This window comes from Megalops cyprinoides, chromosome 2, assembly GCF_013368585.1.
Source record: "Megalops cyprinoides isolate fMegCyp1 chromosome 2, fMegCyp1.pri, whole genome shotgun sequence".
Taxonomy (NCBI): domain Eukaryota; kingdom Metazoa; phylum Chordata; class Actinopteri; order Elopiformes; family Megalopidae; genus Megalops; species Megalops cyprinoides.
In genome coordinates, this window is record NC_050584.1 from 39,789,439 (window position 1) to 39,850,386 (window position 60,948).

General features: G+C 42.2%; 2 protein-coding genes and 1 non-coding gene across 5 annotated transcripts in view; 1 reads left to right on the forward strand and 2 right to left on the reverse strand.

Moving 5' to 3' along the window:
• The window catches only part of tle2a (TLE family member 2, transcriptional corepressor a), a 27,802-nt gene extending 17,092 nt beyond the window's left edge, over positions 1-10,710 (reverse strand). For all 3 annotated transcript variants that reach the window (XM_036521273.1, XM_036521272.1, XM_036521271.1), the window contains exons 1-2: positions 10,194-10,710; positions 2,531-2,688 (exon numbers count right to left, since the gene is read on the reverse strand). In XM_036521273.1, the coding sequence (XP_036377166.1) occupies positions 2,531-2,688; positions 10,194-10,217 (182 nt within the window). In that variant the 5' untranslated portion in view covers positions 10,218-10,710. The remainder of the gene's footprint in view (positions 1-2,530; positions 2,689-10,193) is intronic.
• A 7,394-nt stretch (positions 10,711-18,104) lies between these two features.
• Positions 18,105-18,176, forward strand: trnaq-uug. The gene has a single exon. It is a non-coding gene; the product is annotated as a tRNA-Gln (tRNA).
• A 17,069-nt stretch (positions 18,177-35,245) lies between these two features.
• plpp2b (phospholipid phosphatase 2b) lies at positions 35,246-56,710 on the reverse strand. Its single transcript, XM_036521642.1, has 7 exons — positions 56,253-56,710; positions 56,021-56,162; positions 39,698-39,849; positions 37,801-38,063; positions 37,545-37,602; positions 35,792-35,968; positions 35,246-35,445 (listed from the first exon to the last, which is right to left on the reverse strand). The coding sequence occupies exons 2-7, from the start codon at positions 56,079-56,081 to the stop codon at positions 35,296-35,298; spliced, it is 861 nt and encodes a 286-aa protein (XP_036377535.1). The 5' UTR covers positions 56,082-56,162; positions 56,253-56,710; the 3' UTR covers positions 35,246-35,295.
• Between the last annotated feature and the right edge of the window lie 4,238 nt (positions 56,711-60,948).

Below are 60,948 nucleotides of genomic sequence, written 5' to 3' on the forward strand. Positions count from 1 at the left end.
CCCCTGTGCCATGTGTGCATATTTTACCACGGGCACAAACAGCGTTTCAAGTGGTGTGTGTGTGAGTGTCTACATCTGCGGGTGTGTGTTTATAAGGATAGAGAATTAGTGTAATGAAAGCCTCCTGTCAGCGGTTCCTTTCTGCCTCCATCCTGTCTGGGTGTTAGAAGTTATCAAAGAGCAGCTGCTATCCCAGCCCATATCACACACAGGCACACACATTCCTGCATGCTTTCCACACAGTGCTAGACACCAACACACTGTACACCGGCACACCGCACCCCCCCCCCCCCCCTTCCGTCTTTCCTCCTCTTTCCCCCAATCTCAGGCGCCTCTGTCTCTCTCTCACACACACACAAACACACATATACAGTGGCGCGCGCGCACACACACACATACAGACACACACACACTCACACACACACACACCTCTCAAGCTCATCTCTCCTAATCCCTTTACCTCCGTCTCTTCCTCGCTCTATAATCCTTCTCAGCATCAGCAATCAGGCACCGGCCACGATCAATACTACAAAAAAAATAAGCCTTTCCATTTATAGCCCAGATCTAGCAGTGTGGGGGTGTTTCTGTTGCCAGGGTGTGTGTGTGTGTGTGTGAGCGTGCGTGAACAGCAGACCAGGTCAGGCCTCTCCTTGGGCCCCGATTAGCTCCACTATCCCTCGATTGCGTGAGGGACAAATCTTTCAGCTGAGCGCTGGTCAAGACCTGAGAGACCCAAGCCACCTGAGCCTTGTGCCAGAGCTCAGGTCCAAAGCACAGTACTAATAAGCTACTCAGCCCTCTCTGTCCCGTGCCAATCTGGGAAAAGCGCTTTGTTATGCCCGACTGTGAGCACACAGGCAACTGCTGAATGGAGCCACATAAGCTATAGCCTACCTCAGAAGGGTTGACAGAGGGGGGGAAACGGTAGACTCCTGCCTACAAGGCACGCTCCCCCGATTGGTTTATGGCTCACGTTTTTGCTCAGGTCCGCTGCCATATTGCATCGACGCCTCATATGTTACGCTACTGCGCTGCTCTGTGACTGCAGCGCGCTGCAGTGTTGAAACCCTGACGAACCGCGCTCCTTTGCTGCCAATTTAATTGTGCGTGATGAAACCGGTTTCCGCATTCAATGTATCCAGCACATTACATTTTATATAAGCTAAGCAGGTGGAGAGAGCGCTAGGCTTCCTCATGGAGCCAGTACACTGCCTCAGATGTCAGCGCGAGCTTTTTTGGGGGGGGGGGGGGGGGCTGGCTCCCAGCAGAGCACACTCACGTGTGACAGCAGAGCTGCAGGCTGGAGGTGAGAGGAGTGTGAACATGGGAAGTGAGAGGGGCACATTGGTACTGAGACTGTGAGATCGTGGACTAATGGGCCCTGTCCCCCCAGCGCCGGTGGGAGCCACCCCGGCCCCTCCGGTCCCCTTTCTGGAGGAATGTGTGGAATCAGCGCTCCTGTTGAAAGGAGCGCTCCTGTTTGTACTGGGGACGGGGGGGCGGGCACAGGGCCCAACAATAGGGGCCGGGAGAGGGTGGATTTCCCAGATTCTGGCTTGCAGAATCAAAGCCGGGGCTGTGTGAAGGTGTGCCAAGAGGGGGGAGGAAAAAACCTAGGGAATGCCAGCGAGAGGCCAGAATCAGAGCCCGTCTGCCTGGTCGCGCTGCATTCCTATTAATCAGAAGGCATATCAAACACGCACAAAGGTACAGACAAACACAGATCTGCGTACACATCAGAGGGGTGCGGCCGCACCTTGCCTCCGCTTCACTGCCTCTGACATCTGCCCCCCCCCCCAACCCCCTACACCCCAGCCACAGGGCCAACACAGACACACACACACACACACACATGCACACGCACGCAAAAACATATACATAGCCACACAAGGACAAACACAGGCACACATGAGCATGCACACACACATAGCCACACACCAATAAACAGAAAAACAGGCACACAAACACACCCGTGCGTACACACACACACACACACACACACACACACACACAGAAGAACGACAACAGGCAGACACACACAAGCACGCACACACAGACACACACACACCAGTGCACACACGCACGCATACGTACACAAACACATGGCAGCTTATTTATCACCTCTATTTAACATTTCCTCATTACGCCTAACAGAGGACAAAGAATAAAATTCTGGTGACCCCCCCCCCCAACTCCACCCCACATTTCCCCTTCATTCCTCTTTATTCCCCTCCCAGTGTAACCTGGGTGCCACAGAGCTCGTTCATCTCCGCAGGCTAGTGTAAACAGCACGGCAAGAAAAAAGCCCATTAAGTGCGTGGAGAGTGCACCGCGGGTCATCGTCCTACCCGCAGGGGAGAGGCCAGACCGGGCAAAGACCAGCGCTCTCTGCCCCCTCCTCTCATCATCTGGTCACGCTGAGCGCTGGACCTCCAGAAGCCCCGGCACCTCCTCTCCTGTGGGAGCTGAGTGAGCGGAGGCCCTGTGCTGTGACCCCAGTGCGTGTACATGCGGGGGCGAGCCGGCCTACCTGTGATACTGAGTCTGCAGGAACTGGAACTCTTCCTTGATGCGGTCCAGGGTCTCAGGGTAGGTGAGCTTCAGGGACTGGGGCGTGCCCGACGCAGCCGCTGCTGCGGCTGCTGCCGCAGCTGAGGCCGAGGACCCAGGAGGCGGCTGGAGAGGCGCCTGAAGAGGGACAGAAGGTACAGGCTGAAACCCTTCCGAGACATTGCAAGCAGTATCAAAAAAAAAAAAAAATCAGCATTACTTAATGAGAGCTCTGCAAAAATTAGCAGACAAACATTTTCAGCTTTTCCAATTAATCAACATATAAGCAGTCAAATACAATTTCATTAGAAGATTACTGGATGACACAATTCAATATAAATAATACTGGACGGCGGGTAGAAAACAGTTGCGTTTTAATTTAAAGTGGGCCTCAAATGTACATTTTATAAGGGACAGGGGGAATGAGCAAACAGCAGGGCTGGCGAACTGCAATCCAGCAAACGGACCGCCTTCAAAGTGATGCGAGCGGCATGGCTGAAGGACAGAGATGAAAGAGGAGGAGGGGGAGCGAGATGAGAGGGATGGGGAGAGAGCTGAGGGGCTGGGAGTGCAGGCCTGTGACAGAGAACAGGGATCAGCCAGAGAAGAAAGACAGAGAGCATGTTAAGGGCTAGCTGTATGAGAGGTGCTTGGACAGAGGGAGAGAGGGATGGGAACAGAGCTGCATTGGGACACTTGTTAAAGTTAGGACCCCACCAGGTCTGCACCCCCCCATCAGCCCAGCCCTTCCCAGCAGAGCACACAGTGCAATTAGGACCTTAGGATAATGCACCAGGACAGGCAGACAAAGCCCTCCTCGCACCAGGGCGGGAACTGTCTGTCTGTCTCTCTGTGCCTCTGTCAACAGAGACCCACAGTCCAGCTCCATAAACTACCCCCTAAAACTTTCAGCACCCGGTGCTTTAACCCACGTTGAGAACATTGGCTTTTATATGATGAAGAAAGGGAAATCTCCAGGACTGTATTCACTGAGTACTAGTTTGCTCACATCTAGGCCACTGACCCTGTGAACCAGCACACCACACCAATTATGCAGTATTAATTAGAAAGGGAATCCTGCTCACTCAACTCTACAAAAAAAAAAACAAAAAAAAAAAAACACCTCAAGTGTGAGCAATGGACGGACTGCCAAGGGAGCAGACTTTAAGAACCCCAGTCTTTATTCATGGCTCCTGACTCTTCCCCTCACAGGCAGAGTGACAATGTTGTGAGAGGCAGACGATGCAACCCTGTGCATGTGCACATGGGGGGGGTGCAAAGGAGCAAAAGAGACAGGCCAGGTTTGCGCAGGGGGTGGGGGGGTGGGAGTGGTGAAAGCTGAAGAGGTCACATGGTGTCAGAGGCAGCAGGCTGGAAACGAGGAGCTGACACCGGCAGGCAGAACAGAGCCCCCCGCGCCGGGGCTCAGGAGAAGGCATTGTTCCGGGCCCTAACGAGCTCTCCTCTCTGCACTCCCGATTCAATCTGCTGTCCAGAAGCCTCTTCTCAGAGCCCGGCGTGCAGGCAGGGGGCACACACACCACAACTGCCCTTCACTCACTGAAGAGGGCCCGCATACGGGGGGGGGGGGGGGGGGGGGTTGGTGTTGGGATGTACCTCTCCGTTTCTCTCCTTTTCAGTACCCCTACCCCCAAGCTGTGCTTCAGCAAATGGGAGTGGAAAAAAGCCTTCTAAAAAGTTGGATGAAGTGGATGAAGAAAGTGGTAAAGAGGAGCTGTGACATGCCCCTGGGATAAGGGGCTGACATGTTCAGAAGAGGAGAGGAGATGGACAGCTTCAGCTTCTGAGGCTAAAGAAAAGAGTGCTGTTTCAGCTATCCCAGCTCTGACACACGGGAGATGAATTTTGGTTGTATCTCCAGTTCAGATCACAAGCCCATTTAGAGACATTTAAAGCAAGCAGGCAAATTGCTTACATTTTTTATTAAACACCTTACTAATACTTTCCATTTGTTGACTGGCTCGAGAAGCATTACACAATCAAATTCAAAGTAACCAACACACCAGCACATTCAATTGATGTCATCACTTTAAAGTTGTCAAGCTGAGGAGTGCCTGTGGGTTCAAACCCATGGAGAAGGGACACTGAAATGTTCCTAAAGCTGCTTTATCTCAATATCTGCAGTGCAAATAAGATGCATAATTTGAGTACATAACGCTTTACACAAGTTCTACTGTTACCGTAACAAAGGGCATCTGCTAAGTAAGTGACAATGTGACGTAAGTGACAATGTGATGTAAGTGACACTGTCCTGCCTGGGATTCCAACCCAAGACCAACCCTGTCTCCTTTAGTGAGACAGTAATCTGGGCAGGAAAGATGAGGTCTGCTGCACCGATTTGACCCTCCCCTCCTACGGCGCACTGAGGTGTTGGGAGAGCTCTGGGGGAGGGAAGTCAGGAGCGTAATGAGTCTAATCAGGGCTAAATAGAATTCAACAGTTCTTTAAATAGGGGGAGCCTGGCTGCTCCATCCCATGATTATCAGCTAAGGGTGAACCTGCCGCCGCATATAGTCTGGCTGCTGTTAAAAATGTTTTGCACAGACACACGCGTGCGCACACACGCAGATGCACACGCACACGCACACTAAGGATCTCAGAGACCATGTGCTGCTCCCAGCCTGCAGTCATTGCTGTTTTTATTTCTCTCACCCTCACTACAGAGCAAAGTACCACCAGACCAAAATGGCCTCACATCCATCTTCCCACACACACACACAAAATGGTGCACAAGCTAGGAAATACTCACACTTGCACAAACACACACACACACACAGCATGTGAAGTGTAATGGTGGTCCCCTTCAAAGAACCCGACAATCTCAGTGCAATTCCCTCTCATTACCATCGGTCCGCTCCCTTGTGCTCTCTCCCTCCCTCTGTGTGTGTGTGTGTGTGAGTGTGTTAGAGAGAGAGACAGAGAGAGAGATAGATGAATCCTGCTGTGCTCATCTCGTCAGAGCTCCAGACTGCTGTTCTTTTTCATTGTGGTTCCTCTGCGCGAGCATGCAGCACTTGCACACTCACAATCAATGACTGAAGTACAGGGAATACAGAGGCTCTTTACTGAGTCATTCCCTTTGCATGTTTCCATGTTACAACCAAAAAACCTTACCACAGATCTTCACATCTTAAACCCTTGGAAATTCCTGTTTCTAAACTCAACCCTGTCAATATTCTCAAATCTGTGACAGCTTCAAGAATTTGACAAACCATGCCAAAAAATTACCCCCCCCCCCATTTTTCTCCAATCCAGGATGACTTTCCACAAAAGGCATGCACCCCTAAAATTTTAATCACTGAAAAGAAATTAACTCCCCTCTTAGAGGCTCAACTCAGACTGCATTTAACACATTCAATCAATTTTCTTCCTTGCAATGATAGTTGCCCAGACAGAAAGCCTTCGCTTCTATGGTCATTTCAAACATGAGCCGACACATACTACAGCCTGGTACAACTTAGCGTTACACATGACAGAGCTGCACACCTCTGGAAGCCGAGGACACAGGACACATCTACAGAGGGACAGAGACCCATAATTCCACAAGTTTATGGGGCAAAGGAGGGGGCGGCCCTTGTCCCTGACCAATTCCGCTTCACCCTTCACAGCAGCTTTGCTGATTAATGTCCCTGCAAGTTGAACCAGCTAATTGTATGGTGCTTTCCCAGGAAACAAATCATTAGAGTAAACACCCAGCCATGCTCACATATGCTCGCCACAGAGAGTTGAGAGAGAGAGACCACCAAGAGCATTGTGGTGAGAGGGAGGGTAATGACGGCAGGCCATAAATTCCCACAGGGCCAAAATGCCCCCTCCCCCCCACAGGTACACCTGGATGGTCTCACCCTCCTGATTGACATCTGAAGTTCAAGCCTCATGACATTTTTTTAGCAATTCAGTTCTTCTCATATTATCATCCCCCCCCCCCCCCCCCCCCCCCAATGCCAACATACTCCAGCTGCTGCTCCACTTCGCTGATCCCAAACTCCAGCCATTCTGCACCCAATAGAAATCTCCACTTCCTAAAAAGGGTTTCAAGGCACCCGTGTCATTAGCGCCACACGTTCTCCGTTTTTAACATTTATTTGAAAGCTCTTTATTCAAATTTCCCCGCTGTCTGGATGCATTAGTACCTGAGAGAAGCCTGTCTGTCAGCTGTGCTAATCAGAGTAGGTGCCTTCTTTTATTAGCTAACCCGTGGAGTGCTTGTTCTTTCCGTTCGGGGAATTTCAGCGCCACGCCTTCACGACTTGTGCAAACCCAGAGCAGACGCCAGTCACCGTGCAACTCTTTACGCTGCAGTCTCCCCCCTCAAGCGCTCTTCCCAAAGACGACCCTGGAGATTATGTACGAACGCTGGCAGCACCGGACACCGGGTGTCAATGAGCAGCCCGCGGTCTCCCTCCCTCCGCCATGCGGCAGAGGGCACTGCCTCCCAATCTGGCTGAAGGGATTCCTGGATCAATGAGCCTCAGACAGACAGAGTAACGGGTTTGCAGATTCCCGGCCGCGCGGGGATACCTCGAGGCTTTTCATGTTGAGCGCGAAATTATGGATATGAGCCAAGTGAAGCTCCGTTGTTGGAGCCTGGTCCTTTAACTCCAGGTGGTCCTCAGCAGCTCGGTTTCCAGGAACTGCTGTGAAATAGCAGGTTCCCTATTTTCAACAAGCACTGTCAGTAACGCACAGGGCTGTACCTGACAGTTGGTCAGGACAGTAATTATGGAAATAGTAAACAACCCAGCTTTATCATTTTGTTGGTGCTATATTTAGTGGCTTGCATGACACACAGCCAAGTCCTAGAATCCCCATTAGACAAAAGCACGAAGTCTCCTGTAGCCAAAAACATCACATGGACGGCCTGACAGTCAAAGATTAGCTCACCTAAATGACAAAGCTGTAGTTTAGGATGAGCTCTCACGATACAAATCAGTGGGCTATGTTTATTCCTTTAGAGGATTACACCTGCAAATTCTACACGACGGTAGGAACACAGGCTTGATTTGTCCAAAATGTGGTTCCAATTTTGATGCCCAAATAGAGATTACAGTGTGGAGTGTGTATGTGTGCGTGCACGCGTGTGCACACATACAGACACACTCACATGTGCATAGGAGGTATACAAGCCCAGTGAGTAACGCCCCAGACAAACCTCTCCCCACACTCCCACACAGCTGCATGGGGGACAGTGAATGACAAAGTAGCAGCTGTGCTACACCACCAACCTGCAAAGTTTAAACATTGAAACATTTCGATCTGCTACAGAACTCTGGGGAAAGTCCAAGCCTGTGTATTACTGCCACAGCCACACCACTGGAAGATGGGCCAGCTGTCTGTCTGAGACAAGGGCACCGCAACCAACTGCAGCCCTCTGCTGTGCCACACAGGGATATTTCTCCTCTTTTTATTATCCTCTGACCAGCAGACACCTTTTATTCAGAGAGACTTACAGAGCATGATTTACTTAAGCATGAATGCAGCATTGGCCAGCAGAGTAAGAAGTAATCAAGCCATTGCGTGCATAACCTCAGACAGTAGAATCAGAGATTACTTCATGAACAAGACACACGATTAGTAACTTGAGTTTACATGCCAATCAGACACTGGAAGTCTCCTGGCTTCAGGCCCCCCTTCCATTCTCTCCGCCAGCTATTTCCTTTCCACTGCCATTTTATTTAAGGTGCCAAAATAACAGACCCTTAGTAAAAGTCATGCACAAAGCAGGCTTGTCTAGACTCACACTGCTGAGAACAATTTCAAAGGCCTTGTCCAGTAAGCACAACCGCATCCAATCTTCTCTTCCACAATGTTAGCACAGCATGCATGCAATTGTTCACATATCACAGCTGGCTATGACACATAGTTCAAGAAATGATCCTGAGCAGGTTCATTAACTAGTTGTTGAACAGGGTTGTGAAGCTTATGCAATGTGGCCACTAACCCAGTTGGAACACACCTTTTAAAGTTCTTAGCAATTATACAATGCTAACAGGGCTTAAGAGCCAGGTCACTGATCAGTACCATGAGTCTTATACAAGTCTTACACTAAACAGATAAAAGCATTGGTTTTCAATAGCTTTTCTGAACCAGAGCCGAAGCAGCTCTTGCAGATGGGGGGGGGGGGGGGGGGGGGGATGTTAATAGACAGGACCCGTTTTTAAATGTGGTAAGTTGCTCTCTTGAAGAGGAGGCGATGGGTCCCCGGGTGAGTGAATTTCAGTTAAGAGCGGTAACCACAGCAGAGCGTCTCTCCCCGCAGAGCCCTGCATGGCTGCGCGAGATCCTCCTGGCGAGGAGTGACGCTCCTGACCGCACAGCGCTGACACTCTGAGGAGAAACGCAGTCGTGTGTTGGTCGGGAATCATGCTGTTCCCACACCTTCACACGGCGCGTCTGCTCCTGTCCCATGGAATCACAGACATCAAGTTAAAGGCTCGTCTCCACTGCTTCAAAGCACACTGGAGGTGGGGGTGGGGGTGGGGCAAACGTTGTGGGTGCATATACTTTGAATGAACGGGTCACATTTCCTGTGGAGATTTTATGCATTTTGAGTAATCGCTCCAGCTATTTTGAAGGTACAGATGAATGCTGTACCCAACAACTGTGGTTGTTCAAATACTTCTCACTGACTCCACAACTGAGATCAAAACGGCAATAGAAAGCTACGGTTTCTCAGATCTACAGGCACACACTGCATCGCAACAATTCGCAACATGTAGGTGAGATTTTCAAAACTTCGCTTTAAAATGTGCACACACACACGGGAATGCCAGTGCATCAACAACGACAGTGTGGAAGGCTCAGCTCAATTTCTCGAGGAGACATCTAGATCAATAGGATCCTCGTCATCAATTTAGTGATCATTATTAGAGTCTGTATACCAGTAGATAGTATATGAACGAAAGCCCGCCGAAATAACTCTTCTCTGGGATATTCTATGTGATTAAGTAAGTGTGTCAACACCATGAGTCACGAGATGGAAGAGTTCAGTTGCAGTGGAAATCAACTCCTCTCCCTAGGTAACTAGCTAGAATTACAGTTGCGTCAGTACGGTATACAATATACCTAGCTTAAAAATATTTAAATTTTGTACTTGCAAAGCCGAAAATAGACTGTAAAGACGAATTATCATCCATTTACATATTTAATTATCCTTAGTACAGAACTGTTGCTCTCTCTACTTTTTTCTAAAATCGACAACGAAGTACAAGCCGATCGCGTTATCACCTTAACTTTACCTCTTTGGACATCAACAAACGAATACAGTATGACCCACTGTGGTTCGTGTCCACCCTCAGTCTCCAAACATTTGACGGCACTTAGAGATTTCTTATTACTAGTTACTTTGCTATGGACAAAATAAAATAAATAGCAGCCAGCCTAACCCACGGAGCGATACATTTTAAGTCATGATTACAACAATCACTTTAGTGCAGAACAGTGAGTCTGCCTGCTCGTTAGCTCAAGTTTTCATATCGTGTATACAAGTACACTAACTCCAACATACAGACAAAACACTTATTCGAAGGTTAGGAATTTTCCCAAAAGAGCATATATGATCGTTTGAGCAATGATTATTTGTCACGTTATCGTTTAACTAGCTATAATTGCGTTATACGTACCGGTGGTCGATTCTGTGGGAACATTTTTGGATGTCCGCAAGCTTAATTTTTCGTCCTCTGATTGTTTAACAAAAGATTCCGAGAGAAACTGGATAGTGTTTATTTTTGGTTTCAGAAACGCATCGGGCCTGGTCTCTGAGGCGGTGGTGTGGAGGCTCGTCTCGGCTCGCTCATTCCCTGCTCAAGACTCCCTTTGTTCTGTTTATCTCCGACACAAAAAAAGAAAATGCAATATAACCTAAAGATCCGCCCGATTTTCTCAAAGCCCAAATGTATATAGCGTTCTCTCCACGACCCTTTTGCGTTGGAAAAGCTATTTCGCTCCGCTAAAATCCTGAATGTTTTTTCCACCCAAACGTATGTTCTTAGCACCAATTCTGCCAAACAAGAAAAAGGTAGCTAGTCTATCTATACTAGCCAGCCAGCAATACTACTCAGCTCTGGGAAGGACAAGACATTCAACGCAGCCGCAACCTCCTTTGTCTCGTTCGTTGCCCCACTCTTTTCGTAACACACTCCTTTCTCTGCCCTCTTTCTCACTCTCTCCTTCCTTTCTGATCCCCTCCTGATATTCAATGGGGGCAGACGGGAGTTTTTTTTTCTTTGAGAGAGACAAGATGCACAGTTGTTGCTAGAGATCGAACGAGGCTAACTAGCTGTAGTTTTACCTAATTCTGCGAGATACACATTCCAAACATTATGACTTTATCTGTTCCTTTCATTCTTGACTTGATTCTGGTGTTGTTCAGAAACCAACAATATGTGACTACATTTCGACAATACCGTGTATTTAAAAAGGTTTATTTTATTTTCTCGATTGCAAAGTAACGGCTTAATTGTTTGTTTTACGTTAAATCATCGTCTTAAGTACATACTTTCTTTGGAAAATCGTGTTTATTTAGCTTGCTTGAATAATATTACAAAAGTCAGGGGCAGAAGGTGCTTGGTGACATAGAGATTGCATTAGTCAATGTAAATCTCCAAATTGGTTATAGAAAAAAATAATTACACATTGTTAGATTGCTAGTAAGATATTTCACATTTGTCGTACTTTTGCCACCGAAATTCCTATTTGTATTTACTGAACTGTTTGTATCTTTCTTCCTTTGCAACAACTCCCTCTAAGGATCGACCGGTTTTATATTCATGTAAATTTTCCAATTGAAGTTGGGGGTGCAACGGAATTGATCAATGAATGAATGGAATCTCCACGTGGGGCTCACACATCTACAATCAACACAAGCAGTATTAACCAATGAATGTCTCATCTCCCCACGTGGGTTGACCCATCCGTTTGCTGATTGGAGAAAGCAGCCATCACGGTGCCGCACACGTCAATCAAATAGACCGAGTTAGCCAAAGACGACTTAACTCTTTGGAGGCAAAAAGAATAGAGTGGGGGATGGAGTTGTTATGGTAATTGTGAATTGCACAGAGGATTTTTTCATTTCGTCCGTTTTACGTTACCGTTTTTCGAATGGACAAACTTGTGCACCACGTACTAACACATTTATTCTTAATGGTCATAAAACAGATTTTGTCAACATGCAATCTTCAATAGGAAAGAGTGATTCATCCCTGTTTGTGCGGTCAGTTTTTTCCGCTTTAATTTACTTGTCGAATATATCGACGTGAATAGTTCCCTGAATTATGCTGGCCTTTGAACATCGTAACTAAGAACAAGCTTCACAAAATCTGAACACCTCTGTTCAAAAAGCAAAATACTACAGGACAACAGACATTCTGAAAGACTCCGAAAATGAGTTTATGTAAATCAGACCAGAAACTGGATACAGCAAATGCAACTTGCACGGGACAGCGGGCTTTGATGGAAACACCCATTTAAACCCCTTCACAACTCGGTCAATCACATCTACTGCCCCTGCACTGTCCTCCTGCCCCCTCACTCTGAGCATGCAGAGAAAGGAGGGTGCAGGTAAAGGGAGGTGGGGTGGGGTGGGGGGGTTTCTCAAACAAAGGGGAGGGGTAGATCATACAGAACAACTTGAGGAAACACAGTCAGGCGCGCGACCTAGCCTCTCTCATTTTGCCTCACATGTGTTGCCAAGACTAGTGTTTGTAATTCGGAGAGGGAAAACTAAGTAAACACTCAATAGGGAATGACAGAAATGGGCAGCAGGCATCTTGATTGCATTAGAATGCCAGGATAGTAAAGTCTCTCTTTCTTTTTGCTTCCTGTCTACGATGTTAAAACATGCAAATTAAGAGGTTTCTAAATTACAAGCGAAGCCCAGTTTTGTTGTTTCTGAGCGGCAGACGCTGAGTGGGTCAGGTCATGCAACAGCCCATGCATCACAGTGAATATCACACCTCTGATCTGATTGCTGTCCCTTACAGCAGACCAATGGCTCTCCAAAACCGGTCATCTAAAAACGATCTGTTGGATAATGTGGATAGTGTAAAAAAATGTAAGGTCACAATGATTGTAATTCTAAAAAAATTAAACAGCTATTGACTTGCCCCATGGTACAAAAGTAACCTACATAATAGAACAATCATTCCACCAATTAATTGTCAGGTATCAGTATGTTTCTGTCCGTAGGATCCAAAAAGCAAGAGGAAGAACCTTAAAAATGATATTCAAAGCACGTGAGGATTTGTACATTTATGCCTCCACAGACTGGCCCATAAAGATGAGAATATTTCTATAAAAAAAGGAAAAGAAGAAAGTCCTGGAGACATTTATTAGTATTCTGGTGACACTGCCCCTTTAGCAGGTCTCATAATTAGAGAGACAGATATTGGAAAAGCAATTTTCTGACAGTGGAAATCACAACCTGCCAGAGGTGGAGCTGAAAAACACAGAGCGAAGGAGAGAGGAGGAGAGAGGGAGAATAAGACTGCCAGGGGAAGGGAAATAAAAGGAGAAAAGAGAGGGGGAACACAGAGGAGATAGACCAACAGAAAAACAGGGGGACAGGGAGAGAGCAAGCATGAGAGAAAGTGTGCGAGAGAGACGATATTGCAGGGGGGTTTTTTTTCCTATGAATTTTAATGCACATTCTGGAGTCTGCGATTTTTTTATTGGAAAAAAAAGTGTCTTCAGAAATATAATGATGTGTAGGGTACGACTTCACGTTTCATGTTGGAGAGGACCAGCAGGGGTTGTCTGTAATTACATATGGTTGAAGGTGGTAAATGGTGAAGGACATTTGGTCAGGTCAACCTGGGGAGAGGGGCTGCTGGATGGGGTTCATTCAGGGCTACAGGCTTGGTATAGGCCACACTTGTAGAGAACCCACCTGCATTCACCTGGTCACCTGAGCAGCTTCACATGCTGAGAAATAAGTGTCCACCAGGACCAGGAAAGATATAAATTTAAACCGTACAAAAAAAAAAAAAAAAAAAAACTGTACATGCTCATACATGATGAACATTTACTGTACCTGAAAAGAAACACAGAACTGTTTTATTATGAATGTTTTACTCAGAAATAATAAAATGTCATTGGTATTGCACTAAATGTTCAGAAATATTTAGTTTATGAAAAGCAAATTTACACACAGACATACACACACACACACACCTGCCTGTGGATGCTGCTGCTGCTGCCTGCAGCCTTGTTCATTTTTCATAATCACAACTTGCAGAATTGCGTTTGGAGAAAAAATTGGCAAGTACAAAGCAAGCAAAAAGCTGTGGGTAAGGTAAACTAATGTTCACTCGAGGCAAATGACTACAGCCAAAAAGAGAACAGGAGGGAGAGAGGGAGAAAATGAAAGAGTGAGGAGTGGGGGGAGGGGGAAAGGGGGGGGGGGGGGGAGTAGAACCTGATTAGCTCATAATGTTCATGACAGAACTATGAAATGGCTATACCTATTAAAGAAAACAATGCATCATGACTGTAATCATATTTCTTATCAACATTTATGCAGCCAAATGGCCTTTGAGGTCGCACCATTCATCACACAACATAATTATAAATCTGTATATGTATAAATACTTTTTTTGCCTTATTATAACTAGTAGAATAAGGAAAGCAGGATTGTGTCATGCTGAGAAGACAAAAGAGGGAAACTTGCAGAGCCTCCTCTGACTGTGCTATGGACACAGGGAGGATTCAGGGAATGAGTGCAGAGGGACCTGTCAGGTTCTCACAGGACGGCGTGGGGACAGCGCCGGCCCAGCGTGGAGGTGACGGACAGGCAGACAAGGCCACAGTGTTGTGGTGATCCCCTGCCCCCCAGCAGACAGGCCCGCTGTCAGCGCAGAGACGGCAGGGTGATTTATTGGGCCCTTCTCTCCTGGGAACCCTCCCCCTTCCCACTACTCCATCCCCCCTCCTCTCTGCTCCTGGCCCTGGGGGCAGGGAGGGGGTAATGATCCACATCATCAGCGACACACACACACACACACACACACGCACACACACAGACTGCTCACGCATATGCACACACGAGCACTGACAGAAACTCGCTCAGTTTGCCCCCGCAGGCATGTGAGGCAGGGCAGTGAGGAATTCCATAGCTAATTCTTGCCGTTCACTGCAGTAAGGATCCACACATGACATTATGCAAAACACACACCACACTTAATGCCAGTATTCTCGGTGCACATGCGGTCTGGAAGAATAACATCCCCAAGTATGATTTTGCGGTATGCACGAACAGGCATTAATCCTCCGTCTCACACATACACACACGTAGATGACAGACACATAGACGACAGACACATTGGACCCTGCGTATTTTATATCCTGTCACTGCAAATCAGATGCTGAATTTCGGTGCTGCAGAGCGCTTTAATATTAGAGGAATATCCAAAGACAGGCACAGACTGTCTTACTAACACAGAAAATCTCCACTGCTGATGGGCGCTCTCTCTCTCTTTCACACACACACACACACACACACACACGCTCACACAGATTTCTCAGCAGTCAGCTGTACAAGCCTTAGGAATAAGCAAAGTAAGGAGAATAATTTCCCATGGTCTTTATAGGTCAATACCAATCACTTTCCTTAGGAGGGGGGTGAGATGGTGATGAGTGCTACTACCCACTATCTTAATAATACTCCAACACCTACTCTCAAACCACCAGCGCTACAAATGGCATATAAAAATAATAGCCAATGATCACTGCTATTGCTAGATAAGTCTGTTTTCAGCAATGTTTGCCCAATGTTGCCAAGGCTATAATATTTACATGTTGTCTTGCCTAGCTTCTGTCTCCTGAGAGGACACAGGTTTTCCTTTGTAACTGAAAATTCTTAATTCTCAAACTAGTTTTTCCATGTGTGGGAGGCTTCCTTGAATATTGGTATATTCTGTGCACAATAACAGGAAGTGAGCCTCAGTTTTGACCTCTCCCAAATCATGTGTCAACCTAACCTTTTCTCTTTGGCGATCTTGGACCATTTTATGGCCAAGCTGTGGTCATTACATCTGTACTTGGTTAGCATTTCCCTGTCTTGCATTTTGGGCCCTTGTTTACCACATATTCCGATGGAGACTTGGGGACTAGATAACATCCAAATTACCATCATTTCCATGTGTTCCATGGTTTAATTTCCCTGGGACCCCGTAGTTTGTAATTTCTCTCATGATATAAATGTGTTGTATGAAGTGAAAAAGGGGGAGCAGGCACAATTCAGCCATGCAAACATGATTGGTTGTACTCCTAAAAACCTGCAGGGGGAGCACTCTCATTATTTCTCTCTCATGCATGTGCGAGTACACACACACACACACACCTAAGGCAGTCAGGCAGCAAAAAAAGGAGTGGCCAGGGAGTTACCTTTAAATGTACAACTGTGCAGATATAAAACTTTTATTTTAACTTCATTGATTGATTGCTTGATTGATTTCACAAATAGCAACCTTGTCAGTTTTAGTATCTTCCATCAGTAGCTTTGTCCTTTTGACTGTGACCTCTACTTCAGTAAAACTGAACATTTTATCAATGACAACATAACATACAAACATAAGAATAAACATATAAAATAAATACATAAATACATGAAACTACTTTTAAACTTGTCTAAAACACAACTCACTTAGGAAAATACCACTTTCAGATGGCAGTATTTTTGCACCTAACCTAAATGGAGTTCAATGAATTTATATTATAATTACTTCACCATACATGACCTTCTTGATGTGAAACGTTATTATCAAAGAAACCGAGTAAAAAAACTGACTGTAATCAAAATATTTGATAGGTGATAATCTTATCCTTTTATCATACTTGCTTACTAGGCATTACTTGAAAAGTACAGTCATGAATACAAATAAAAATGTGGACATTTACATGCTTTAAACAGAAAGGCTACATAAATTTAAAGGAATTAATAATAACTGTAACATGGTCTAATATAAATACAGGCAAGCTGAACCATAAAAGGACTTTACAGTGTATTCTGGAACAATATTAGTACATTTCAGTCTTGTCCAAGCGGATGCAAAGATCACATATTGTACATTGTCTTGTATGATAGCATGCACAAACAACTATAATAAGCATAATGCCAAATAATCTGGCACAGGCTTTGCCATGCAGTTCCAGATAACCCTTGCATCTACAACTGTAGTTTCATGTGTCACCGTGAATCCAAAACAATTCATTGTGAGCTGTACTTTCCAAGAGACATTGTGTAACTTCCTGTTTCATGCACCTAAATAGGAAAAAATGTGTGTATTCATCAGGAATGGATACATTCAAGCAAGTGAGCTATGCAATCAAATAACTTCCTCAAATTAAGAGGGCACACGACAGTCTTTGAATATGGTAATTGCAAGCCCAATTCAAAACACACCCACAAACTCTTCCTTTAATTTGAAGGGAGCAACTGAATGCTGAATTTCACTTTATTACTCATGACTGCTTGTTTAAATGTACTTATTCCTTATTTGTGCATCTATTTATCTCACGGAGGTAACTGAAACAGTCATTTTGAAAGTTATGGTTTGCTTAAGTGTATTGCAGTCTTTTGACAATGAGTCTGATATGTTCTTGACCTGGTGACTGACCTTATAGCTACAGTCATTGAGTTGTAACACTGTGCACTTGTACACTATATACAGAAAGAAACAGCAGAAATATTTCAGTCTCGCTACATTCAAATCATCACACTGCCTGAAAGAACATGCCACACACAAACAACTCAGTGTCTGTATGTGGCATAGATGACAAAGTGAGAAACGCAAAGCGTTTTCAGTTTACGACAATTAACTGGGCTCAGTAAAAACTGGTGTTGGTCCGAATAACCATGAGCTCCTACTCAAACAGTGATTGACATGACCGAGAACACATTCAGTCTCAGAATTTTTGGTAACGAGACGCCAGAATGGTTCTTCAGCTGACGGATTACAGCTGAAAGAAAACCAGGATTTGCAAAGAAGGACACAAAAAGTAAAACCAGGCTTGAGGCGTGGGAAGTGATCATTTCCGATACTTACAGGGCATAGACATCGCACTGGCTGTTGGAATACGATTGCCGCCCTGTGGTTTTTCCAGGTAGTGCATTCTGTCCAGCTGGCTAGTGGCAAAAATACAGCATCAGCTACAAGCTAACTTGCTATTTAGGCAGGACTAGCGAGCTAATAAGAATAGCTGCGGTTGCTGCAATAATCTAGCTAGCTTTATGGTATGCATGATAATGTATCTAGGCAACACATTGTTGCGCCTCGCAGCTCAAAAATAAAAAAAACCTGCTGACGTTTGATAGCTAGTAGCTAACCAGCTTGTTAGCAAGGCTCATTCCGCAAAACCTTAGATAGATGGCTGGATAACGTTACCTTCACAGTGCAGAACAAAATAAATGGTGAGTCAGCTAACTAAGCAGCAATCTAGTTAGTAGGACCTCTTAAGTAGCCGGCTAGCTACATCTGAGAATTCGAAACACTACATTGGTAAAGTGAAATAGCCAATTGCCGACTCTTGTATTGAGCGGTTCTATGGTGTAATGGTTAGCACTCTGGACTTTGAATCCAGCGATCCGAGTTCAAATCTCGGTAGAACCTGGTTTAGAGTTTTCCCATTGATTAATGAATTCTGTAACTTGCGTCTCATAGAGCTACTCGCACATTACTAACCTGACAGCCACTTCACACCGACAAACCCCTCTATCGTTACTATCTAACCAAGCAGTATGTACCAGCTGCTGTTCGTTACTAATTCAAATCCAGTATTAAACCGTATTGCGCACGCATTGCTACAATGGCATTTACTCCTCTCTTATTAAACACGACCATTTGTTTCCCGTTTATACAGGCTGCTTTACTAGCTAGCAAAGTTTGCCTAGTTATTCATGGTAAAATGAAATCCTGGCTATTTTAATGAATGCATTTAGCAGAGATACCCACTTGGGGGCAGTACATTACCGCTACAAAGCATTGTATTTGTACGGAGAATGCCACTGCGCAATAATCGACGTGTAACATAAAATCGGAGCATGGTAATAACAACAGTTTATTACCTTTCTTAGCTATTTGCTGAAATTAATCACTTAAGTGTGTAATTACTGTCTCATTGAAAGGTCATGAAAACCAACATAAAAGATGTAAAACACATTTTCTACACTGCTAATGTAAAACCGACAGAAAAGTGGAGAGACTAGTTTTTGAAAAGAGCATTTTTAAAAATTCCGCTGCAGCTACTTTGACCACCAAAAGGTGGTCGACGAAGAAAAAGCACATGCAATTATAAACCGTAGTTTAAATGACTTGGCAGGGTATCCTAGTTGATTATATTGTCTAATTTTGAATCTGAAGCAATTCTATCGTACTACCATTGTATAGTACATAATGTACATTGTACTACTGTACATTTCCATAAGGCTATACTGCCCTATTATTGTATTCATACCATTTTGTACTAGATACAACACTGAAATATTGTAGCAAATGACAGTGTGTGGTTGTGACACCTGACTACTCTTCAAGAGCATTCTTTAGTCCAAGAGCATGATTTGACAGGTAACAGAAACTACACCACACCCCAGTCATAAATAGCTCAAAATATAACAAATTATTCCTTGTCAAAAGGCATGATAGAGTAATGGTCCTGGTAGTTATGAAGAAGCTATGTTATTTAAGATTAAGATTATTCTTGCCAACTCTTGACTACAAAGCCTGACGTTTGGCGAGTTTGTTATGTTGCTCATAGATGCAGACCAACACTTGGGAGAAGATAAACAACAGAAAGACAAAAAAACTCCACAAAATCTTCTCTTCTCTTTATCCCCCCCATAAATGTGGTGCACATGATTATTTATCTGGTAATAAATCCAGACTGTGCAGTTAGACAGTTTGTTCCCTGATTTTACTCATTGCACCCACGTGCATGCGCACACACACACACACACACACACACACACACACACACACACACACACACACACACACAGAGGGAGCCAGTGATGATTATTTCACATATTAACAAGACCATGAGGGCCACGTCATCTGAAGCAAATAACAAGAGGTGCCCTCCGTCGTAGGCATATAAGCCCTAAGGGTGTGCACAGTGGGGTGTCCAACCTCTGGAGCCTCCCCAGCCTCCGTGCAGATTTACGTTTATGCTGGCACTGGCCTGTCAACAATCAAATCAGTGTCCCGCTCCACTGTTTAACGAGACAGGGAGAATGATGCAATATATCCCCGCAGTTGCGATTGTCACAGGCGAAGGAAAACTGTAATTCAGAACAAATGTGCAACTCTATTAATCTGTGTATTCAACAGCTCAAAGCAAAGCTCAAAAACAATATCATACATATAATGTCAGAATTACTATTTTTATTAAATATGAATGGTATATATATGAATGTCTTAACAGTACATTAGGACATTAAAAACAGTACATGCCTGTACACAGAAAAGTGTGTAGTGTTTATGGCCTCCTTACAACACTGGAATTAACACAGTACAATAACAGGCAGGATACTCCAGAATGCATTTCTGCTGAGGTCCCTTTGGGCCAAAGACACAGCTAGGAATATGAAATAATTTAAACTGTTCAGCCACAATTTTGACACCTTAAATTGTTTTTATTCTGTCTCATGTAATTTGTCCATCTATTTGCTATTGATGCATTGTTTTATGTTTGTTTTCCAAACAAAAGCTAGTTTGGAGTGTATTTAACACACAACTTTAGTTGGCAACACTGGACTCAGAATGCCCTCTCATTGTGAAACTGTAACTGCTCAAGGGGAGCAGTTAAAGTCCTGTCCCTGTATGAGCCCTGCACTGAACTCAAATACAAACCTTCCAGAAAAAGGGGATGACAAGCGCTGACATGTCGAGACATCTCTTGCACCAGTATGGTTGTGGGAAAGAGGTCGGATTTGTTGTTCTTTTCTCCTGGTTCTTAGCCTTCACCATGAGCAGTGAGGAAGCCTGGATTTCAGGAGTTCAAAAGACTCCTGAGCACACCCATCTCTTCTTCAACCACTTCAACCCCCCCCCCCCCCCATTATGGCTTTGTTTGGAGTTATGTGGACCACAGAGCTGGGCCCTGCAGGTCCCTTACCCTACAGCCAAAGTGGTCTCTATCCCAATCACATGATACTGGCTGTGGCCAGACATGCAGAGTACTCTGGGTATGTGCTGTAAGTTCTTTGTGCTGGACTTCTGATTGGGACAGTGTTCTCTGGAAGCATCATACATGCAGAGTACAGCCCACAAATAGTGCCATTCATACCAATCCCCTCAACATATCATCCAAAGCAGGCGCCACAGTAGGATGCACACTGTTAAAAACAAGTTCAGACCATACGAATTACAGGCAACACTATTCAAACACAAAACGTTTTGAATTGGACAGTGCCAAACCAAGGCAGTGCAGTGGTTTACTTGTTTACAAGTGTGACCAAACAGTAACAGAGTTGCTGTGCATGCTATTTTATCTGTCAATCAAGATTGGAGCTGTGTTCCAATTTCCCTTTGATGAAAAAATAAGTGTGCATGAAAAATATTTATTTAATTAATTAAGTGTGCATAAAAATAAGTGTATTTAATTAAAATAAATATATTTAATTTCATTTAAAGTTTTTTAGCCCTCCACCTGTTTGTCCAAGGTGGTTTTTGGAACGGTACAGTGACTGACCTGGGAAAATTCATTTGCCCCAGTAAGGAAAATAATTAACGGGAAGGAAAAACGCAGAGCTGTGTTGGGTGAGGGAGTGCAACAGAGGGTGCGGTGAGCGGGTGAGTGAGTGATGTTTACTGTAATAGGGCTTACCAGTCCACTCTCTCACTTCCCTTTCCATTACACACCGCTTCAGAGGAATACACAACTTTCTCTGTCTGTTTTCCCCATCCTCTCTTTTTTTTTTTCCTCTCTTCAATTCCAAGTTCTCTCCCGTCAGGTTTATCGAACTACCACTACAGTGCGTCCCCTCACATTTCCTCTCTTGCTCTCGCCTCCTCACCCTCTCACTTCCACTATCCCACTCTTTCCCTCCCAGTGCCTCTCTGTCCTCTCGTACTCTCCCCCTCTGTCCCTGGGGCAGCGCAGGCCGGGAGCCTAGCTGCTCCCTGTCTCCAGCCTTCAGTCTGACTCTTTTTTTTCCCCCTTTTCGTGGTGTTTTTTCAAACTCCTGGCTGAGGAGGGATGTTGTATTTTCCAGCCTCATGCTGTACAGCCAGGCTCCCTCTCCATGCCTGAGGCTGCCTGCTCCTTCTGTGGCCTCTCACATGGGGCTAGCTGGCCTGCTGATGCACCGCTGATGGGTCAGGTGTCCTGGGGATCAGGAATGAAGGGAAACAAGACTCCCACTGTGCAGCAGTCACAGTTGTACTAGGTTATATCAGCTGTTGACTTCTGTGTGGAGCTACGATCAGGTGCTGGGTGTTATTCCGGCCTTTGAGTGTGTGATTTAAAAACCGCCATTCTGGAGAGCAAGGCATGCTGAGAGAAACTGGGTGGCCAGTCATATGATATGTGCAAACTACCACATTATATGACTGCCTCTTAAACAAGATCCTACCCTGAAAAGAACCGCACTTTAAAGATTTTCCTTGAGCCCATTTTTTATAAAATTGAGATGCAGGAAAACTGAAAGCGTATTTGTGACTATAATGCCCAGAAAAAATGACAGAAAAGAATCTTTATAGCAGATGGATATAGATACATTTAGGCCACAAATTGATGTCACACAGATGCCACACAAATAAAAAAGTTAATGCAAGTACAACCAATAGCATATTACCTAGCAAAATATCGCAAGGCAGCCAGGAGAAATGGGAGGATATTGTATTCATTTTACCTGTGATTGTTTTTCAGTATGTCATCATACTGAAAGACATCATTACAGTTTTTCCCAATTGCTAACACACTATAACCGGTTCCCTCAGCAAGAAAACCTATAGCCTTGCCTCATTTCTCAAAAGATACACACTTTTTTCACAACTGTAAACACTATTCATATGTTTTCACACAGGTTTCTATGTGTAAAACACTTTCTGCGAAACTCTATGCAAAAATGGCCAAATGAATCATTATGTTCACTATATGTTCATTCAGCAAACACACGCAACCAATACAATACACTCAAGTCATTTTCATCCGAACTCAAAGAGCACACCTTTCCCCAGGTGTAAACACAAAGTCACTAAATTAGTGACACACCAGTCAGAATCACAGGATCTCTATAAATAGGGCCATTTGTTTGCATGTGATCTTTGAACTTGATGGGATGCCTCAGCCCCATGAGTATATCTTGTTGATGTTGATGTTGATGAGGCAGGGTTTAACCTCACAACAAGGCGCAGAAGGGGACGGAACATCATTGGTCATCGTGCCATTGTGAAGGTTCCTGGCCAGAGAGGAGGCAACGTGACTCTATGTGCTGCAATCAGTAATCAAGGGGTCCTCCACCGGCATGCCACTTTGGGTCCATATAACACAGCACATCTGCTTGAATTCCTAGGTCAACTATATCAGCGACTTCAACAGGAAGGGGAACCAGGGCACCCAAAGCAGTCCCAGTATGTTATCATCTGGGATAACATTAGTTTCCATCGGGCTGCTCTGGTTCGTGCCTGGTTCAATGACCACTCCACATTCACAAATCTTTTTTACCTGCATATTCCCCGTTCCTCAATGCAATAGAGGAATTTTTGTCAGCATGGCGGTGGAAGGTTTATGACAGTAACCCCTACACAAGAGAAACTTCTTGATTTCCATGGAGGAGGCCTGTGGGGATGTGTCCATAGAAGCCATCCAAGGCTGGATTAGACATACCAGGGCATATTTCCTGCATTGACTGGCCAGGGAAAACATCCTTTGTGATGTTGATGAAATTTTGTGGCTGGATCCAGACCAGAGAGGAGATGATGATGCAAAGTAGTTGTAATTAGGTTTACAGTATGGAATTACATTTGTTTATCTTATGTATATATAAACATTTTTGTAAGTTTTTCAATTTTTTCTTTTTATTCAAAATTGTACTCTACCTACCCTATGTACCACTATTCCTTCGTTATGGTTTTCTGAGAGGGGTTGGAAAGAAAGGGTTGGAAATTTTCTGCTCTCTTCATACAGTAATTTGTCAGTGTGACATCACAAAGGTGTTGTATAGTATTGTTTTGAATGTCTCTTGATGGTGTCTTCCTGTACGGGTAATCTGTATGTCAGTAAAGTGATGTTACAAAATTCAAAATAATGCAGATTCTCAAAATACTGATTTCAGAAGAAAAACTACATTTTGGTAAGAGTGTTTTGAATTAATCCCTCTAGTGTCTAAGAGGCAGTCATGTAGTATGTGCTTTTGATTGCTTGTGTGTATTGTCTGAGGGCAACGTTTGATTTCGACCAGAAAGTTAGCTGGTTGTACAGATGAGAATGACTTTAGAGAGTGTGTGTGTAGTTTTGAGAAAATGGTGAATGGTTTCAGAAAATGTGTCTTAGCAATCGGGAAAAACTGTAATTTGCTTTACAAAAGACTATCCAGGGTATCCAGGGTGGTTTCGCACATACTTCACCTAAAATTGATTAACACAGCTGAAGTAAATGGCACAAAAATAAAGTAAAACATATTCAGTCTTGTAAAGAGTGACAGTCTGAGAAAAAAAAAAACACTGAAAAGCCCACCACCACCACCACTATGAAATTCTGTTTTGAATGGTCTCTTTCACAAATGATTGACAGACAAACATATCACTCATCAACTGTCAATGAACAAAACATGTATTTCTTTAGTATGTCATTGCAACTTTACATTTCCTCATTATATATACTGTACATTTCACAACAAAATTCCTCAATTTGTTGTACAGATTGTGTGGAGCAAGCACAAAGGGATTTTACAGAATCAATTCTCTTTAAAAGACCTTTTACCTCAGTAGCAAGTACTTCTTCAATTGCCCTTCAGGTTTGCTGTGTGAATGGTATTGCATTTGTAGAATAGTATCTTAATAAACTGTTTTATCTCTGCTTATCCAGGTTAAAGTGGATGGGCATCTCGAGCACACTTCACCCTCAACCCCATGAAATCTGCGTAGTAAATAAAGATGAAATGGGGCGCACTGCCTCCAGATTTGAGCTGCATGGCGTGACTGAGGTGTTGGGTACTTGTTTACCTTTCTGCATTGCAGACAGTCATTTGGCGTGACCCACAAGTCAGCTACAGCCCGCCTTTATGGATTTATGGGTGACGCGGCAGAGTATTCCCTGCTGTGAAATAATGGCGTGTGGAGCCGCAGAGACCAACAGGAACAGTGGCCGTATAAAAATATATAAATATATAAATCCATTGACAGCAGCAGTGGTGGGAATGGCTGTGAGCCAGGCGCCCCCACTCCCCAGTTTGAAAGAAGTACAACATTGTCCAGTTTGGCCTTCAGCACAAGGGCAGTTTAAATTGAACATGAACTCAGACTACAGAGCCCCCCAGGACCACTCGCCACTTTTCTCCACACTCTGGAAGTCCTTGGTGTGTTCCTTTTCCCCACAAAGTCACCCAGTGCTAATAGAAATGACTTGATGCAGGCCTGCCACAATGTGCACAAGCTCATGACAACACTGACCTACTCTGTGTAGGCATCCCTAAAAACGAACTCTTCCCCTAAAAATAAGCGTTATGTTACAGTTTTTTTACAATCATTTTCACACGTTTTCACACATTAAGATACTCTGTTCAAAACAGTTAACTTTCAGTTTAAAACCTACCGAAATTTAGATCACTGTAGATGGAAATATGCTGCAATTTGACAGACAAATGAAGTTATATGATTGAAATAAGACAGATTATTCTGATTTTAGCAGGAAGTTTATTCAGTTTTTTTGTTTGCAGCCTTGTTACCACTTTTGTAAGTGATCATATTTGCGTTGAAATTTGCATGTATATAGGCAAAATATAGATGTAGTTGTTGCTAAAGAGATTTTTCCACTATTACTGCTGTATATGTAAGTCACGGGCTATCAGTGAGAGAATCACAGTGACACAAGAATGCAACCACAGTAAATTTACCACACTCAATAGTGGTATGTAAAGTATTGTGACAGGCAAAACAACAGATCAAAAAGTTTGTTTGTGGTGTCATGATAGCTGCTTGGCTTCAAATATTTGTGGGGTGTGGGCTATTGTAGGGGTGGATAAGATATGCTCAAGATTTTTTTCTAAAGGTTCAAGGCAAGGGAGAATGTTGCAGTAAATGTGAAACTCATTAAAATTTGACCCAAAATACAGAGTACACCATGGATCAGCATTAGGGCTACAGCAGACTTCTAGTGGTAGTATCATGTGTTGTTTCACTTACTGTACTAGAAATGAAAAGCATCTGCAGACTTTTTGTTGTACTATAGTATACCTCAGAAATTGTAGCATAGAGCTGCCATGAGGCATATTTCAGCATTTCAGATTTGTTTGGTATTACAATATGTACTAATCTATTCAAAAACAGAGGATACAGCAACACATAATATATGCCTTTTGCAATGCTTCATGTTGTTTCTGTTTTTCAGTCCATTGTACTTTGAGTGACGAAGTAGTCTGCTGGGAGAGAGCATTTGCTTTAGTTATGGCATTCACTTTTGGGTGAATTATGAAGTGTTTTGGTGGTTGTAGTGCATTTTGCATGAAAGATTAACTGATGTGCTCATATGCATGGTTGTTAAGCACACAGTGTTAAGAGTTTTGAAAAAGTGGCCATGGTATTGATTTAAGTGGTTGTAAAAAACTGTAATGCTGATCGTAGATTTTATCATTACTTCTGGGTAGTCTGTGTAGTTTCCTCTGCCCAGAATTAAGCGGAAAAAAGAGAGGAAAAGGTTTAACGGCTGATTCCTGTATTTCAAAGAAGAGGATGTTGAAGGCAGTAGAAATACGAGCACACCACTGCCTGATAAGAAATGCAGAGAAGTATTCCTGTTGGGGGATTAGCTCCAGCCCTTCTCTAGTGTTATTGTACGTGTTGACATTTGACTGAGAGGCTGGGGCTGAATCAAGAGCACCCTGCTGACAGGAAAACCAGCAAACCATCGGACGTTTCAGCTCGGGTTCCTCTCCGCGTGCAAATGAGGGGCCTGCTGTAATCCAAGAGTAACCGCACAGAGCCAGGCACGGGGGAGCCGGACAAGCTGCAGCTGATGGGCCCTGTTCCACTATTCATAGCTAGTCTGCTCCGACGGGATCAGACCGGGTGTTTGAAATGTTATTGTTTGGGTCTGACAGCGGAATCCGAGATAATGGCTGCTTGCTTCATTTCTTGCCTGCTCAGCAGCCCTTTGTCCAGGAATCAGAGGGCAGGTGTACGTCTTCCGGCTAAAGACTACGTGGTAAAGCCAGAGCCTTTGTCCACAGCAATCTGAGGGTGGGATTTATTTAAAGGGCAACGTGTAACACTAAACATTGCAGGTTAGGTGCTGTCACAGCAAGAGTGATGTTAACACTCACTGAGACTGGTTATGCAATGTCATAGTTCCACAAATTTAAGAAATGTTGTGTTGTCACGGCAAAGGGAGAACTACTAGTGGCGTCACATGAGCTATAAAAAGAAGACAAATAGCAAATAACTTATATTTATGTGATAATTATTTTGAACCTGTTTCTGATACACAAATAGCACAACACTGACATGAAAGCAGCGTAAAGAATGTCAAGCGAAATGAGCTGCTACTAAATGCATCTTACTGATCACGGAAACCAGGTTCAGGACCATTATCAGTGCAAAGGTCAGTTCTCTGCTTCACGTGTGTTCACCTTATTGTCCACCCCAGAGAACAGGCTGGTACAGTGTACTGCTGAACTAGTCATTCAAAAAATGTGATGAAGCACCTGAAGGCAAGGGCAGGGCTACTTTACTGTTTAGCACTTTTTGTAATTCAAGTCAATTAAGGACAATATATCATGGTGTGATTTCTCTTAGTTACATTTTATGGCTAAGGGACCATTCAGTGTGCATCTGAAATGTAAATGTTTTACTATAAATGCAGGTAACATCATTGGATTTAATTTAAAAGAATACTTCCAGACAATGCTTACTAAAAGGGCCATAATTACCATGGAGGAAACGCGTCAGTATTATTACCTCTAGCAGGGTGAACGCATTATGGTATTGATGATACAGGTTTTAATTTCTTCCAAGTGTGATATTGTGATGAGAGATGTAGTAGAAATGGGCATACTGCCAAGAAGCTTTTAACTTTTGACCTTGTGTATTAAGATTTTTAAATGACAAACATATCTGTCACATAGTATAGTATGTAATTATATCTATGATATATAACGTGAACTCATCTTAAATATATGAATCATAGTTCACTGATGAAGGACACTGCAGCAACCCTGTACTTCCTAATTAAAAAGATGTGTTCAGCTTCTTTGAGTGTTGAGTTTATACAATAATGTGATTTAGTTATTTTAACATTCCCATGCAAATATTAGCTTTACACATAACATGGACTTTATTTCATTCAATGGAATACTTAATGGGTCCCATTTGCAAAATCCCATCCAGTCTGAGCATGTTCATCCCAGTAATGCACAAGCAATAATTACTTGTTATATGCATCCAGAGAAAACTTACCGTCCCTCCAAAAAAGTTCCTAATGGTAAGTTTGGCCCATCACACCTGGCTAGTAAATACCACAAACATTTTTTGGAGCCCTTACCACATTTTTAGCAGTGCAACATACACACAATCATTTAGAAAATCTGGCACTGATAGTCAGTGCTGGGCTGGTTTGACTGTGAGGTGCCAAATCACTGGTATTTCACATCTACAGTTTTTCAACAGTTGAAGACCAATAAGAACACATGACAACCGTGTCATTTCTTAAGGAGTATTACCTTGGGACTGGTGACAGCCACATACTAATTTGGACTGCACACTTGCAGAACCCACCCATATATAGAAATAAAGCTCCAGGCACATCCAAGGTCAGTGGTCAGAAAGGGAAGGAGAAGTGCTGGTTCTGCTGGACTGCATGCCAAGGATAGGGAGGACAGAGACTGAATGTCTGAATGTTAGCTGCATGTTCAGGGTGAGGTAGGAGTGTGCCATTACAGCTAAGACTACGGATTTATGCAACCCTTGGTAGAAACCTCCAAGTGACTGACTTTTAATGCAATATGAAACTCCAAAGAAAATGACCTGACTATGGAAAATATACACCCTGTTAATGATTGAATCAAATATATTAAAATGCCGGGAGAGGTAATCTTTATTTAACAATATGTGAGGCTTTTTAACACTGGGATAAAGGCTATTACATGTTTTAATGATTTAAATATAAAAAATATAATAATACAACATTATGAGAGAAGTCACTGCATGTTATGAGATGCTGTTACGGTGACTGGAGACCCAGGACCAGAGCAGCTGTAGGCCCACCCTCTCTGAGAAATCCGTGCAGCGGAGCAGGAGAAAGGAGGAACGAGCCAAAGCACATTGCCTGCCAACAGGTCATTCTGCAGAAGACTTGTGAAGAATCTCTTTGATCATGACTGGGGAATTTTTCCAGTTTGAATCTGACAGCAAAGTGCTGTGGACATGTGTTTACAATCTGTGCAGCACTCAGATTTTCTGGAAAGGCTTCTCGCAGTGCCATGCATGAACTTCAATGTGGAGATCTACTAGCTGAACGAAACCCCAAATTAGCATTACTTGCAGATTCTAGGAAGACAAATTCTGCTCCCAGCGCTGCAGCTTGGAGCCACATGGTCACCGTGCCACTCTGCTGTCAGAAAGAGAGCCAGAGGAAACGGACTCTGGCACACAGCAGAATGATCCCATTTTCTTTTAACTGCTCCCACACTTGAGGTTTATATATCCGTTATTTTCCTGAGCTACTTTGTTTCAGCTCTTAACCTTTTACAAGACACAGGATACAGCACATACTCATCTACCACTGATGCCCTTGCAGTCTGAATTATACTGATTAAATGAGTATAAATACCGCAGATATTTGCAACAGTGAAGGTTCATTTTTAAACACCATAGTCCTGTGTAGGCCACCTAATTGAAGAATCCAGTCTTGAATTGCAAACCCATAGTTCCAGCACACATCTGCACACTTTGGCATCAAGCACCACCTCCAGCCACGCTCCGTGGGTGGGCGCCACTTTTGGTCCTTGTGTAGTATATGTTTAAGAGTGTGTTTTGAAGTGGATCTCTATAGTTAGCAAAGTGAGCTCAGACCACTGCCCATTGAGCCCATCCCAGGAGAGCTACACACAAAACAAAATGGCCTTGCTGAAATTCACAATCTACACCACAATAAGAGGAATGATGGTTAAACATGGACTGGTTCCACCAGATAAGAACTGCAACTGCAGTCAATTTTCATGACTGTGCATTTCGAAAAACACTGTCTTGCAGCCATGTTTGCCAGGCTACAGGTGGTGGTTTAGGGGTCTTTTAGATCTTCTTTATGTGCTGCATGAAGCTTGAGACTGCAGTGGGACATCTGGTCCTCTCACCTGGACTCAACAATTAAGAACATTGTGCAACTTGGAAGTAACTCCCCTCTCTGCTGTCTAAACCTAGCACTAACATTTACTTGAATTATTTTTTAAGTTAAATGGGTATCTTTCAGCGTTAAAGACTATGAAGTGTTAAATAAATTTTATTTTCACACTAAACCTGATGAATAAAATAGTTTTAAATGCAAAGTGACAGGGCTTTTCATCACACCTGCAAATTAGGAAGATAGAGAATAGGTCTTTTGTAGCCTGAAATGTTTATTTCTATATCTACATGTGTTTCTTTTGGTAGAGAGGGCCCAGTCCAGCAGGTGGGGAGAACCCCCCCCCCCCCCCTTTGCCACTTGTTATTAATTAGTCTCGTTGCAAAGCCAGGAATATATCGGGGGTTGTACTGTACTTGTAATGCAGGGAGTATGGGCTATAAATCTGACTCCTGACAGGATGTCTTGAAGTTAGTGCAGTGTAAATCACGAGCTTGGCCTGAGCAGCCTCTGTCCCACAATGCACTGCTGCTCCAGCAACCAATTAACCCTGACACAGTGGCTCTAGACCCCGATCCCTTCAGCCCACACTATGGGTTTGAACTTACAGGTCCAGGAAGTAGCACGTTAGTGTTAATAATTTTATACCGCAAACACTGCAGAAATCAACCATGTGCAGTGGATAGACTAGGGAGGGACAAGCTAGTTTGCTGGCATTTGACAGGGGTGAGGTGTCAACAGCAGTCACAAGTTAATATGATGTTAATGTCTTTAGCATTATAAACACATAAGAAGTGAGATTCCACAGCTCATTGTGTGAGTAATACATGAGATAAATCCGAAAAATAACACACTTATACTTTGAGCTCAGAACAGTTTGTGGTTGTGCAAAGCTATATGGTATCATTATGCCAGCATTTGGACTTCTGCAAGAGAAATACATAAATGATGTACATTACTTTCAAGATATGATGAACATCATTCACATATCAGCTTTTTGAACATAACAATGGGATCTCATGTTAGCTCTAGCAAGGGAAACATGAATCCAGACAACTGACTGACTAACAGGTGAACCCACCATCCCTGTCCTTCTCATTACAGAATTCAGGATATGTTGGATACTTCTGCTGTTCTGCTTAGTATCAACATACAAGAACAGACACTTTTAAACACGCTGGGCTATTAATACTACAGGAAATGGTCGTTTAAGCAACTAAAATTAGGAGGGCCTCTGAAAAGAGAAAACCTCGACAAGAACCTCCAACTGAGAAATTATGATTTAAAAAGATCCTTCCTTTCTTTTCAGAAATTCTGGTGAGTCATTGGACAAGGAAATAAAAAAACAAACCCGTTTACATGTTTGATCGAGGATGATGCCAAAATGACACAATCATGACGCATCCCTCAGACTGTGATGGCTGGCGTTTTCGCCTGCTAAGAAGGTCCTGCCCATCTCCTGCCATCAGCTTCAGTGGCATTTCAAGATAGGTGAAGAAAACCACTCCACTCCTTGTGTCCTACAAGAAACCTGTAATCCAACAAGAACAGGCCAGAACAAGAACTTGATATCCTGTTACACTTTTGTCAACTTACATCATTGTCCCACTAAAACAATTTTCCCAGTTTCATAATCACAGCTGCTCTATGTGGGCCTTGGCACAAATCACACATCAAGTTCAGTATGATTGTTAGTTACATTTTATGGTTCTTCCACATACTTACATACATCATTTCTCTTACCATCTTGCACAAGACAGGATAAACACAGACTGGGTAAAAATGGCTACACATGTTTGATGTAATATTTACATACATTACTTGTAAAACAGGTTTAATGTGAAGTATTGAAGTCTAAGGTGCTTCTTTCACCACACTGAAAGCAGTATACGTCCGCCAAAAGCAGTGGGTCTGCTGCTGCCATTTATGCAGAGGCACAAACAGGGCTGTGTACTTGTGTGTAGGATTGTGCTGGTTTAAACCAATATTCACCGTTACATTTCAAAAATAATAACAATATATATGATTAGGGTTTATTGTTACCCGAAAGTAGTGTGCATGTTATGTGGTGAAATGAATTATATTGTGTTTATATTATGTCTATATTCATATTCTCAGATCATGCACAGCACTAGTATTCAGACATTTTTCTCAATTTGCAGTCAAGCGAAGTAAGATCAGCATGCTAATTTGCCCTTTCCTCTGTTCAAATGGTGGTCTTATCATTGCAAGACAAAATGTAAAGGCAGCAGCTAAGAGAAAGGGAGACTACAAACCCTTCTGATTTTCCACATTTACCTTGCATTTACAATGATATAATGTTTGTATAAGCAGACAACACTAGCAAGCTTACAGCACACGTACAAACTATCAAAATCATAAAATTCTTTTACTGTTACTGTGGTAATGTGATCTTGTACCACAACTGAAATTTTAGCGATTGTTAAAATTCTACCATGACAGCTCGTTTTATGAAGAGAAACATTACACAGCAAATTTCTCAATTTAAATATTTTTTGTTTGATTGAATGGCTCATTCTTGTTGTACTGTAATGACTGCTTAAAAAACATCATAAAAACAGTAAATTCTTTCAAAAATAAATTCTGTTTTCCTCATTAAATATGCTAAAAATGTTGAGTACACAGGCCCTTATTCTACATGCCCAAATCCAAGACTTCAGTAGCTTGCTGTACTCTGCAGTGCCAGAGTGAGCTGTCTTTTGGACATACTCTGTTCACATGCTCAGGAATGTCAAACAAAAAAAAAATGTTTTGAAACTAAAGTCCATTCAGGAATGTCTTGAAATTCAGCTCTGCCTTTACTATTCAGCAGACCTCACTGACCAGTGGCTGTGCATACGACGGTAACAACAGGAAAGACAATGTGGACAACCACCACGAGGAGAGGCCTCAGTTCCAGGCACCTGGTCCTCTTAATATACATCCACTTCCAATGAAGTTGTAGTATTTGGAATAGCAATGTGAGGCCACTGTATACCTGTCGTAAGCATACTGTGTGTATATTACACCCTTTGGTATTATTTCTTCAATGAGATTTTATTTTTCCTTAGTTTTATGAAGAATAGCAGAGGACTGGCTACCACTACACTCAAGCAGGGCAGGGATGGCAAACCAATCCCTTTCATCCCTGTCTTCTGTCTATGTGTGTCATATCCGAGAGAGAGAATGGAGAAAGCCAGTTAAACTGGGTCAAATGGGTCATATGAAACCCATTGGAATCTAACAGGTCAGATTTCAGAGACCTTTCATAGCACAGTAAGAGGATCACACTTAATTCTGCATCTTCAAGGTGCTTTCTTCAAGCCATACAGCACAGCAGAAGTGCAGTGCTGAAGAGAAGGTGAAATGCTCTACATTCACTGCAGTTGTTTATCATGTCAGGGAAGTTCCCTGGCTCTTCAGGAATCAAGTTAGCCCAAGAGCCTAGCCAATCAGCTTTCATAAGCCCACAATCAGAAACACATGAGTGTCTGTTACAGTTGACTACTACCTCACCACTGTAAGTAATCAGAACTGTTAAGTGTCAGGACTGAAGAGCTTTTATCATGCTGGCTCAACCAGTCCACGAAGGGCCAGCCCATTCCTTAAATTTCCATGTCATGTAAGATTAATATTGCACTAGAAAATTATGAGCTAACAAAGAGGCAGTATACACAGCTATAAAGGCTCCAAATTTTACAAAGGCAGTCCCAGTCATAAAGAAATCAGTAAACATATCATCATGTTTGAGTTATGAATATCAGTCTTCAATATATTCAGATGAGATACAGAAAGACCAATTGTCCCAAACCCCAATTTGTTTGAGCCACATCAACTCTGAGCATGATGTTAGCCAAATCCTAATATCTGTGTCACATGAATGGCCTCTGATAACTACGCAAACATGCTGAAAAACACAAAAATACTTGCTATAAACATCTACATACAAGGAATAATACACAAGATTAGCACACAGCATGTCTCACAGTGGACAGTTGGGGTGATTGTGTGATTGCACAATATTATTCTCCAGCATTAGCTGAATAATGTACATAATAATGAGGTCTGGGGTCTAACAAAGAAAGTAAAAACAAAGTATGAAGCATTTCCCCTGTCACACTCAAGTTCTGCCTATTTAATGGCCTTCGGGGTTGCATGGCTTCTGCCACCTTTAGTCACCAGTGGAAAATTAGTAAATGGGCTTGTCTCATAATTAACAAGGTTACAGTGAGAGAACCTCTCACCTACATAGAACCTACATAGAACCTACATTCACATGTTGCCAAATAGCTTTCATCTTCAAATAAACTGTAAAAGCCAAATTGTACATCAATTATGCAAAATCTTTCATTTTTGAACATTACAGTTTTTAAAAGACACTGTAATTGCCTTTGAAAAAGGTTAGAAGTCACTGAGGTTACCCTTAAATAACAAAGGTATACCAAAGAGAGAATAAAGTGTCCCCAGCATGACACAGCACTCTGTGCTGGTTATACTAAAACACAAAAAATGCTTTCCTCAAAGCTGTAGGAACAAGTGTGTTTACACATCTGAATTCACCTACCCCTGGGAGTCCTAAATAATGGCCAAATTGAGTGAAACAAGAGAAATAGAAATGAACAAGGTTTCCACAATGAGCCATTAAATATCAGCACATACAGACCAGGAAGACCATAGATACAAACGTTACGGACGTCCTCTGCTACAATGTGCCCAGCACTGCACTGCCCTGCATTTCCAGAACTATGAAATGCAACAACCCAACAATTAACCTCATCTCAGCCAACTACCCTTTTAACTAATGATGCCATCTAATTTTTAAACACGCTTTCTTGCTTCCATCCATTTCTTTCTTTGTGAATTATTTGTCACTACTCCTTTCTTCCTATGTCTGTCTTTACCCCAACATTTCAACACATCTCCCCAGATCTGGTAAACTACAAAACAAAAAAAAATCCTTATCAGACATATCTTTAAAAATACCAACACAGCAATAATAACAATCATAAAACAACATTAATGTCAGCAGTCACACATACAGGGAAGAGTTGGGGGGGGGGGGGGGGGGTCAGTCTCTTTGGAGAAGGGCAGGGACCACAGGGAGAGCCAGGAGTGTGTGCAGTCCCCCAGTCCAGTCCAGTGGTTGCAGGGTAGGATGAAAGGAGAAGAATTGGGGGGGGGGGGGGGTGTGTCAGAGTGGTTTGCAAAAGGCTGGGGACAGCAGAGGATTCCCTCTCACACTGCCCCCGGGTAGCTGGAATGGTTGCTGTGCTCTGCATCTGCGATCGGTTGGCCAGGTTTACGATCCAGTTCCTCAGTCTCAGGTGTCTCTGGGTTTGAGCAGAGAGGGGGGCGCTGCTTGAAGAAGTCCGACACATAGCGCACCTGGGGTGGGGAGAGGTAGGGGAAATGACATCAGGAGGATCAGCATCACCAGCCGTGTGCAAGTGACGGTGACAGACGGCTTTTTGTTGGGCTCACATGCAATTGAGGTGCATCTACGAAGAGTACATATATCCTTTCACACCAATAAAATCTCATAATGAGTAAGGTATCAAATATTATACCTAGATATTATATCTAGATTGAATCCATTGAATCCATTTTCCTTTATATGCTTCACCCACTATCACTGACAGCACTTGCAAGCACCTTCATGTATGATGTTCAGTTAAAACAGGAAAGCCTCGCCGTAAAAATGAATCCCAACTAAAACCACAGCAGGACTTACGTTAAGTATGGCGATGAGTGCCCCCTGTAGGAACCCCACCAGAACGTCACTCCAGTGGTGCTTGTAATCAGACACACGAGTGTAGCCCACATACACAGCAAAGGCCACAAGGAAGAATTGTATAGTAGGGCGCAGGAGTCTGGCCCATTTTGCCACCAGCCTTGCCTGGACATAGAGCTGCACAGAGAGAGAACGGTTTAGGAATTCACCTTCGTTTTGTTTATGTTGTGACATTAAACAGTAATGCTTCAACCAGCAGCACTGGTGAGCACTAGAGGTTTCTTCCTAAACAAGCAAGGCAGATCTGAGATTTCTGTATGTTATATCTACCCAACATTCTTCTTGAGCTGTGTCTTCTTGTTTTCAATCAAGTGCCTAAACAATCCTTTTGGGATCAGGAATATTTAAATTAGAACAAGTATGGTCAAAAAAAACGAAGAGCCGTAGAGAACAAAAGAAACATTCTCCTTTTTTTTAGTTTTGATGAATTTGCCAGAGTTTTATTGGATGAAAAAAGCAAGTAAATTATGTGTTGGACTTAAATAAAAGCCCTCCCATGCTTTTCAAGGCTTACTGCTTAATGTTAACCATACCAAAACATTTTGCCCCGTGATAAATGAATCACATAAATTGAATGTCAAACTTAGCAACAGGTCATACTGTAGACCCGTTTTGGGGAAGAAGATTTCCACTGCCAAGTTCTCAAGAAACTGATGCATAGAAATCCTAACCCACTGTGGGGCTCTTGGCCTGGATGGGGTCCCCACACACACAGACACACAGACACAGACACACACACACCAACCATTCAATGACTCACTCTGTGTAGAGAAATGAATCATGTCTTCAGGATACCAGAGCCCCCTGATAGAAGCAAACCCAGCAGCTGAAATTGCTAAATGCTTAGGTTGGCAACTGCGAGCAGACCTGTTTTATAGACAGCAGTCATGGCGGCTGGCCCCGTCACACACACGGTGAAACCGAGCAGGATTACTGTACTGACAGACAGTGAAAAGGAGTTCTGGCTGGTATTGTGGAACGTTTCAACCTTACAAGACTTTAGCCAAACTGTCGACATTCTTTCAAACTTGAAACAGACTCTGTATTTCCCCTTATTTGTGAAAAACACAAAACTGCCTGTTCTACTTATGCTGTGCTACTGTCCTAGAGTAGGACTGCTCCCATAACGATGTGTTCACACATGAAATTCATGGCTATCAGATTCTGAAGGCAATGGTAAGGTGCAAGGTCTTGCCTTGTATTCTTCATGACTACAAACCTGCCTTGCAACTTGCATGTGGTTTATGTGAAGTATGACACGGGGGGGGGGGGGGGGGGGCACTTTGAGCCCAGAATGCAAAGCCTGAAAATGGTGAACCAACTTTTGGACTAAGTGGCTTCCTCCATTTCTCTTTGCCATATTGTATAGGCTGGTGTAAACATACACCACAGAAACTGAAGTAGTGGCAGTAATTGTGTTTTTGTTCAAATTAAAGGTGCTACAAAACAAAAAGCAGGAACATTACATGAATGGTCAAAGCAGTGAGTAATGAGTTTATCCAGACTGATAATTAAAGGAGACTTTACAATGACTGGGGCTCCTCAGCTTCAGCATTACTGCAAACCTACCCCTTTGCTCTGGCATAACTAAATATTACATTATTTATTATAAATCTGTCTCTTACATCTGCAGCTTGCTTAGAGCAAGCTATTACCATGTCATATTATCATGTCATTATCATATGACACTCACCGCAAGGAACAGCATGCAGTACATCCCAAAGGAGGAGTGACCAGAATAGAAGGACAACCTATAATATGAACAGAGCATTGTGTCATGTTCATCAGAAGTTCACAATATACCAGTAAATTTCATAGGTTGCATACATTTTAGCATAGCTGCCAATTCTGTTGCATGGCACTATTGAGCACATAATGTAGCTGTGGTGTAACTTTAGGCTGATCCTGGTCTTTGGTCGTTTGTCCCAGCCTGCTCTCCCCCACCCTACCTGGACTCAGTGACAGCACGTGGGTTGCCAGTGCAGTTTATCTGCAGCATGTAGCCTTTGCAAACTTTGGGGGCACAGACTGCCATGAAGTTGGGCCGTGGGCGTCCAATGGTGAACTTGGCCAGGTCCGTTAGTGACTGGCTGACTGCCGCTCCAAAAAGAAAGGTGCCCACCACCTTGTAGAGTGCTGCCACATACTGGTTGAAGTCCGAATTTGAGTGGATCCTCTTGCTGTACACCAGGTAGGCCTCTCCTGAGGATATCTGTATGTAGCAGAAAGGAGACAGTCAAGCAGGCAGAGAGACAAGCTTGGAATATTTCATGTTTATTCACATTACGACATTTTTGCAGCCATTCAACTCATAACATTTGTATAAACTCTAGAACATCAGAAACGTACCACTCAGATGAGATCCTCTTCATTGACTAGCAATGGGACTGGCGTTCCAAATCACATGGAGTGTGTAGGGGTGTGGAGACATACATGTCTGACATGTAAACATGTTTTCTGCTTCAGTATCACCAGGGGTAAACAGAAGCAGGGCTAATTATAGACCAGAAGAGAGCAGGCTCTCTCTATCATCTTGTAAGTGTAAGATCATTATGCAATCCTTGGTTTACCGGGGCAGGATTACATCACTGGGTTGGCTTTTATCACTGTCATGTTTTAGTTGGAAAAAGCACAATCACATGAGCTCGAATCTATAAGCATGTGAACTACTGCATGCTCGCCATTTTGAGTGTTCCGTGTGATGCTTCAAGAGTGAATGATTTAGAGTGCTGAAAACTGGTAATACTGAAACTGAAACATCAGTTTTAAAATAGTCAAGCACAGAGGAATCCAGTTAACTCCCCTCCAAAGCCCCTTGATATTTCAGAAAAAACTCTTCCCATTCCCAAGAATTAGATTTCGATAAATGAATTCATTTAAAGGAACCCTCACAGTATCTCACAAGAATCTGTTTATCACCACTGTGTATTGCTGGAATGCCAGTCAAAATCTCGTGACATTTTAGAATACAACACTTAAGTAATAGCACTGTTCTTTCATTTAGTAACATTGATGGTTTTATGGCCATCATCACTACACAATGTACTCAGCTGCCACAATCTAGCTGTGAGTGGAGACAATGCAGATTTTTGTGTTTCTTCCACAAGATGAGGTAATACTTACACAGCAATGATTCATTATCTTCCCCCAATTTACACATATACTATGATCAGCACGCTAGCTGGTTAATATCTTTATCTAACAGTTTTTTCCATGTGGAATGTTAACATTTCACATGAAAGCATTAATCCAACTTTGACATTCATCGAGCAAAACAACAGTATCAAATACTTTTCAGTGCAGCAGGATGATAATAAAACATTATAAAGATGCAAAATAATCATTAGCTGTCTAAACAGTTAGATAGGGATAACAAGAAAATCATTCTTAATTCAACTGTCTCGTGTTGGTGCCACTGGAAAATACTGCTCTATTAATTTTCCACCCGGGTTCACTTCCACAAATACAGCTGTAAGCCAGTAGGAATATTTGGCAGATTACTCTGTACCAGACACACCGTTAAGACAGCCATATGAGGTTTGGCATTTATTTGTTGCCTCTAATGTCACCTTCTCACCTCTTCATAGCTGACATATTGCCTCCATATTGAATCTGCATATTCATCTTCAACTCTGAGGCTATAATATCACTGAAATGATTCATGGCCAGATTTATTGACGCCAACAGAGAAAGTGAGGTTTAAGTGGCCCAGTTGCAGTTGGAGGACAGTGTTTGTGTGTGTGTGTGTGTGTGTGTGTGTGTGTGTGTGTGTGTGTGTGTGTGTGTGTGTGTGTGCTGGAGACATGTACTGGTGTCAGTGAGAAAGGATAAAGTAGGGGGACTCACAATAATGACGGTGCAGGATATGGTGACAGCAGCCAGCAAGCCATGGGTAATGGTGTCTGGTTTGATGGGGTATTTGATGCTCTCATCATCACAATACACCCCACGCTGATAGGGCCGGAAGACTTTGGTCATTACCAGAAAAGGTAATGCAGCTATAGGGAGAAACAATACAATGCTGTGAGATTCTCTTCTTCCTTACAATACACATATACAAAACACTACTGTATACAAGTGGTTGTCTCTTGTTGATATAATAAAACTTTAAGTATTCACCACACAAACCCTTAAGTGGAGATAGTGGTATATCAGTGTTAAATGTTCTATATCTCTTTAACAGAAGCAGCTTTGTGAAAAAAGAACATCTTAAACAATCAGCATGAACCCAAGCCTGAGTTACACAATATTCCAACACATAGTGAAATTCCTACAAACACAGCTCATCTTTGCAACATGCAATATGTCCAAGGTCAGAGAAGTTCAGAGTGCAGAAATCTGAAAAGTGGTTTGTTTTTTCTTGTAGCAAAGGCTCATGTTTATGGTTCTTGGGTGAAAGCACACTGATGTTTATATACCACATATCCAAGGCACGTTACTCTAACGAATAATCTGTAAAGAATAATCAAACAATCTGAATGCTACTCTTACCAGAGTAATGTGCTCAGCTCACAAACATAATACCAAACACTCAATTGGTTGCTGATTGATGCAGGAAATGGCCTGTATAAACAAGTGACTACATTTAAAATCAACGTTACACCCCTTCAATTTCCACAAATTCTTCAACAAGGGTTTTTCTTGGAACATCAAATGTGTTTGCAAGACCTGGACCAAATTCCCCTTATCTGAAGTTCTCACTTAACAAAAACGCTACAGAATAATATTGTGCAACAAGAGTCAAGAGTGAGAGAGGGTTTGGAGGACTGCTAAAGACGTTTGTTTGGAAGTGAAAGTAGTTCACATCTGACAGGCCCTCCAACTTGCTGGGTATGTGCAAAACACATGTGTTGATAAGGAGCATTATCATTGAGGTGGGCCTGACAACAGATAAGTCCTTCTGTGTTTCAGCTACTCAGCATCACAGGAGGAGTTGGCTGCCATAAATGGCTCTCAAGCCTATAACAATAGCACTGAAAAGTTCACTGGCACTTTGGTGGCTCAGGTCATTTTAAACCTGTTCATTGAATTGTTGTGGGAAACAATAACACTATTAGGCTCAGGGAACTCTCCAGTACAACCCTGGCTGCTGTGAGTTGGAGTCCCACAGTCCCCATGCAATCATCACACTGGCAGAGGTAGCCATTACAACCCTTTTAACACAGGAACAAGCTCTGCCCTCACAAGAATTACAACACATCCTCTTAAAATGTGCAGACACAGTGTGGAGCAAGTCAACCACTTGCCTCAAATGAGCTGTGGTGAATACATTTATACAGGTATTCCGCCTACCCAGTCTTACACATGACCACAGTTGTACAACCACAAGATTCCAAAAAATCCACATCTGCTGACAGCCCATTTCCCAGCTTGATAGTAGCCATGAATTAATTATACAAGTCCAGTGGAAGTGAGGTGGTCCTTCTGACATATGCTGCCTACAGCCACTGCACTTGAGTGGGATTTTGTATCTGACAGCTTCCAGCCAGCAGGTCTTCATATCACTCTCACCCTGTGATCTAGGACCTCACTGCCTGTTGCTGCCTTACCAACATCCATAGCATCACAGAAGGAATGCATTCTGGGATTCCTGTGGATCCCAGACATAACTTCACTTTTTAATCTGAAAGCTTGTGTGTTAAATTAATGTCTTATTAATACTTTTTTGGCCATTCATGAAGATTTGAAAATTTTTAAAGAGACACCATGGGACCCCAAAGCCAAATCTGATTCCGGGATACGTGTTACACCAGAAATGGAAAATAAGGGATTTTGAAATGGAACACACACAGTGTTGGGAAGTGACTGTCTTACCTCCTTCAGCACTGAGTGATGTGGTTATGTGCATTTGCATGCCCAAAAACAACAGACCAAGAATCCCAAATGGATGGAAAAAGTCTGAGAAATTAGGAAACCCTGAACAACCTCACTCGTGTGATTCTAAGCCACAAAAATGCAATTTTGTAAACATTAAGTGGTCATTATTGTAGTTCCTGTTAAATAGGATTCTAATGAATACCACTCCATACTGAAATACAAAACATATTTGGAAAAAATGTGCAAAGAGGCACGATGGTTCAGTCTTTACTAAGTTACCAGCCTGGAGCTGCTGTGTCTGAAACTGTGAGCAGAGCTGAGAGCCACAGGCTTAATGTACCCTTAAGACCACTGCTTCTCCCTGCTACCTGTGGCAGGCAGCGTGTGTGTGTGCGTGCCTTCCACAGTCTTGCTACTGTGCTATCCTGAGCCTACACTGTGGCTGTCGCTGATTGAAATGGCAATAGGCAGGATTGGATATGAAAGAAAATGAGCATTAAAAAATATTACATGAACTAAAAGAAAATATTTGAAAGGAATATACTACATTTTTTCTGGTTCAGGTTTACGACACAAGTCGTGGCTGTTTTCCAGGCAGGCCGACAGAAAGCGAGCCAGGAATCAGGCTCCACACTCTAGGGCCAAATGAAAATATATATGCTGGAAGTTAAGAGGATTTTTAAAGGGAAGGCTGTGCTGTCCAATGTTATTGCAGAATATTATGCAGCACACACCACTCATTTTCAGGAGTCAGACTGTAGCACATCAACAATACTTCTGTTTGATACTAATGCACTGAGGGCTGTAACCTTTGGTCAAAAGCGTTCACAGCTGTTCTCAGGTTCCTGTGGCTGCCAAGTCCCATCATGTCCTGGGCCACTTCCAGATGCCCACAACCACACAGCGTCCCTCATAACAAGAAAAACACCTGCTGGGCCAAAACACCAGGACCAACATACCCACTGCATATGAGCTCAGAGTGACAAACACTACATGAGGCAGATTTATCTTAGTATGAGTAAGTAGTACTTTCCATTTATCCATTTACTAAATAGTATGAGAAGTTGGACTGCACTACACTTATAATAATGATTAAACGTAGCAATGCAACATTAATACTTCAAGTTATGATGAATCTTTGGTTGCATACCAAGCTGAGGAAGTAGATGGGTTACAGATAAGATGACATGCATCAGCCTGTGTGCAATATGAGCTCTCCACATGTATGCGCCCTGTGTGTAGCCTCTGTGTCATGAGTTCTGGTCACTGTGGAAACAGTGCATGCGTGATGTGTGAGGGCTTATTAGTGAAAACACACTCTCAGGGGTGAGAGTGGGAAGAGTTAAAAAGGTCAGGTTACACTCCACAGCCCATGGGGGAAATCAAATAAACGAGACTGTGATACGAAAACACTGAGACGAGTCCTTTTTCAAACAGACTCGCAAAATTCATTGTTGTCCGAGACCATAAATTAAATGCCATTTCCTTAACTCAGTTTAAACGCCATCCAAACACTTGGATTCATCAAAGGTGTTTTCTTTTTGTTTTTCTCATCAAGTGCCTGCATGAAACTGAAAATGTGCAGTTCTTGCTTTCTGTTTCCTCCACCTCTCTTTCCTGTTGTCTACCATTTTACAGTCTGAAATAGTGAAAAGGAGAGGCTGTAGATCACAGATATCCTCCACAGTTTTATTGTCAGGCTCAGACATTAACATTGTTTCATCTTCATGCTGTGACTGAGGAGCTGTCTACTTCCTGTTAGTCCCTCACATCTGCATGGTCTGTGAGCCACAGAGTAACACTCATGACTCCCCCACAGAAGAGGAGGCAGGCAGCAGCTAATGGGGTCTTTGTGCTTACAAAAGAATGGACAATAGCTGACAGAGCCAGGACTGCTGCAGTTAGGCAATCTTATCTAGCTGTGGAGTTTCAGAAGGGATTGCAAATATAGCAGAACACACAACAAGCTACACTAATGGAAATGTATCTCACCTATGGCCTCTTGCCTCCATTTGCACTGCTGTCACAATCCATTTGGATCCATTTATTTACTTCATTCTGCATTACCTGCCACCCCCCCTAAACGCATATGAAACATGCACATGTGCCATTGTCCAACCTACAGTGTGCAAGATAACAGGCAGAATTATTCCACTTCTACTTGAGGTCCAGTTTTTATGCCAGGAGCTGCAGCCCAGCTTGCCAGCCACTGTATAATTCACACGGACCTGCAACAGCCTGTTGCATTCCCGTTTACGCAAAAGCTTTTGTGAGGAGCAAAACAAGAAAGCAAAGCCAAGTCCCCGAGCCCTCAAGGACCGTCCTGCTGGGTAAGGACACAAGATTACATAAACTTTTTAACATCCTGTTGGATCCAGCAACCATGTGCATCTGAGATTTTGATGACAGTTGGCTGCCCTACGTCCTGCCTCTAGCTGGAACAGGCGAAATGTCAAACTGTAATGTCAAGGAACATAGCAAGTGCCAGCTTCCCCTTTCCTCTTCTAGACTGACACATTGTTGGAAAAAGTCATTGGAAGAAGGAGAATGGGGAGAAAGAAGAATGGACGATAACAAAGAAACTTCCTTTGGTGCTGCTACAACGACCAATGAATTCTTTACACCCTCAAGAAGATAACGTGCTTCCTCTGTCAGATTCAGTGTCAATAATAACACGTGTGATTTCAGGAGATATTGCGTTGTTGTTGCATTACATTTGAGAATATGTGCAAAGCAATGTCATTGTTTACTGAAAAATGGAATTTCAGAGAATCACATTCCAATAAAGTTTAGCAAAAAACTGTACTGCATTCTATTAATTAAACATTACAGTGACTGAAATATAACAGGCTATAAACCTAAGGTGGATTATATGGTGTGTAGAAGGAAGCTGAGCTATATCCATGTGCCTCCACTGGACAAACAGTTTTCTTGAGGAAAATATAAAATGTGTGCTGCTGCACCCAGTATGTTTATTCGTCTCCTTTGACAATAATCCTTGGACATATTCCTCAGTCTAGAAAATATGCAAATTATACCATTATAGATTACTGTTTGAACTACAGCTGAAAGTAACATTCGAAACTAACATTTTGAGTAATTAGCCCTTTTGCTCAAGCAGCAAGGTTGCATTTGGGTCTTGTGCCAAATTCATTCCCTTGGTTTTTTAAAAACATGTCCCTCTCCTGCTTCAAGTAAGATGTCAAATCCTCCGAGAAACATTCAACAAGACAACATTTGTGAGAAAATATTTGTACAGTGTAATATAGGGCTCTACACTTTATATTTGCCATACAAAATTACATCTCAAAAATAACTCCTTAGTTCAACAAATATCATGAAAAGGAAAAATGTCATAGAAATTGTTGTCATTGGTAAATGTACTGTACTAATATTTACCAAAAAACTTCACAAAATGAAAGCATGAATGAAATAGTTCCAACAAACTCGTAACATTAGTACATAATGGAAGTTCTAATGTTACGCTTCCCTCTAGAACTATGTTATATTCAAATTCCCTTTTTTTCAGCTGAATCTTAAGTAAAGTGTCCGTACACTTTATGTGTGAAAGGTCTTCAGTAGGAAGCACAAACAGCAAGGAATTTGTGTTGTAATTTCTGGGGGCAATAAAGTATGTACAGAATGCACAAGTATTGACCTCAGTAGGTTTTGTTGTTTGTCTGATTTTGTGATAACAACTGAAATAATTATTGAAAAAGTATAAAATAAAAATAAAAACTGAAATAACTGTTGAAATAAACTGCTCTTCATGCCTCAAAAATTCAGCATAAGGAATCCAATAGCTTAAGTTGCTTAAGACATTTCTTGTGACATAGCAAGATTTTGCCATTCTTTTTTACAGGCTCATATTAGAATGGCCAGAATTAGCTACATTTATTACATAAACATAGGTAAGTGATGATTCTTATTAAAGTGTGACAGACCATGAAAACTATTGCGAATGATGCAATTTTCTTTTTTCAGAGTTAGAATCTCTACCAAGTCACGTAACATCACAACAATTACAGCTCTCTACAGAGAATATAGCTGCAAGCAGTGATGAGGGGCCAAGCAGTCCAGCAGGGCAAAGTCGCCATGGCAACTTGATCTGATCATGTTAAAATGCCAAATTTGATGAAGATTGGACCAAATTTGTGAAAATTTTAATTTTTTTCATTTAAAAAAATGGCGGCCATGTCAATTAAGTTGACTTGACAATTAGTCATGTCTCATCTTTGGGATCTCCCAAAGCATCACCTGACACCATTGGCGATTTTAGACTCTTTTTAGGGGTGCTCAAGCTCAGCACCCCTAAATAATAACAATAATAATAAATTAACTAATTTAGCCTAATAACTAAGTAGCCTAATTTAATATGAGTGATGAATTATTTCTTTGGTAAGTAGCCATGGTATAAGCAGAATAAACCACTCCTGGCGGTGCAGTTCTATGGAAATAAACCACTTCAGGGTGGTTAACGGCCCCTTGGCTTAGCCGCGGGGCCACATCACACCACTCTGTCATGTTGAACTCGGCTTGATCCAAGGAATCCAACGGTACCTCATTTATGAAAATCGGGCATACGGTTCAAAAGTTACATGCGCAAACGTACCTCCAACTTTGACCCGTTGGTGGCGCTACAGCGTTCGTGGCGCTGACATCAAACTTGGTAGAAAGAATCATGGGACCGTCCCCAATCAGTGTGCCAAATTTCAAAACATTTTACCATACGATTCTAGGGGCTGCCATAGATACCCTAACCAGAAGAAGAGGGATAATATGAAAAGGTAGAAACACAATGGGTGCCTATGCAGCTTCGCTGCTCGGCCCCCAAAAAACAACAATGAAATGAATCACACTACTGAAAGTATAGAAGCTTGGGACTGAAGGATATAAAGGAACACACGTGAAAGGTAGAGTGATCAGCTTACACAGGCATGAGTCGAGAGTGAACAGGGTATATGTCCAGAGAGAAGAAAAGACAGCAGTCTTTATGTCTATTCACACAATAAGGCAGAAATCAAAACTACCTTGAAATCCACAAACACAACAACTACAGATGAAAAAAAGCACAGCACAAATTACCACACAAAAATACCAAGGCACGCATTCACAGTCCAGAAGGACTACACCTCCAATATGTTAGGTCTGCATAGATTTATTTCCACTGCACTTGCCACATTAAGTCACTACACACTTAGGAGGGGTGCAGACATATAGAGCCCAGAAAGACGCTATGCAGACATCAGTAACTCACCCCCAGCTCACCTCTCAGTCTGTGTCTCCCGCTGAAATAGTAACAGCATGCTTGTTATCAGTGACAGATACAAGAGGTCAGTTTAATGATTCCACTGAAACCTTCACTGGTTGGAGTTTGAATCTCTCATGAAATATTGAGGAAACTCATCTGACATCTATGGGCATGGTTTTAGCGCAAAGCACTCCTGTCTCCTTATTCCCCTGCAATTCATAATTATTTTTAATTACACCCTAGCCTTTTTGGCAAGGGGAAAGAGTGAGTCAGAACAAGCAGAAGCACAATAAGGGACAAAAAAGTATTTACATTTACATAATATCTTTAGCCCAGAAATATCACCTGATGCTGTTGGCAATACTTCTGGTAGCACACAAGTCTGCACCTTCCCTGTTTTTTTTTCTTTTTGGCAGCATGGCTTTATGCAAATTTTCCATTTGCTTCTTCCTCCTATCGATCCCTCTCCTACTCCTACGTTCTGCACCCGGCTCTCCACCCTGTTACTCACCATTCCCCCTCATCCACCTCCCCCCTTCCTCTCTTCATCCTCAATCTCACTCCATAAATACAGAAGGCTGAATAGCCTTGATTTTTTCAGGCTGCTGACGTGTAAGTACATGTGAGTGAGTGGATCACTCTCCCTTTCTCCTGAGTCACAGGAAGTGCAGATCTTGAAGCACCCTTCTGAGCAAAGAGGAGAGGATCAGGGCCAAGACATTTCATTTCATTACTAGCTTCATTTGCATTAACGGCTTACAAACAGAGACCTCCTTCATCTCATCCTCATGCAGAATTTAAAACGGAACAACGCTGGCGCATATGACCTTGCTACCCCCTCAACTGCACACGAATGTCTCCCTGTTACACTCCACTGTGTTTGTGCGTGGTGCAGTTTGTCTGTGACTGCATAATATCCTGTGCATATCAGATACGGCACGGAGACATATCCTGTTGTGGTGCCATCATTCACACAGGCAATATGTGGGTATGGCATCAATGAGGGAAAACGGCGTGACTTATTGGCATACTTGAACGCATCCCCAAAAGAAGAAAAAACAAAGAGGTGTTCCAACATTTAAAACAAACAAATTTTGAAAGGTTGGAAGAAGAAACCAACTCAACAGAAACTATAATGAAAGGGGACTATAATGCTTAAAAACAGAGCTGCGAGAGGAGTATAAATAGAGAGCAGTCATTTAGCCCCCCATTTCTTTACTCTAATTGGGTAATGTACTCTAATTAGATAACCTTACTAATCACGAGGCTCATGCTTTGAGCACTGTGAGAGCTTCAAGGGCTTACTGATCTGTGCCTATGTGGTGTTACTGTGTCATGGGACCCACATGGGTATAGTTGGGAAATACATAAAAAACAGTTAATCACTTGGAACACAAAGTTCTCCTCTCCAATCCAAGACTAGAGAACCTCTGTCCAGAAGACTCCACAGGTCTCCCTTAATCCCTGTCTAGGTGTGTACAAGCGGTGATCAGTGCACCGCATCCTGACTTGGAGTCTGAGCACTAGTTGGACATGCTGGGCTGAGTAATGTGGAAGGTATGTGCTGAGCCTACAGACTTTGAATCCTAGTTCACACAGACTCTCTCTCTCTCTCTCTCTCTCTCTCTCTCACCGCTTCTTCCTCTTCTCCCTTCTCTCCCTTTATCCCCTCTCTATCTTTCACTCATGCATTCCAAGCACCCAGTGGTGCAAGTGGGGGGCGCAGTAATCGGACGACTGGGCCACGTTTGCCTTTTTTTGAGAGGAATAGTCTGTAATAAGGTTTTGTACATTAAATCACTGTGATTTAATGACTAAACAGCTGTACATTACTGGTTCCGCTCATGTTACACAGGGTTTTGCCAGAATAAAGTTAAAAGGACTCCTGAAAACACCTGCAGGTGAGGATGAGACATAAAAATGTTTCTCTAATGCATTGCCTAACACAGCCAGGGACAGACACACTGGCGTCTTAGAGTCACATCAGCTCCTGCACTCTCTGCGAGTGGACCAAAGTACAAATATAAGTGCTTACATACACAAAAGATAACGGCATCATGAGCAAATGGATTCAGGAAAAAAAACAAAGCATTAAAATGTCATAGTAATGATCTTAGTCAAACAAATCCTTGGAACTGTGGAAACAGTGCTTTTGGTAGCTTTCATGGTACTGCTTACCAAGTTGTGCACCTCCAATAACTATATTGCATGTTGCACCTCAAAAAGAGGTTATCGAGAGCCATTTTTGTATTTATATATGTATGCATGCATGTATCTGTTTGAATACATGGGAGAAAATTGCTTTCAACTTTAAAAACAGTGCCTCGGCTGAACTCTTCTCATTATTCCATCATGCTCTGTTAGGAAGGAAGAATGTTTGAGAACTCATGACAATGACATTTCCCAAAGCAGTGGAATGAGAATCTATATCCCAGGAGGAATAAAACATGTTTTCATAGGAAGCTACAAAAAGACAATCTTATTAGATAGGGCTGAGGTCCAAAAACTTTACAACCCCCTTACCCTAACCCAAACTCTCCCACAGTGTACTGTGAGACCAGGCCTGTCCACCATGGTTACAAAAAACTCTCAGTGATGAGAGGGTTAAAGGAAAGCGAGGTACAGAAATCAACATTCCTGTCCATTACTCATCACTCTATACGCTACATCAATGGAGTAACACACATCCTTTTCAGATAACCCAGAACTTCCTGTGCACACACTACTTTCAGCACTTCTGCAGTTCTTGAGAAACAAAGGAATGTTTTTAGAGGATAAACACTGATTCACACAGATACAAAAACACACCCCAAGCAAGAAACGTTGACCAGTTCTTGTCCTGTAGGAAAAAAATCAATGTGTTAAGGGGGTAATTCACAATGATTATGCAAAAACGTTGAAAAAAGGCCCTTGTCTATTCTGAATTTTTGCTGGATTCAATTTTGAGGGCAACAAGAAAACAAATTTCACATAAGGGCAAAAGGTTCACAACACGCTCCTGAGAGAGCCTGTGGTAATTTGTCACCTGTCCCACTATTTGGCAGTGCATTCGTAAATTTCTCTGTACATACAGCACAAACAGAGCAGCTCTCCAAAGCAATTAACGTGGCATGCCAATGTGCCTACGCCTGCAAAACAGCAGCAATTACAGGCCACATCTCTCTCAGTGTTTCTGCCACCTTGGTAAGCAACAGAAAGGGAAAGGTTAATCCCAGGCTTTCACAGGGCCCACACCTTCTCTACCTACCTTTGTACAGTGTAGTTATTAGCTCTCACAGAGGAAGAAATTAAGTGAAGCTGTGAGGACCCAGGTTGTGTCTCACACAGTCATGAGACTAAAGTTTATGTGTGACAAAAAGCTTTCCCATCATACCCCCTCCTTTCCTTTTACAGCAGCTGACCTGTGAAGCATGGTGCATCTTCTCATCTGACATGGGACAGGCATGTACAGATTTGTCAACAAAGGCAACCAACCTGCTTACACATTCTGGTGACAACAACAATGGAAAAAAACCCAACACAAAATCTAGTATTCACTTATGCTGTGGGTGTTTATTTGTGCAACCAGAACAGGGACATATTGCCGAGAATATGCAAAAGAAAACATGTTCCAAATTGATGACAGTTGATGACAGTAGGGCCATCTAACTATCACTGGCTCTGACTTCAGTTCAGTTCTGAACCTGGGGTGCAAACAGAACCTTGGCATTTCTTTCCAAATGGGCTGATGGGCTAAACAACTCTGACCGAGATTCTTCATTACAGTGAATAAACATATCATATCGGAGAACACACCCTGTATTGATAGTCTGAACTGGAGTAAGGCAAGCTGGGCAATGTCCAGTTGTTTTTTCTGTGATTATACTGATATCATAATTGGGCTGTAAGATAACATACCGGTTGGATGTGGGTGTGACGTGATGTTTGATCAATCCAGCCCCTTTAGCCATAAAAGAGAACAAACTATCAAATTGTCTCAGCGATACTATTTTGACCAAAAAAAAAAAAATTCTTTTCATTTTCTAGGGACTATAATAAAACAAAGCCTCAGACTGTAGCTAAAGAACTCTGCAAGAGGGAAAGACGAACAGATTCCTGGTCCGCAGGGAGCTGGGGCAGGCTATAGCGACTGGGGTAGGTGAACGTTGCTGATCAGACAACGCTTCCATGCAGGAACACAGACACATGCTCAGTGCAGGACTATGTCACTGCACTCCTTTATAAAAAAGGTCAAAGAGCAGGGACACTCCTTTCCAAGCAGGGAATTTTATTTAGGCAGCTTATCAACCACAGTGCCCTATCACAAACCTCTGAATAAGTCATGTTTTAACCAATAGGAACAAAGCTGAGGCAGCACTGTGTTATGACTAATATTTGCTTATTGCACCGTGCAGCTTGAACTTGCCCAGTCAAAAACCATCTACGCTCTGTACATGTGCATTTACTGGGTCAATTAAATCTGGATAAATGGTACAGCAGCAACACTTCACCTGAATTGGAAACCCTAATATTCAGAGTCAGGGTCGCATGCTATGAGCACTACACCACTGGTGGCCCTGCTTAAAAATTGTCAGAAATTATTAACTGTTTTACAAACATACCGACATGCAGTCCTGCATTCTGGAGTGAATGATTGGGGCTCTGCTCATGGCTGCATTTAACAGAGTGTTGTGGTGTGGCCAAGTGCCACTTAAGGTCTGCACAGCATCCCTTCTTGGTTATCAATTTGCTATGCAGGGATGAGGGGGGTCTATAATTGTGCCGATTTGTGGTTCAAAACTGCTAAAGCAGTTTAATATCTGCTAAGTGTCCACATTGCTGGGATCAGTGCAAACATATTCATGCTCCAGTCTGCAGCTCCCAAGAGTACCTGTGTTTAACCAAGTGCCTAGGATTGACATGCTGAAAGCTTGCAGGTGTATATTTTTTACATTCACATACCCTCATTAAATCTCACTATAACAGATACCACTCACATACACCTGAAAAGACAAAATGGCCAAAACACATAGAACCATTGATGTGCATACATCCAGATCCACTCTGACACACCTGCCACTACACAGAGATTAATGAACACTGACACAGACTAATAATTTGACCAACATATGTAAACCTTGGCATGCAAACAAACAGGACAACATCAGGCAGCCTTCTGCTCCATACTGTGTTCAGTATTGTGAGGGGAAGTGAGGAGGACTTGGTCCCCGTCTGAGAGGCTCTGGAAAATCCCAGGTTGTGATCTTGTTTGTCCTTGGAGTGTGGAGACACAGCCTGGAGCAAGTCCCAACAAGCAGCACCCATTCTCTTCACCCCAGCCTGCACAGCAACAGCACAAGAATGTGCAGCCACGGGCCAGACCAAGCAAAACAGTTGCGCAACTATAAAGTGCAAGTGCAGATTAGCATTACTTTCCCAGGCACGCTGGACTGAAGCCAGACAGAAAATCCATTTCAAATAGAGCTGAAATTGAATTGAATGATAGGTCACTGACAATGCCATGCCTGAATTTCAATTTGTTGTCATGACATTTGACAGGAGTTCAGAGATTTCATTACCTAGGCAGAGTCTATGCTGAAATGATCATTTATGGAAGTTGATTGAAAAACATGTTTACCGTGTGCAGTTTGGGGAGCATTTACTGGATGTCTTTATGTGCTATTTTACTATTGGAAGAAATGATATACACAAAAATATTAACTGAAATTTAACAAAATGTTATATTACCAACTTGACATACCATGCATACATAATTTTGGAATCTTAAATATAGCTTCAACAGCATTCAGACATTTAACCAATAAATCAATCCCTCAAATTATAACAAGAGATCTGCTTCACCGTATGCATTTGACTCTGTATGATTTAATGTAGAGTAGATTTTCACAGTTTATTAGTTAGCTTACAAGTACATCAATTTCACCAAAATCCAAAAGGAATATTGCATACTGCAAATTTTTCTAATCAAAATAGTTTTTGAAAAATTACAGAAACTATTGTTATGCACCGTACACAGATTTCAGTATAAGACGGTGCTGTACGCAAACTGCCAAGTGAGAAGATAAAGATCAGCAAGTGATTTCTGCATAAAAGGCCCGAGATACTCATTTTCTCTAGTGAACAATAAATTAGGGCCAGCGAAAGCTAATTGGTGCAGGCTGGTGTCATGGAACGAAACAGTCTACACTTGTTCAGACATTTCTCATTTTGCTCAATTGAAAACTGAAAGTAAAGAGCCTAAACTGAGTCTTTGATCAGCGTCCTCATGTAAAATGGCCCGACATGCAGCAGTAACTCATAAAAACAAAAACAAAACTGTACCAGCAACAAATACTCGCAAGTAATTACTTGCCACAAAAAGGTAGAGCAGATATTATACAATGACCCCTGTGCATTTGCCTAGCCATCTGTGAACAAGATAACCAAAAAGGCTACATACAGACTTAAATGAAACAATTGCCAAGGAGAAAAATACATGTTTTGCTTTTAAGGACTGATGAATCATGTGGCATAAAGAAAAATGGTTTGGTTTTAAAGACTGTAGCATCAGCTGTCCAAGGTGGAGGAGATGTGTATTCTGCCATGCGCCACTCTGGTTTTCATTTGGTTTAGCTTTTGCCAACTAGTTTAGTTACAATTTTTTTCTCTCTGTGCAGTGGGCACAAATTGCATTGCACTGCACTATTTTTGCTCCCTCCACCTTATTTTTAAGCAAGAAAAAGAACACAACAATATAATTTTGCCCTTTCAATCATTTGTTGACACATACAGACACATACCCAACTAATAACTAATTTACATGGGATAAACCCTTTATCATCAATTCAGAGCCATCAGCAGATGTTTGCTCTGAGTGCTTTTTATATTTAGAGAAATGCATCATTACAACATCACCACATTTTTGAAGCACTAACCTAAAAGTAACATTACTATTATAGTGGTAGAAGTATGGGGTGGTGGACAGTGCAAGGCTTGTAACTAGAAAGTTGCTGTATTCAATTCCACGGTGGGACACTGCTTTGGACTCAAAGTGCTTTAGTAAAATATCCATCTGCATGTATGGATAACATGTAAATACTGAACTATACACTATGTAAGTCACTCTGGATAAGAGCATCTGCTAAGCAAATTTAATTTATGATACAGAACAATTTAAAAACTTGAATGAATTATATTACCTGGTTACCAGCAAGAGTACTAACTATATAGTAACATTTCTGAAATAGTGTGTTACCCACTGTCTCAAGTGCCAGGTCAAATGCAGCATGTTGTTTGCAGGTAACCATGTAGTGCAGGAAACGAAGACAGAAACAGGCACTCAGGATGGTGTACAATCTACATGAATATATACAATCTACATCCAAAAATTTCTCTACACTCATTTTATCATCCATGTGACTGATGAGAAGTTCCCTGTTCTCTTATTTCATATCACTTCATGTGGGGCACTTACACGTTCAGATACATTTAGCCTTTCTGGATGCATGTATGATGGAGGTCCAGTGGTCTGACAAATTAGCATTAATTAGTTTATATTCATGTCTAGTCTTGAACTTCACATTGTAAATGAAGAGCATGAGGGAAACCATGAGGGACTAGCAAAATGGTGAAGAACAAGGCATAGGTTAATTCATGTTTTATGGGAGCTTTCAAGCATCGTTTTGGTAGAGTACCAACAAGAACTACAAGATTCATGGGAAAAATTTAAAAGATATTTATAACATAGCTCAGGGAATCATATTGACAACTAAAACTGTTCAGAGCCCAAACCCATATGTACAAGTAGAAGAAGGATGGATAAGCCTGCAAGAGATTTTATTTATACACATTTGGGCAATTCAAGATATTGCTCAGGTGTCAGGCAATATGAATAGACAATTTCATATTAACTCACTGTATCTGGTATCATCAAAACACAGGTCATCACAGATATTTCATTTGGTACAAACACTTAAGCTTAAGAAAAAAGGTACCAAAGAAGTCTCCTGGGACACATCCATATCATCTATAAAGGTGAGAATTAAAACAGAAACTCTGCTCCCCCTAAATGATCCAGAATAGAATGCTGTACGTGGCAAATGCAATTTAAAACATTATTTGTCATAACTGTAAGTGCCACCTGCCCACAGTGTATTAATTGTCATTTAAAATAACCATGGAACTAACTGAGGATGGAAGGACATGTGCAAGCACTACACTCTCCTTGTGTTCTATAATTACAGCACATTAAAAAAGTAGTAAAGTACGGACACAACTATCTCAGAAGTAATATTCTGGTCAATTCCATTCCATCTACGGTTAACGGTTGTTAAAATTTCTGTAGTCAATATGTGCTGTTCGTTAAGACAATTGTCGAAATTGCCATGTATGTCATTCTGACCTTTTGCAGTTAATATATGTCCTTGCGTGTACAGATGTATCTCGGTTGAATTACGTAGTACTTTTTAGAATAGCATGGAAGTTTAAAATGTTTTCTTTGTAGAAGAGAGTGTTCGATGTATTTCTAACTGAAAAGCACATTAGTTGCAACAAACACAGACATAAAATAAGCCTGAGAATGACAAGTTAGCTGCTGTGTACACGAAGTGCGAAGGTGGTGCATTTTTTGCTCCTGAAAGTGAGAGTTCTAACGCGAGGCGGAATAAAGTTTACAGACACGTGTTACTAGTTCAAAGGTTGCCTTGTGTTGTGGGAAGGATCTTTGAGTGGATTGGTCTAACAATGCAACATTCTGGCGGTCAGTGGATTCAATCTCGGTGCGTTACTTGTTCGTTAAACCAATTTAAACACTCGAAGACTAGAGAAAAACTTACTTTGACAGATTTATCCCTTTATCTGTTCCAAATATTCAACTGAGTTTGGAGTCGGGTTGACAGTGTCACCAGGATTGCATTTACGGTGGGCACGCAAGTCATAATGCGTGCACTTTATTCACTTAAGGAGACATTTAGGGAGCAATCTAATATGTAAATGATAAAATTAAATGTACAAATACAGCTCGCTAGAAAACATGTGGTGGAATTCTGTATGTATTGCCAGTCGAGCAGTGGAATAGGTAAGAGAATGTCTGATAATATTATGATGGAAAGTCGCACACTTACCTACCACCACACACAGCACATCCACTAGGACGAATAGCTTCTTTTTCCTCAGCTCCGTCATGTTTTTGTTCTTTTCCCGGGCTGCGTGACTTTATTTTTTCACTGTTCAATTATTTGCTTGTGTACTCTTCAGCCACGCGCACTGAGATAAAAACAGCCAAAATTCTGCTCTTAATAAAACATGCAAACTCGACAACCTGAATTGCAAGTTATTCCGGCTCCACTTTCCTACCTGCTCAACGCCGTTTACGCTGTAGGTGTGCTTCAGTTGAGGAATAAATAGTTCAATCCAAGTCCTTCCTTAAAGCAAAAAAGAAAAACCCTGCTTGAACAATGGATGGCAATGCGTGGATCTTAATCACAGCATCCAGCTGCGTGCATATTGTGTCCTCGCTGTGGGAAGAAAACACTTCACATTGCTTTATAGGGAGCGAGTCGCTTGAGAGAAAAAAGCCATCCGCTTCTTTCCACAGACCACGCCAGCTAGCGATTCATTCTCCGTCGTCTTCCTTACTATCCCCACTCCCAAATCTGACGTCAAAGTACATTCCTGTGCCAAGTTAAGAAACAAAGATGGAAAGTGAAGGGAACTAGATACATCTCAATAATTCCTGGGACATATCTCGTTGCAAAACTAAATCTGGGTAAATTCTGGGGGGGAAAAATGAGAGTGGGACTGTGATAGCCCAGATGAAGTACGTTTGCGTCTGCACTTTCTTCCTCGGATGGGCGTGTTCAAGGAAAGAGGTGTGTTTGTGTTGTGATTGGGGAACGAACTGTTTAATACATGTAAAAGTAACAGACGATCTTCTACCGCTCGGTTAAGCTCGAGCAACTTGCTTTTGCAAGTGTTTATCTATAGAACAGAAATACTTGCATATCACGTCTACAGAGGACCACCAGCATATTACTAGAAATTAGTTGTGAATTTAAAACGTACTTCATCAGCTCATTATTTAGCTTTATTGGTACGCTTAGCTGGGAAGAGACGCCTATAAGTTCATGTCTAGCTGACTTGAACCCAAAGAGTTTCCTTAATTCAATTGCGCGAAATAACTCATTGTCCCAAATTCTACGCAAGGGGCCACATCAGACACGAATAACCCTGTGCCAAAAGATACATTTAATGTCTGGGAACAAGCTACTCCACACGGAGTTGTGGTTTTTCCAAGCCCGCTTGATTTGCCAACTCAGATCTGCACAGGGCGCTTTGAATGAACAAATCGGTAAAGTTTAACAGCTCTGCACTTCTCCTTGGCGTCGTGAAAGGCATTAGTCACAAGAGCCCAAGGGATGCTGAGTCACTCATAACGGGAATTGGCTGGTTGATATTATACTATAAAGCAACACCGAATCTAAATGTGACATTAATTGTGGACCTTAATCAAAGAAAAGTCTTATGAAAGCTTTCACAGAGGAGTCAGACCAAAGCTGAGTGCCACCAAGTTTAAAAAGAAGAATAAAAGAACTCCTGCTGTTAGAAAACCAAGACAATTTTAAAAAGTCTGCTGGGAGTATTGAATTAGCACAACCATGGGTCAATGTGGTGCTTGGCATCTAACTTCGGTTTTTTTTTTTTTTTTGGTCTTTAAGGAGGAAAACAGCCGTTAAATACTTTCTGGATGTGACAGTATATGTGTAACAGCCTAAAGAATTAAAGCATGCTCTGCTCAGCCATTAGTCAATCTTCAGTGAAGTCAAGGCTGGATTAAAGTCCAAGTGTTGTTGGTACTTTTGTCAGAAGAGGGTTCCACGATAATGATTTTTTTTTTCTGCTGAGCCTTTAATATGGCTTTGTGCTTGATCCTCTTAAATCGGGTTACTCGAGCCAAATTTCAGTCATTTATACAGGATTTGAAATTTTTCTTTTCATAATGGCCCCCAAACTGGTAACAAGCGTGGGTTTAGAACATTTGCCATATGTAACTTATTCATCTTCAACAGGTTATCAGTCTTAAACTAGCCCTGAGAATATAGGTCATATTTCAACCAGCTAAAGGCCCACCCCTGAAATAAAGCATACCTGCCACTCTTCTACTGACTTGAATACAAACTTGAAATACTGATCACAATTCTGACATGTTTTAGAGCAATCTACAGCCCAGTAAACCCTCTTTAGTCAATTGATTTTTTTCAGATAAAACTGCACAGTGCTGCTTTTTGTCTGTCCAGTTTAAAGGAGTTACCGTTAAGTAACAGTAAACATGGTGCAAAAGTCCTTACATATTTTATGATGTGCATCAAGTACTTACACTAATGAATGAACATTCCAAAGGGAGTCCAGTATGGTCAGAACCTGGGTCTCCTCCTCAAGTCAATGAAGAAAACCAGCAGAGATTTTCACAGAGTGACAAAATCCTGTAAAAAACTGTTATTTATTATTATCAGAGTGGCTCTCTGGTCAGTTGAAGACACCAAGAATCCTGTAGAAAACAATGTGTACCCATCAATGCATCATTTGTGGATGGTGATGATTTCATTACTTAGAAACTGAGTGAAAAGAAAGGGAACTAAGAGAAATATAAAAGCCACTCTATAGTCCACTTCCAGAACCAAACCAAAGATTGCTGAGCTTTCCTGTTACAAGTGTCATTGTTTTGGCAGTACTCCTTATGACCACCAGGGGCTTCTCTAAGTCTTCTCATATCCCACATTTTGGGCAAACACAGGTGATGCACAGTTAATAAGACACAGGCCATTACAGCCTTAAGAATAAAAGTACATGTAATAGTTTTTGGGACCTAACTGTTGACATGTATCTCAGCTCAGCCATTGTGGTGTGGTCATTCTTGGCAGTCAGCCTGTCTCTCTTCAATGTTGTTTTAACTGGAGAGTGTGCAGGCATGATTGCTGTGACACTGCACAGCCTGTCTCTGCTGAAACAAAACTGGCCTTTGTAAGGGGTTCCAACCACAAGAAAGATGGTCTTGCAGCAATGAACCCTGGCCGCCAATTCTGAGATTCTCATACAGGGCAGTCACAGGACCCCTCTACGTCCCCTTTCTTATTGATCTTCTTGTTCTCTCTTTGCATTAGAGAGAAACTGGATTTGAATTCTGTTTAAATCTGTTTCAGCAACTCCATCCTGTTATGTCACAATTATTATCAGTGCTTTTGCTGGAATCTTTTTATGGTAATTGTGAGTGTTAGAAAATGTCCCACAGGTGAATTTGTTGCAGTGAATGATCATGTGGGTCAATGAAATTATTATATGTTCATAATAATGACAAAACACTACCCCAGCATTTATACTTTATAGTTTATTTTAAAGGTAGCTTAAATGTAAAATTCTGTTAAGTTTAAACTTAATTTGTAAGCTGTAATTTGTAGGTTCTGTTGAATTCTGTTGGGGAATTGTTAACTTTATAGCACATTGTTGATGATTTGATGCCATCGAGGCACACTGACACCAAGGGCAAAGCTAGGTTAATTGAATGTTCACTGTTGAGTGGATTGGCTGCTAACTGCATACAGTCTACACAGTGCAAGCGTATTGTCACTCGACTAGCTGGTCAGCAACTTTAGGTTACGTGAGCTATAGCGTTTTAGCGAGCAGCCAGCTAGTTACGTAGAAGAACACACGTAGAAAACATTGCATGATTCAAGGACAAGCAGCAGGGACGCTCAAGCCAGAAATCCAGCTGTGCTAATGATCAGTTTCTGCCTACCAAAAAACTGGACATTCACAATGTGATTGACTGCTTTGCTGTGAACCACAACAGGCTGATGAGTGCGCCAATGACAATATTAATGTCCCATGTATGAGTATGCCTATCAGGGAGACAGCTTCACCGCTTAATAGTCTGTGTGTATGTGTGTGTGTGTGCACGTGCGCATGTGCATTCTGTGTTTCTGGGGGGGGGCAGGGGGTGAAGCAACACCCTGTCAACAGGCGAAGTTTACTGTAGCTAGTATTTTATGATTTGATTTGTGAGTAAAGGGTATGCTTTGTGATAGAGTTTGTTAGTGTCTGAACGAGTACAGCCTATTGATCATATACTTTTCAATAATAGAGATACTTCAGCCAAGCACTGATTCCATATGGGCTATTATTATTATTATTATTATTATTTTGTTATTCTTGTCAGTAATACTAATAACTTTTTTTTTTTTTTCAAAAGTCGTTAGCACCTCCTATAAATAATTAAGCTACTCCCATGGCAACCCCGGCCTTGCATGTCTGGCGCCATCACTGCAGAACAGTTGGACAGAACGTTACTTGAACAATCTTGCAGTTTACAATGTATTCTATACCAGTTAGATCGGCATCTAAGGTTATTCGTTAACACTTGTATACAATTAAAAATCCAGAAATACTTGATATTTCAGTGCTGAAAAGATTTGAATTAAAAATCTCAAATTCTTATTTATTCATTTATTTTTCAAAAAGCAAACAACAAAAATTTAAATATGTTCCAATGAGCTGTGGCCAGCTCCAGAACAGATCCAACAGTACACTCTGCTGGTTACACATCGTCAGGACCGGAGTCATTGTTACTCAATGATATGTTGTTTTGTACGGATTTGCTGTTGTTCTCTGTCTGTTGTGAGTCTGAGAAATTTACTTCGTCTTTCAAACAAAAGTACATTTCAGTTAAACTCAGTATTATCTTTTTACCTTTTTCAAACAAAAGCAAGTAGAGACCCCAGCATTTACAATCAAGATTATTTTAAACTGTTAAATGTAAAATTCTGACTCACTCATAATACTAATTCTCTCATGATATAGACATATACACATTCGTCTGCAGAAAATGTTGAAAACTTGAGGCAACGTATGATTATGTATATTTACATTTAACATGAAACAACAAGAATGTAATGCAATAAGACATAAACACATTTTCTTTATTTTCTTGCTCAAAATACAAGAGATTAAATGTGAGACTCCATAGCCTGGCTCTACATGACTGCCCTGATATACTTCT

Excerpts from the sequence above, each read along its gene's own strand:
- plpp2b (XM_036521642.1), bottom strand. The coding sequence starts at position 56,081 with ATGACGGAGCTGAGGAAAAAGAAGCTATTCGTCCTAGTGGATGTGCTG. Across the intron at positions 38,064-39,697 it reads TATCCTGCACCGTCATTATT|ATATCCTCAGGAGAGGCCTA; the intron begins GTGAGTCCCCCT and ends TGCTACATACAG. Across the intron at positions 37,603-37,800 it reads CGTGCTGTCACTGAGTCCAG|GTTGTCCTTCTATTCTGGTC; the intron begins GTAGGGTGGGGG and ends TTCATATTATAG.